The sequence below is a fragment of the Lissotriton helveticus genome, chromosome 2_1 (genome assembly GCF_964261635.1).
Source record: "Lissotriton helveticus chromosome 2_1, aLisHel1.1, whole genome shotgun sequence".
Taxonomy (NCBI): Eukaryota; Metazoa; Chordata; class Amphibia; order Caudata; family Salamandridae; genus Lissotriton; species Lissotriton helveticus.
The window spans coordinates 696708946-696781034 of NC_136059.1; the positions used below are offsets into that span (position 1 = coordinate 696708946).

The following is a 72089-nucleotide window of genomic DNA, read 5'->3' on the forward strand; positions in this document are numbered from 1 at the left end:
CCAGTCTTCCTTTTTAGTGGCTAATAACCTTGGCAAAACTTGTATTAGCAGTTCTGGTAATTCTTTACATTTCTCTCCTAGACCGGTACCTGGTACTCGTATCTTATCTTCAGCTTCTAGAACTGCCCAATCAATCTTTTTCTCTCCCACCTCCCATTCTTTTTCCTTGAGTTTTTCATATACCCCTGCGGGCAACAGGACTTTTAACATTTTAATAATATCTGGATACGTATATTCTCCCATACGGAGCATGTCCTTTAATTCTCTGTGGAACCCTGCTGGATCTTTGTCATGACAGGGAATTAATTTCTTCATCTCTAAGAGTTCCATCTTTGTAATCGGGGTGTAAACAAACACTCGTTGCATTTCACCATCCGTTGTCTTAACTGGGTGTACTTCTCGTAACGGATTCTGTCTATCTATGTAAAAGGGTTTACTTTCTGGGGGTGAGACATGAACAAAATGCGGGTTCAAAAACGTACTATATTTGTGGCGCTGTTCTAGGATGACACTAATTAAATCGGTACCTAGACCTTTCCATCTATACTGGAGTAACTCGTTCAGGACATCGTGTAACGGACCTGGATCAGAATGTTGACCCTCATACAGAGTAATGAGGTGTTGGATCATATACATACCCACCAGTCGTTGCTCGGCTGGGGGCAGTTTCAGAAACATTTGTGCCACTATTTCATCTGGAAAAGTGGTAGAATCAGTAATCCATCGGACTGCTGATCGGACTAGTTCTTGTTCATGCATAGTACTTAACTCACTGTAACCAATTCGTGATTTCAGAATGTGATCGGTAGCTTGAAATACTTGTTCTAGAGAACCTTGTTCTGGTGCTGGATGATGAAAGACTGACTTGTGTTCTAGGCGTAAATGGCGGTCTGGAAATCTAGATTTTCCTACATACGCTATTCTGGCGGGATTCTCGTCCTCTACCTCTTCAGTAGAAGAGTCATTTTCATTCTCGCTTACTTGTGCTTCTTTGCGTTTCTCGTGTAACCTTATTATTTCTTTACGGATTTTCTTGTACATACTCTCTATACTACTGATGGTTCTGTGCTTACCCTCGGCTATATTATCACTCCACCTTGTCAGGATTCTCATTTCGGCCGGATCTTTAGTCGGGTAATCTTGTTCTCTTATTAAACAATTAATCAGAAACTTTAATAACATGAGCTGGATCTCAGCTTTCCTTTGAGACATGGCTTCGCCAATACTTTCTGGATCATCCCCTGTACGGATGAAACGATATATTCTGTCTAGATCTCCTTTCATATCCGGTAGGGTATCCAAATACCCGGTAACCCGTCTTACACGGATGGAATATATAACTGTACTATCATCACCTGCAACTGGATCATAGCGGCATTCAGTAAGAGCTCGTCGGATATCTGCAACAGACTTATATTTGGGCGTACGCTGTAACGCACATTCATGTAACTCGGCCAACGTTCTACGTTGGTGTGGTGGCGGGGTACCAGGAGGACCTCCTCCTGCGGCCCCTAAACTGGAATCGTCGACTGATACTCTTCGTGCTGGCAGAGTGGGAAATTGTAATGTAGGCTGAACCGGGGGTACCGTGGCAGGTACTCCAGTGACTGGAGGAGTAGGATTTACATTATTTACAGGGACTGGCGGAACAGGATTTGCATATTCTGGAACTGTGTCGTCCAAATAGGACGAGATGAATATATCAGCTGCGGTCGGTTTGTGACGTAGCTTGGTCGGAACTAATGGTGGCGGAAAATTACTGGATGCCTTCGGGATTGCCTTTGGCAAGCCCTCGGCAAGAAGAGGGTACATACCCTTAATAAGGGCATTCCTCTGTCGGTCTGACTGTTCGGTTTTAACTCGTTCACCTATCTCGATTAGTTCCCTTTCTTGGGCTCGTTCTAAGGATTCTCTACTTAGTTCTGACTTTCTGATTTCTTTTTCGGTTCTTTTATGAGATTCTTTGCGCCATAACTCGATGGCATCTTTCTGTGACTGTCTGGCTTTCTTTTTCCATAATGCTTCTTCTACTCGCATGATGCACTCGGCATCCCATGTGCCTGATACGGGCCATCTATACTTTTCCTCTAACTGTTTGGTATACTCTACCCATAAATCTAGATATAATATGGCACCTATGCCATGCTTCTGATACATAAAATGACCTGGACTGTCCCTAGGCGGGACAGGAACTGCTGCTTCTAGCAGACCTTTTCTGGTTTTTAACTGACGTAATTTCGAGAATAAAGGCATGACTGAACACAATACAATACAATACAGTACACAATGAACACGATAATTACTCCACTCTCATACCACGACATTGAAATACATGAAGAACATTTAAAATAACAGTTCGAACAGAATACTACCTGGAATACTGAAAACAGAATACATGAATCTTCTCGAGAACAGAACTGACTAGAACAGAAACTAGATGCACTGCTAAAACAGTACGAAACTTACCGGTCTCATAAAGAGACACGTCAGGACCCGCATCCACCGAAGTGGACACTTCGTTTTGGGTCTGTGTACCACCAAAACCCACGGACCAGAGTCAATTAGATTGACCCTGTCTAGATACTACCCCAGCAACGGTACTCACCGGGCAGCAAGAACGGAAGGCCTCGGACTGGACTGGACTGCTTCGACGCCGGACGGACGAACTTCGGACTTCAGTTACGGGTGGGCCTCCGGATACCTCGGACCTTGGACTCTCGGCTTGGGCTCTGGTCGGGACTCGCCGCGTTCCTCCACCGCCTCGTCTGGATGCTGGACCGCCACCTCCGTCTCCTCCGTGGGCCTGAGGGATACTTGAAGCAGAAATATCTGCACGTGCACGGTATGGTTCCGTCACGGCTGCAGAGGGTCAGGGGGCCGGCGTGGCTTCACCGGCGCGTGGGGAAAGGGCAAGTCCCTATTCGGGCGCCATTATGTGGTAAATAAATAAATAATACCTCTATTTTTGAATAAATATATGAATAACAGATAGCTCAATAAATAAGAGTCAAGATTCGAGGTAGTAGGAGTTTGCAGGTTTAATACAGCATAAAGGACAGGAACAGGACAACCTGCACGGACAAGATCTGGGATGGCTAGCTAGCACAACTTTAATAACAGTGCACAAGTATATATACTAAAACAATTGCATTACAGTGAATTACAGTAGGCGGAGCAGTGGGTGTGGTCAATAGCAGTCGCGAAAGATAAGGGTGAAAGTGGGTGTAACAAGAGGCGTATACATAGACATGTGATGTAAACGTAACAGAATATGTCATAAATGGGGCGGAAACATGGAGGGGGCTACCTAAGGAGCCGGGACCTCTAACCTAATGGTGCGCGCAAACTGACAATGACGTGTTACTAGGAGAAGCTGGGGGCTATGAACTCTGTGCTAGGAGTAGAGACTGAAGTCTGGAGAGTCAGGGCGACATGTACCCTAACCCTATCTAGTACCTGATGTTTAGAGGACATGTTGATATAAACTAAGAGTCAGGAGGGGAGAGGCTAACAGACTCTAAGACTGGAGCATGCATTATTCTACATGTAGTGCGTGATGAAGAACATTAAATGACCATTAAATGCAGTATTTCTCTTACATGGAGACGTAAAGGCTAGACAATGACGGAAACTATTGATGCGATTCAGTATCTTAGGAATGCAGAGAAGGAGGGCTGGACTGATAACTAGAATCATAACATACTCTTGGCAGACTCGTAGGCAGAGCCAGGCTGAACCGGGCACTGCGAGGCAGGAAGTAAGTGAAGGGTCGAGGATACAGGTGGGGGCTGTATCGCTCCTCAGCGAGGGTTCAGGAGACAGGAGCTGAATCTGGTGTCCGGGCCCTTTTGAGGCCTAGAAACGGGGACTTTTCAATGAAATAACGTGCACACTGAGAAACGTGGCAACGTAACTTTACATAGGCCTAATACTCGTAGCTTTCACGAGAACTGGAAACTGGCATACTAGAGATGGACACAACTGTAATTGCGTCTTTAATCGAACATGGGGGATACATATGCATATTAATCATGCACACATAACATAAGATGGATGACACGTAGGGACACAGAACATGGCAAAATTTACTTTTCCACACGTGCCGTTCCCGCTTTTATTTACACATGCTTCTTCCCCATTAATTAGCACACGGGGAAGCAACACGCTCCCTTAATGTACGAGTTAGTAAAGCAAATATTGACCTTGTTCTGTTGTAGACTGGTGTTTGTTTTGACCTGTGACCGACTGATTCCCTCATGCCCTGTGCATTGAGCGGTTTTTAATTGCTCCTCCTGAATTACCGCCAGCTCCGACAGCTCCGAGCCCCCTCCCTCCCCACTTCAGCTGATTGCAATCACACAACAGAGCCGCTGCCAGCCCCAGCAAGCTGCCTGCCTCCCCAGCCCAGGGAGGGGCGTCACTGAGCCTCCTGCGGCCCCTTCGGTCCTCCGCCTCGAAGCCCCTGTGGCCCCCCCAGTGTGTCTCCTCACCCGGCTCCAGAGCTCTCTTCTGCACAAAGTATCTCGGTGCCAGCCAGCCGGGAGGAGGGGGAGGCTGGATCCGGGTCCACGCGGACGGCGAGGGATCTCCGTGCACCATGTTTGCTGCCTGCCTGCTGCTCGCTGCTCTGCTGCTGCACGCCCGGACGGAAGGTAGGCACGGGGGCGCCTTGCTTTTCAAAGATGCCGCCTGTAAAAGTAACCTTTCACGTTCACCTAGTGTCGCCCTAGTCACTCCTTGACCCCGCCAGCCCCCGCCCCGGGTGGGGAGTCTCCGGCTGCCCTCAGAAGAGGTCACTCCTGGGCCCTAGGGCGCCCCTCTCGTACTTCACTTGTCCTTTGGCGAGTCTCTCCTCAGCTCCTGACTTGCCCTTTGCGGTCCTTCATACCTTATTGCTGCCGTGCAGCCCTTCTCCTGCCCTCTCATTAAGTCCCTCATTCGGCCCATTCAAGGGGCTCCTCCAGGTCCTTTCCACGCCCTCTGAGGTCCCTCATACTAGCCCCACTGTCCTCTGATAGGATCCCTCACGTGTTCACGCTCTGCGTTGAGGTCCCTCTTGTCCTATGAGTTGAGGGCCATGCCTTACGTCCCTTGTCCTCAGGTGAGGGGACTTCTGCTCCGTCCCTGCCCTCTGAAGTCACAGGCGGGCCTCCTTCGCCCCCCGGAGTCTCATGCCCTGTAATTCTGAGGGTCCTCTCGCTTTCAGGTCACTAGTGATCTCTCTACTTTATCACTCTGACCAGGTACGAGGTCCTCTCGGGTTCCCACCTGTCCTCTCTCGAGGCCCCTCATGAATCATTCATGTGAGTTCTGAGGTCCCTCGTGGCCACTCTCGTGTACTCTGAGGAAGTTCCTGGTGGGCCTCCTGCAGCTCATTGGTGGTGTCCCTCCAGTTTGTTTTCCTGCCTCTTAGAGTGGTATCGCTCGTGCCGCCCCCTGGCGGGGCCCGGGCCTCCGGTATCCGCGCTCTCTCGGATAAGAACATCATTGCCTGGTGTTCGAATTTCTCCTGCCTCTCACGTGCATCTCCCTAGGGTGTCCTTTCAGGGGTCTGCCCCTACCCTCTGAGGGATAGTTAGATCACTCACAGACCCCCTGCTCTTATCACAGTCCCTTGCTCTCTGTTTACCTTCTCGGCCCCTTTGGGTCCCTCAGCTAATTCACCCATTCAGTGATGCTCTCCCTCTATTCCTCTTTCTGCTTTTCCTTGTAATGGTTCTCGGTGCTGAGTTCCAGACATTTCAAAAGAAGAACTAGGGGCAGGCAAAGAAAACAAAACATCATGAGGGGTGGAGAGAGATTGGCAGACGTTCACCTGGTGCAGTTGAACACTGTATTTTTTTTTAATTTACAGAAGAAAACTGATCTGGCTGCATAACAGTGGCTCCCAGGGGCCGCTGATGTGTAAATCCTAAAACTCCCGCTGTTTCCAAGAGGATCAATCTTTCCCATTTAGGGTCTCATGACGTCAGCTTTAAACGCTGCGTTAACACTATAATTGCCGACAATGTCAAGTGTTGTAATTACCAGTTGCAGCAGTTCTGTGCTAATATAAGGTTTGAATATCGAAATGGGGGAATAACTGCGGGGGATCTGAGGTCGCTGATTATTCCCCATTCTGAACAGTTTGCTCTAGATGAATGCTGCTTGCTTTTTATTGCTGAAATGCTCTGGGTGTGTGTGTGTGTGGCTGGCTCTTGGTGTGTGTGGCTGGCTCTGGGTGTGTGGCTGGCTTTGGGTGTGTGTGTGGCTCTGGGTGTGTGTGTGTGTGGTAGTAACTGCTGTCTGCTGAGCTCGTCCGTAGGGTACAATAGGTCTCACATTTGCGAGAGATTAAGCTAATGGCAATGTAAATGACAATGCCATTTATTTATCTGTTTTCAAAACCAACACATAAATACAAATTTTGTCATTTACAATGCCAATAGCTCTAACTTTTCCAAAGGCGAAACCATTGCATTGTAAATGCTTGTTACAGGGGGTTGTCTGAAAACAGTGAGAGGCACTTTTGTGGGTCTTCTAAAATGTTGTAAGTTAGCAGCTGTTATAAGTAATGAATTTAATTAGTAGGTACGATTTCGGTTGGAGAAATTACATTTTATTTACTTTCTTTATGCATCTTCTGTGATCCTATGTTGATGACAGCTGTCATTCTGCATCATTCGTGTATGAAATTCTTTAGTCCTTCTAATTTTCCCAAATGTCCCAGTTTTTGGTTCTCAAGATCTGGTCACCCTATGCGTGTGTTCGTTCAGTTGAGATAACATTTTGAGAGGTCTTTGAATGCATTATCAGTGCCTAGACTTCTTTCATGATAGAGCCACAGAGCGCATGCGCTCTCTGCAAGCTCATTTGCATTGAATAAAATTACTTTATTCCCGCCTCCTGCTGACCATTGGTTGATCCCCCGGTCTGCCTCTTCTCTGGTGCCTCCTAACTGGCTCAATTGCCAAAGCGTCACTTCCTTTGAGGGCTACAGGACACTGGTAAAGTACCATTTCCTTACGCCGTCCGTGTTCTTCTCTGGAGTAGGTGAACTGTTTTTATTCTGCTGTCCTTCACCCCCAGGTCTCCCTGATCGGAGACATTAGGCGCTCTAACTTTAACGAATATGAGACCGATAACATTTGAACTGTGCGCGGTAATTAGTTGCTGTGTGCATCTGCATCCGACCTTCAAAGTTATAAAGTGCCAGTAATTCAGGCCAAGATTACCAGCAGCATTGTTTCGTAAAAGCCACCCGGGGTAAACGAGGCAGGGGCTGCTCAGACAGTGGAGAGGCTGCGCATAGAGCCTGGCCAGGCACAAACATCCTGAAGGCAATCAGCCGGTGGAGCTCCTGCAGACTGTACACATCTATGCTTTTCCTCCCAATCATTCGTTCTTTTTCGATCACTTAGTGCCGGTTTTTAATAATAATAAATTAATAATGTAGGAGGCTGCTAATTCGTGCATACATCATGGGCAATCATATATGAAACAGTATAAAGTATACTTTATTTCTTTCCTGCACATATTGCTTGCTTGTACATTGTGGCGGTTTCGCAGATTAGCGTCATTAGAGGACCCAATACGCAACTTTATACCTGGGTGCTGCACTGTAAACCGAGGATTTACGGAAATGAAAAAAATATAATTGCACAGTTTGTTTAACATTAGAATGCTTTGACTCCAGACACGTTTCACCCACGGTGTCCATCTTCTATTTCTACTTTTACCACTGCCTCTTCCTCTGTTTGTGTGCACCATGAGTCAGCCGGGCGAAGAGGTCTCAGACATTAATTAGGAAACTTGTTTCGTATATTTGTGCTTCAGGCACCCCACTTGTTGCCTTGCTCGTTAATAGTCAGCCCATCAACTAATTAAAGGATATCATGGGTCCCTAACTGTCTTCCCATAATTTCCTAACTAAGTATTGATTTATTGGGTTTGTAACTAAAAATTCACCGGAGATATTCCGTTGTTCCATCTTATATTTTTGGGTTGCTTGTTGTTAGCCGTTCTGTTTATGATTTTGAACCCAAATAGGCCAGTGACAAATGTAATAAAACAAGAATCTGCAATACAATAGGTCTCGCTGCATTTGTTAAAGTTGGAGCTCTTGGCGTTGAAAATGTCAATGTTTTATACTTCTGCTTTTTTACACCAGTGATAACAGGGCAATGCAAATATAATAACTACTGCAAATAAAAAAACAAAAGTCAAAAACATTGTCATTTTTAACACAAACCGCTCTAACTTTAGCAAATGCGAGACCTATTGCATTACAAATGCTTGTTATATTTGTAGTCTTCCACATCTTCCATCTCATTGGATTTTTCACAGATTTTCTTTGATCATCTTTTATAACATTCAGTTCAACTGCTACTGAGTCGATTTCGTTCTCCATCACCACTTTTGTGTGAATGCCTTCTGCCAGAATGTTATCAAGTTTATCTAGTGTGTTATGTCTCTCTTTGTCATGAGTGTCAGTAAAAAGATTAAAAGTGGTAGAAAATGGTGGACTCTTGTAACCAGTGGGGCATTGCGACTGTGGGTGGTGTGGTGAGTGTCCTGTCTTTTTTTTGCAGCTTTTGGTTTCCCATGTTGCCATTGCGGGTTCAGTTGATAAACTCCATACTTAAAGGAGACGCAGTCCTGTGTAGTGGGTTCTGTAGGCCGTCAGTATATTTTGATCTTTTCACCTCAAAATGTCACAACTGGTATTGTCATAAAGTTCACTGTTGCCTAAGTGAAGAATATTTATTACTTTATCAATGTTGTGAACTGTATTCCAGTGAAGCTCAGAAATCTGTAACACGATGCACCAGGTGGAGTATTCTTGTGCTTTGAGAAGGAACCTCTGCTCTTTTGCGCTCCTGTTAATTGCTGCAAGCCCCTTGGATTGTATGACTAGTCCCTGCAACCACAGCAGTGGGCACAAATTTGGGAATAGCTATGTATAGTATTGTCAGGAAGTGATGTGGTCCTTGGACCGCTGCCAAGGCGGGCAAGCTATTCTCAGTTCTCCGTACCCTGTCCTTGTTGCACGCTCCAAAGAGGGCCAGGATAGCTTCTATCCACATCGCAGCTTCAAGCCTCCCATACTTCAGCACCCCAGCAACTTCAGCCATCCCGTTCCATGTAGCAGCTCCTCTCCAAGCAAAGAGGGTGTTTGTAAGGGTGAGCCTTCCATGGGAACACAAAGCGACTCTCTGTCGCTTGTTCCCCAATCGCCTCCGGTCTACCTGCTTCTCTCCTTTCGTTTGGCGGCTTTCACTCACAGACCAACTGGCACTGATAGTCTGTGGGGGGGAACCCCACAGACGGCCACTGTCACTCTGGAAGAGCCATTCCGACACTCACTGCTGCTGTTTCTGACTCATCAGATCACAGCTTCAATGCTTTGGGGGGTTGACTTGCAACACCTTTAATTCGGAATCTCATCTGTAATGGCCCTAATTTTGGAAGAGGCCGCACATTGCCGGAAATTGGTTTCCTTTCTGTAAATATGTAAGTGCCACTCAAATTTAAACCTTGTGGTGTCCTCAAGGTGGTCTTGGGTTTACAAGTATTGTTTTTGGCACCCTGAAATTTAAGCAGGATATTGGGCAGCTGGTAGGAGCTTAGTGATAGGAACCTGAATACATGAGCTGCTGGCCATTGTGTTTGCCCTCCTAAAAAATACTGTGTGCAAATTGTGCATTCGAGGGAGGCTACCATGAAGATATTGCGGATTTTCCTGTACACAGGGTCCAATGGCATCTCTTTTCCTATGCATTATGAGAGTGTAGACGACTCCCCAACAGGCCCAGGAGCCTGAATAGAAGTCAAAATCTTTTGTCAAGTTCTGCAATGAGTTGATAGACTGGATAAGCAACGTCCTGTATTTCTCGGAGGAACAGGCAAGACCAAGTGATTTTCCATCTCACACTCCCCATCACCTCCAAAGCCTCTGTTAAAAGTGGTCAGGGGACACACTCTGGTTTGTGGAGACCAATCTTGCATGCTTATGCATCTATAGAGTCACACCACAGGACCAAAGGAATGAGCAATTGGTATTTCTCGGCATAAAGATGAGGCCAGCTCCCTAAGCCTTTTAACTGCTTCACTATATTTGTAATTTTGATTTTTGCATGCTCTATCCAACGGTATATGACGTTCCGAAACAGGTGACTTGGCGACAACACCCAAGGTGGCGTACTGGGTCAGTGCCAGTTTGCATTGTCCAATAATTAGAGCAGTCAGGAGCCTCATGAGGATGGAATGCCCATGCCCTTCGATTGATGGCAAAGTCACTGTCATACCTTGGCTAGACACTAAAATTGTGACTGTTGTGGGCCCCAAAACGAGTTCTGCAGGTTCTGGCATGCATGCCAGGACAAACTACTGAACGCCTGGCAGCCCTGACAAAAAATATGCAACTGACAGAGGGCATGAAGGAGACTGGGGAGCATATTAATCCAGGGATTCTCACTCATTGGGCACAATGAACCATGTACCATTTAGGCAGTGTGAATGATGCTCTCTTATTAGAGAATAGACAAATAATGAAGGAAATAAGCTAATTTGGAGGCCGGGTCAGAAGCTTTGGGGTTTCTCTTTGCTGATGCGGGAACAATGTGTGCTCCTATTCACAGTGCTGGGCAAGGCCCTGTGCTTCCTCAGAAGGGGTACTCCTCAAGAGATTTGAGGGGGGTTGGGTGTGCGGGGCCCTTCCTCAGCTGTGAAAAGATCTAAGACTGTCAAGGAAGCTAAGACTTTAGAAGAGGGAGATGGCAGGAGAGAAGATTCAATCCCTTTACTCCAGCTGAAGACTGGACGACGCTTCAATAGAAGTGGCAGCAGCATAGGACCCCTCAAATAACGTAACTGAGCTCAAGATGTCATCAGATACTTGGGCTTTATGTATGGTGCAGAGGTTTAGGAAGTAGTTCTTGGGTGTGTACAGCTAAGACTGAGACCTCTCCTTTTTTTCACAGAAGCATATAGCGTTAGTAGGCGGCAGCCATGGAGTTTTATCTGCAGAATTACCATTGCTGTAGAAATTGATGTATTTTGTTTAAAAAGATATCTGTAAGGAAGGTGTGATCCAACTGCCCACTGAACTCAGGTTTACTACTGCTGCACACTATTTGCAGCATAATAGTTGCATAATCTGAAAAACTAGGCTGGAGCATTTAGAAAATCGACAAATAAACAATAGTTGATTTATAGAACACTGAAATTTACATGGATGTTACACTGTTGCTATTAGAAATGAAAGCCTACAGACGAGACACGTAGTGTGAGCCTCTACATTCTGACTTCCTTTCTGTGAGGTATCAAGTGGATCCTGTTTATTGGTTGTTTCTATGAAAATACTGTTTTAATTAAATGTGTTTTTATTGCTTTGCATACTTTTCAGTTTGAAACAGCATGAACCCAACTAGCCCTGATAAGGTAGCACAGAAGAAGGAGGAACCATCTGCGATCGGAGTAGGAACAGCTGAAGAAATCAAAAAGTCTAAAAGAGTGACAGCTGTTATTAAAGACAGAGAAATTGTAGTTTTCCACCACAAAGGAATATTTTATGCAATGGATCTTCGTTGTTATCGTAAGACTTTTGCCGCTTGCTTAATATAATGTATAAGTAATGCTCTCAATAAGTGTGCTTGTTTTTCACACTGTCTTCTCTTCCCTTTTAAAATATGTTTCAGATGCAGGAGGGCCTCTGAATCTTGGAGACATTGAGGTAAATTTTGTGAAATACATTCATTGTTTTTTTTTTTAAATCGCAATATTTTCTAAGTGGTGTTCCGTGCAACTAAAACAAGTGTTACACATTCCTTTTGGCATACACCAAGATCACTAACTAAAACACAAGTGCCCTATGGCACCAAAGTCACTGCTGAGTAATCTGTATGCCAAGAGGGATGTTAGGTGGTCTGTGCAAAAATGTCCATGAGTTTGCCAAGAAACTTCTCTTTAAAGTAAAGTAGTAAATATTGTTGATCCCAAATAGAAATCACTGATTGAAGAGGAACCACCCAGCGATGTGTTAGGTTTAAAAAAAAACAAGATGTGACTCCCACAAAATTATTCATGATATGTTGTGTCTAGTCAAGTGCATTGAAGACTTTAACTGATGTGTTTTCCACAAAGCCAATCAGCATTTAACTATCATAGCTTTTTCTTCTGCTCCTCCCTGCAATTCACAGTTCTCAGTGTGATGTCCTACTGCACTGATTATTAACCACATTTGCTTGCTTTGTAGGTAACACAACAGCACGCTGTTTATTAGCTTTTTTCAAACTAAAGACGAAAGAGGTTTTTAGAACCACTATTGCTCCAGTTGATCATTCGCTTGCACTATCAATTTACTTTCTAGAGGGTAGGGTCATGTGTTAGTTTCACATGTGTTAGTTTCCCTTTATTATCATTCTGTGCCTGCGCCTTCGCTTCTTAGCTGGCTATGAATGCATTTTAAACATTACAAAAGCAAGAAAGAGAAAGGTTTGTTAATTAAAACATTAACCATGGGGAGTCCTATTGCGGTAATCTATTTTTCATTTTCTGTGACTGTAGACCACAGTGTCAGGAAAAGAGATTCAAGGGTTATGGTAAACAAAATACACTCCTTTCACTATGTAGAATACTTTTTTTTATATTATACAGTACATTATGCAACAACAAAGCACAATATTACCTAATAACAAAAAGAATCAATAGTAACATTGAGAAGTGCTTAAGAGCTGTAGGAACTAGTAATAGGGAAGATGTTCAATTTACTGCCTTCATTGAAATTTGAAGGTGGTTGCCGGATAAGTCTGCTTGATTTAAAATGATTAAAGTTTAACTCATTGAATATATATATATATATATATATACACCAACACATGTTTTCTATAATATTCAACTATAGTTTAGCCATCTATGTTCTCTTACTGTTATCCTGTGCAATGACTTTGAATGTATTGATCTTGGAAACATGTAAGGATGATTTGGCCTAGCTTGGACCCAAACTTGGGAACTGCAGGTTAAAAGCAAGCAGAAGATTACAACCAAACCAATCAGACCGTCACATTTCCTTACACGGCAGCTTGTTACCTTGCGCTTGTTCTGACTTCCCGTCATGGTTTGCAATTTGCCAACTGCAGCATTTAAAAGTATCTTTTCCATACTCTTTATCTTCATCTTATTTCACTTTCCAACCCTTGTTACAAACTCAAGGGCAGTTATTAGCAGATGTCCTTTCTGTGAGCATACCTCAGTTCCCGTAAACATGGATACCTTTTCTACAATTCGGCTTCCCAGATAGCTCTCACAATTAAAACATCTGTTCCTTATGACGCATTTTCCTTCATGATAAGTACATCTGCAGACCAACACTCACACCTATCTTTTTATTTCTCCTGCCTATTCTCAGTCCTTTGTTATGTTATATCAAGGATATTTATCAAGAGTACCCCACTGTAATTCTTTGCCGCTAAAAGAAGTAGTCAGGCCCCCACAAAAATCCAATGAAGGCAATTATGGCTGCATCAATAGCTAGGTCTCCAGGTGTTTCCTGAACCACGTCAAGCAGTATTCAATATGAAGATGTTAAAAGAAAGATTTCCAGAAATTGCAGCAGCAATTGAAAATGCTATTGTTACTGTAGCCAATTCAAATTAGTGGGCCTTGAAGCTCGGTGTGGGACATATCTATTGCATTTGAGAGCCGCAAAGCAACGAAGGGGTAGTACATACCCATGTGAACTATAGTCGGAGCTTTACAAATAATTCTTTTTCATATTTAACCAATGTTGGGCCCAGACTGCAGGCGAGATAAGGTTTCTTTTTCTGATGCCAGTAAGCAGTCTAGCTGTGCACATTCTGTACCAGATTAGCACTAGATGTGCTCTTCCTTCCACAATTCAAAACATCTTCCACATGCTGTGCTCTGTCTGCTCACACAATCCACAAAACACATACTTAGCCTTCGGAAGTCTCTTCCTCCTCCACACAGAACCTTTCAGCCCTAGATACCTTACATTTACACATTACTCACCCCCACATACATTTACACATTACTCACCCCCCACAGCTCTCCCTCCAACACCTTCTTCAGCTCCAACACTGCTGTCCCAGCTACAAAAACATTGAGAATAGAAAGATTGATAGTGAGCTGCCCTATTGATATGATTGAATGGTTATTATTACTGCAAGATTGTGATGGGTTTGTGTTTGCTTTTTATAATCCTGCCAGTGCATTATTAAGAACATGAGGATAAGCTAAAAAGCAAACTAATATGTAATGTGTCGGAGGAAAATTGTGATCATCTTCAGGCTGTAAACTGCTTTACATTTTTATCATTTGTGTCGTTCTAGGATATCAGTGGCCTGCCGTGCATTGTGTGCCCTTGGCACAAATATAAAATTGCCTTGGCAACAGGGGAAGGATTTTACCAGTCAATAGATCCTAAAACCCCCTCAGCAATGCCAAAATGGTGCTCTAAAGGAGTGAAACAAAGAATTCATAATGTATCTGTAATACATGGAATTGTGTATGTAACTTTATCGGATATGGGTATCAGCTGCGAGTCTGATTACTATTCATCTGAGAAGTACAAAAAGACAATGAATTTAATTAATAAGAAATAGTTGAGAGATGACCCTCAACCATCTCATGTTGGGATTGATTGGAATTTTAACATTACTAGATTCTACCTCAGCACATATTCTAATGGTATTTGTAGGAAATCTGACTTTTCTTCATGGTCAGCCCACATTTTCCGTCTTTGCTGGGCATTATTTCATTTGCTAGCTCTAAACTCTGTATACATGACCTCTGCTAACCAGTAGTAAAGTCCCTGTGCTTCACCCTTTTAACCTGTTTGAATTGGCATACTCTTACTTAGTATATTTAACTTGCCTAGAAGTCCCTCACTTGGTTCCCATTATAGTGGCAGTGCAACCATGGTTTCAAGCCTACCCCTGTAGCCTGACTGCAACAGTAGAAAACATCCTCTGAAACCTATCAAACTAAACAACGTTTGAATGGTAAAAACATTTTTTTAAAAATATTAATAAGCCACTCCAATGTAGGCCTTGTAGCCTATAAGGTAGGGTGCACAGTATTTGAAAGTACGAAATGTAGAAATTTAAAGTTAGCCTGTCATCATAGTAACTAGCCCTCAGAAGATATTTTCACTGTAATAAGGCTGGCTGGTCCATAGAGAAACTCTGAGAAGCAATATTAAATACTAATACTATGTCTCAGGAAGTCAGACCAGCTAGAAAAATAATTAAACAACTTTTTAATATTTATCAAAAATTAAATTAAATGGTAAAGTCGGATTTTCCATACATATTAGGGAAAAGCAACTTTAAAAATTACCCTTTCCCTGCCCGAACCGTCAGAAAGCTAATTAGCATAGGCCTTTGCCAACTCTCGGCCTTTGCTCAGCCTGGAATAGATGTGAAATGGCTCCCACACAATCGGCTGACCTGAATGAGTAGAGATGACTCCTCTGAATTCAAAAGAATAGGCGGGGGGGGGGGCGGGAGCTGTGAAGATCTTTTTTAACACTATGGTTGTCAAACCTTGTTTGAGGGTCTGTGGAGCCACTTGGGGCATACTTGATTTGGAGAGAACAGGATGCCAAGACAGTTCTTGTGGACCCCTTTTTAGTTGCTTAAGGACCTTGCTTTTGTTCTACCAGATTTCAATCTCTGTTTTTGCTGTGGCTACAGTGCCTGCCTTAAACTAAAGTTTAGTGTTAGATATGGGAGGAATGTAGGATTACCATAGTACTCGAACACCCCCAACCCTCAGAGCACACGTTTAGTGTGGCTTATGATTTTTGTCACCTTAAACATGCTCTGACACATGGGCTTGTTTGCAGTAAAGCATTCAGGAACTACAGAAAAAGTGGCAGGATTTGCCCTGGCAACATTTTCCCCATTTTAACGGGGTGCCCAAGAGTTACCCACACCTCATTACTGGTTCCAGATGTAAATGTGGCACCCACTTCAGAAGACTTTCTGGACCTGCGGAAGATCAGAAGAGGACTAGACCTGCTGTCTGTGATCAGAGAGTATCCCTAAAGGAAATAACCTGCTCACTCTTGTACCCAGGACAAAGAAGTGGACTCTAAGGTTGAATTGGCTTATCTCCTGTGTACCTACAGGGAGACAATAAGCTGAGTGAGGGGTTTTCCTGGAAGTGCTCAGCTGATGAGTGGCAACTGGATCTGGACTGGACTCTGCTGTTGTCCTATGAGGTTCTCGGGGAGGCTGTATAAGTTTACAACTGTGGGCGCATGAAACTTAAAAAGTCAGAAGGTGAAATCTTTGACCAGTACGAATATAGTTGGTGTATCAGGCCTGCTCCAACTCAGACACCCTCAATGTGCTCCTAGAGCCTGTTTTACAGTCACCAATGAGTAACATTGGTGTTTTGTGTTTTTGCCGCTATATCTAGTTACACTAAAAATTGATATCTGTTCACCTTATTGGATTTTTTAAATTTTGTTTATTACATTTTACTCTTATTGTCTAATTTGGAATGGTATTTTATTGTTTTGCATCTTGACCTTATTACTGTTTTGATGCTGCATTAATCCTTTGCTCATTACCCTAAGTTAAACCTCGCTAGTCTGTGCCAAAGCTACCAGAGGGTTGAGTTAATGCTAATTTAGTGACTTTGAGGCTTCACCCTGGCAAGGGTTGTCATTGTTCCATGAGGTGGGTTATCTTCCATCCAAATACTAATCCAATTTCTTACAGTATTTAGAGCATTTTGTTGAGAAACCATGCAGATAATAACAGGGCAGTTCATTAGCTTTTAGGCAGTGGTGACGATGAATGGGCTAATGCTGCTCAATTATACTACATATAATTTGCATTGCTCATTTAGACATTTTATATTACACACATGTGTGTGTGTATATATATATATATATATCTCAACAAAGTCCAGTACGTGGGAAAATAAAACTCACTGGTGTCGTGGCCTCATTATCAACGGTCTTTATTTTGCAGCAACGGTGCCCCAACGCGTTTCGCAGTTAACCTCACTGCTTGTTCACGGGTAAGTTGCACAAGTCACTTTCACATATTTAAAGGAACATGGTTCAATTTCACTCATTTGGAATACAACAGTTTTATAGATTAATCCTTGATTTTGAACTGAATGAACTAAGATTAGCCCACTAGGGCATGACCTATGATTGAATAGAATAATTTATGGGTCTTTTTTGTTTAAATAACTTTATTAGCAAAGAACAAAACCCACTAGGGTTAAATGTATGAATTTAAAAATACTGTTTCATTCATTAACATTAATCTATAAAACTGTTGTATTCCAAATGAATCTTTAAACAAACAATTCGGAATTTGCGGCGAAATCGAATGCAATAGTATATTTACTATGTCTACTATTACAGAGTGAAATTGAACCATGTACCTTTAAATATGTACCTTCATTTATCTTGCTGTGGATCGGCAATGGTCCCTTCGATCATTACATCCTGTGACACCACTATTCATAACGCTATTCAATGAGTTACAGCCAGACATTCATCTTAACCATTGTTAAACTATTATACAGTTATTCCTGCATTTCCTTATGGGCCATATTTGACTACATCATACTAAAAAGCTGCCAAGAGGTTTTATGCACAAATCATAAGAGCAATTCATATCCGCAAAGTACGCAGACTAGAATCGCGGTATATAATAGATCTGCAAACTAAATTTCCGAAGGGATTGAATTGCGGGGAGGAACTGGCCTCACATTTGGGGATATGAATTGCTCTTATGATTTGTGCATAAAACCTGTTGGCAGCTTTTTAGTATGATGTAGTCACATATGCCCAGTAAGCAAAAGCTGGAATAACTGTATAACTGTATAACAATGGTTAAGATGAATGTCTGGCTGTAACTCATTGAATAAGGTTTTGAATAGTGGTGTCACAGGATGTTAATGATTGAAGGGACCATTGCCGATCCACAGCAAGATAAATGAAGTACATCGTATACTGATTTTATTCCTAAATAATGAGATTCTATTAAGGAATGTAATTGATATGATGTGTTAAAAAATCAATGCAGTAAAATGTACTACAAAGTACATATAATGAATTGAGAAACGGGCAAACAAAGTAAATATGTTGACAAATGGATATGTTTCAAAATGGTGCCCGTGTTTGCACTACAGCGCTAGTCCCTTTTCTATTGTGAGCCACTTTGACTAATGAATTTAAACATGTCGCTTTCCTGTGTGATGTAAACACCGAGGAAGGCTGACGGCTGAAACGTGTCTGTTTGTTGTTGACCGCTTGAAATAAAGGTTATTCAAGCGCCCCCACGCATATCCGCACCCGCTCGCGAGTGCTTCCTAACAAAAGTGGAGTGGAATCGTGAATATATATATATATATATTCACTGAAAAAACCATAGGTTATAGACCATATATAGTTAGGAATTAGCATTTAAAAAACCTTATTTTACTCACACAAAACCATTGAAATTCCATATATAGTTAGTTGCACTAACTATATATCGCGCACCCGCAATCCACTGCTGATGATGTCACATATTACATCATTCATGACATGGTCAGTGACATCACTGATGACATCACTGATGACATCTCAAATGACATCACTGATGACATCACTGATGACATCATCCAGTGACTGTGTGTTTCTGTAAAGTTTAAATATGTTTTACATATTGAAGAATGAGTAGATGTATAAGTGTCTGGACGAAGGATTTAGTAGGTGCATGACTGAATGTATGAGTCAGTGATTAAATGTGTCTCACTGAGTGCATGGGTTAGTGACTAAACTGTCTTAATTTGTGCATCATTATGTCTGTTGTTCTGTAAACTGCTGCATGTGTTGATCAGTAGCTATATGATTAACTATATGGGTTATTGATTGATTATCCAAGTATTTGTATGGGAGACTGAGTGTGTGTGTGGCTGGCTGGGAGGTGTGTGACTCTGTGCAGATCAATGTGTACTTGTATCAATGATTGTATAAGAAAGTAAGTATGTGTTAGTATATGTTTGAAAATGTAAGGTGCTCTATGTTTAACTGTATAGACAAGAAAATGGAAGTGTGATTGATTCTTTACAGGACTGACTAGGTGTGTGAGTAACTCCATGGATGAGTGGCAGAGTGTGAGTGTCTGTATAGGTGTATGACTGCATATGATAGTGTTGTAAAGATGAGTGATTGTATGTATGAATGATTGTATGGGTGAATGAGTGAATGTGTGTGTAGACGTAGGAATCAGTGAGTGCGTATGTAGTAACTAGTATTGGTGTGTCAATGGTTTCAAAAATTATACTCTGTATTTAACACTGGGTGAAACAGAGGTTATATTAAAATGTGAGGAGATGCATTGTATTGTCACATGAATGATATCATCAGTGATGTGGTCATTGATGTCAAATGAGATGTCATCAGTGATGTCATCAGTGATGTCATCAGTGATGTCATCAGTGATGTCACTGACCATGTCATGAATGATGTAATATGTGACATCATCAGCAGTGGATTGCGGGTGCGCGATATATAGTTAGTGCAACTAACTATATATGGAATTTCAATGGTTTTGTGTGAGTAAAATAAGGTTTTTTAAATGCTAATTCCTAACTATATATGGTCTATAACCTATGGTTTTTTCAGTGAATTTTCAAGGTTTTGTAAATGCTAATTCCTAACTATATATGGTCTATAACCTATGGTTTTTTCAGTGAATTTCAATGGTTTTTTAATAGCAAATATCATAAGCTGTCGAATGTCAAGTACGTGGTAAGTGAAAACATTTTCGTGTTTATGCACACTGATCTGCTTTGAATGGTGCCCCCCCCCCCCTCATTTCTATTAGGAGTACTCTCTCTTTGCAGATAGTGAAAGGTAGTTAACGCAGGCCTTTGCCCCCGTTGTAATCCGTCGTGCCTGCTTCTCTCTCCATTTGATTGATTGTTATCCAAGTATTTACTGTTTTAGAATTAGTTCTCTTTGGTTCATTCTCTATTTACAAACAAACACAGAGTCGCAATACTCTGTTTAGTCTTTGCAGATAACGAAAAATCGTGTAAAAAAAAGAAAAGGAATCGAGTAAAATCAGTAGGCCACTAATGGGATCTCTTTTTGACCTCGCTAAAATAGAAACATTAGGAACAACCCCTCATGACAAATACAAAACTAGTGAGATGAACTGAACTCCACACAATGATGGCTGCAAAACAGCTCGGCTCCGCCACCCACCCCGCCCAAAATAACGATAAAGAGCGGCTGCCATGATTGGTTGCGGAATGGCCACAACGGAGCTACGAAATGGTGGTGCTCTCATGCTAACCCCAGCTTCAGTCTGAAACATCCAGAAACACTGTAGACTACCAATTCGATCAGTTCCGGTAGCGCCCCAATGTAACCCGGTAGACAAGAACTAGCCCTCCCCTCTTTGACTGATGGTTCTTGTTCCCTGTCCCTTCTGTTGTCATTTAACAGAACTATTTAGCCTGCTGAAAGGGGTTGTGTTTCGACCGCTGGTTGGTGGAGACATTTTGACTATATTCTGGACCTGCGTTGTCGCGTAATGCGTCATATGACGCGCCGCGTTAGCGCATCCGGAAGTCATCCGGGGCGCGCAGCGCGTAACGTAAGCATAACAAGTCATGTGACTTGTTAGTAAAACTTTTCATTGGTTCATTTTACTTTTCTTATTCTAATGATGAAAGCCTTGGTCATATCACCTAAAAATTACGCTTTTAATTACTTCCGAACATTATTTTTTCTTAAATATATGTTGTAATGTTCCAGGCTAATGTACTTTCCCGGAAATTTTACAACTGTCCTGCAAGTAAAATATATTCTTTTTTCGAGAAAAAGAGCGTTTCTTCGTCCCATGACGGAGCCGTTGAGCAAAAGAGGGTCGACCTGCTGTCTTAGTCGCCGATACGCCTGAATATGAGATTCTTATCGATCACTTTATGTTGCAGGAATAGAAAACACAACAGCCCTTGACCATTTATCTTTACTGCGTTCCTTCGTATTATACCTTTTACCCTTCATGTAATTGGTCTGCTTTATTTCACTTGCCTTTTAATGATTCTAAAACAGTGACTATTATTAAAAACTTTACCAATGTATATACTACTACCATGTTTTCTTTTAAAAACCTTTATTGTGAAAATTTCATTACACAAATACGAGCCTATAACCACGTGGGCCTGCCACGGAGCAAACTGTAATCGTTTATGATGAATAGACATTTACACTGTAGAGGAACGTAACGGGCGGGCCATTAGGTTGCAAGAACTAAGGTGTCTAACAGTTACGGAATCGGTGGACGTACATTTTATAATTAAAATACGACAGGGCCAGTTACAATAAAATTATCTAGATATACATTTGCGGGCAAGTACCATGGGTGACGTTAATTCGAATTTTCAACAGTACAGTAATCAATAACACATCAGAACTTAATATCAATAGGGATGTCGAAATATTCAATCAATTCTCGTCCCCGCCCGCCATGTGCTTCAAAACTGCATACGTATCTCGTGATTTCAAGGTTCTGCAACCAGTACACAACAAGGAGTTACGAGTCCCATTTATTCCGGCGCCATTTTGGGCGAGGACGGGCAGGTCCAGGATATAGTCAAAATGTCTCTACCAACCATCGACTATGATGATGTTCATATGCTGTATTTATTAGAGTAACACTCATCTGTCCACATGAAATTAATTTACCACAATCTAAACATGTCATTTTAATCTTTCCAAAGTTCTTCTAAATATTTGGGACCATTTCCCTTGCCTCTGAAGCTCTCAGTGCCACTTCTTTGATGAATGTACTAGCAGGTCAGGGGTTCTCCTCCAAATCTCTCTTTTATGCAGCACTATAATTAATTGGTGCCACCTCTCCATATGACGATGCATGGTATAGTTACCACAACTATATTTTTTTCCGGTTCTTCTGGAGAGTTCATCGTGGCAGATGAAGCGTGTAACGTACCGGGCATTTACCTTTTTTTGCATGTACAGGAAAGGAAAAAAAAATCGAGCGTCCGAGTTCTAAGGTGTCCCAGGGCCATTTTAGTGGACCAGGCCCAAATCCAAAGAACAGGCCGCCATTTTGAGAGTCCTCTTGCAGCCGCCTGTCGCTATAACATCAAGAGCAGCCGAAACTCAGCTGAATGGCAACTGAAACGGTAAATGGGCGCCCCACTACATTTCAGCATTGTAGGATGACCACACCAGTACAGCAACTTGCTAGACATCACCTCGGTGCCATCCGGATCTCGGCGCCCCACTGCAGATGAAGTGCCTCTCAACTATGAAACCACCACGGTGACATCCGGATCTTGGCGCGTTGTGCTGCCTTCGGCCTATTCGCACATCGGTCCGCTACTGACGCCATCTCACAGGCTAATGGGGTGACCCACGCCGAGTTTCAGCATTGTAGGATGACCACACCAACTTGCTAGACATCACCTCGGTGCCATCCGAATCTTGGCATCTCAACGCCTAGTGGTATCTTCCATACAGAAAATATTGTTACGCTGCCTTTGGCCCCATTCGCACATCAGTCCGCAACTTAGACATCACCTCGGTGCCATCCGGATCTTGGCATCTCAGCGCCTTGTGGTGTCAGTCAGAAAATATTGTTGCGCTGCCTTTGGCCCCATTCGCACATCAGTCCGCTACTGACACCATCTCACAGGCCAATAGGGCGCCCCATGCCGACTTTTACCATTGTACGATGGCCACACCAGTGGCACAACTTGCTAGACATCACCTCGGTGCCATCCGAATCTTGGCATCTCAACGCCTAGTGGTATCTTCCATACAGAAAATCTTGTTACGCTACCTTTGGCCCCATTCGCACATCGGTCCGCAACTTAGACATCACCTCGGTGCCATCCGGATCTTGGCATCTCAGCGCCTTGTGGTGTCTTCTACTCCGAAAATATAGTAGAAAATATTGTTGCGCTGCCTTTGGCCCCATTCACACATCAGTCCGCTACTGACACCATCTCACAGGCCAACAGGGCGCCCCACGCCGACTTTTACCATTGTACGATGGCCACACCAGTGCCACAACTTGCTAGACACCACCTCGGTGCCATCCGGATCTTGGCATCTCAGCGCCTTGTGGTGTCTTCAAATCAGAAAATATTGTTGCGCTGCCTTTGGCCCCATTCACACATCAGTCCGCTACTGACACCATCTCACAGGCCAACGGGGCGCCCCACGCCGACTTTCAACATTGTAGGATGGCCACAGAAGTGCGACAACTTACTAGACACCACCTCGGTGCCATCCGGATCTTGGCGCGTTGTGCTGCCTTTGGCCTATTCGCACATCGGTCCGCTACTGACGCAAACTCACAGGCCAACGGGGCGCCCCACGCCGACTTTCAGCATTGTAGGATGGCCACACCAGTGCGGCAACTTGCTACACACCACCTCGGTGCCATCCGGATCTTGGCATCTCAGCGCCTTGTGGTGTCTTCTACTCCGGAAATATAGTAGAAAATATTGTTGCGCTGCCTTTGGCCCCATTCACACATCAGTCCGCTACTGACACCATCTCACAGGCCAACGGGGCGGCCCACGCCGACTTTCAACATTGTAGGATGGCCACAGAAGTGCGACAACTTACTAGACACCACCTCGGTGCCATCCGGATCTTGGCGCGTTGTGCTGCCTTCGGCCTATTCGCACATCGGTCCGCTACTGACGCAAACTCACAGGCCAACGGGGCGCCCCACGCCGACTTTCAGCATTGTAGGATGGCCACACCAGTGCGGCAACTTACTAGACACCACCTCGGTGCCATCCGGATCTTGGCGCGTTGTGCTGCCTTCGGCCTATTCGCACATCGGTCCGCTACTGACGCAAACTCACAGGCCAACGGGGCGCCCCACGCCGACTTTCAGCATTGTTGGATGGCCACACCAGTGCGGCAACTTACTAGACACCACCTCGGTGCCATCCGGATCTTGGCGCGTTGTGCTGCCTTCGGCCTATTCGCACATCGGTCCGCTACTGACGCAAACTCACAGGCCAACGGGGCGCCCCACGCCGACTTTCAGCATTGTAGGATGGCCACACCAGTGCTGCAACTTGCTGGACACCACCTCGGTGCCATCCGGATCTTGGCGCGTTGTATTGCCTTCGGCCTATTCGCACATCGGTCCGCTACTGACGCCTCCTCACGTGCCAACATATTTTCTCCGCATTTTACACCCTATGCCGCATAACAGGTCATGTGACTTGTTTATAAAACTTTTCATTGGTTCATTTTACTTTTGGTTTCCTAATGATGGAAGGCTTGATCATGTGACCTAAAAACAACACTTTTCATTGGATGAAAACTTTTTTTTTTCCCCAAACGATGAAAGCCGCACCTTTTTTCTGGATGTTTCAGACTGAAGCTGGCGTCAGCATGAGAGCACCACCATCTCGTAGCTCAGTCGTGGTCATTCCGCGAGCAATCATGGCAGCCGCTCCCCACCAGAAGCCTGCAGGAGTCGGAGCCCCCAAAACTTTTGATGAATTCTCAAGGCGAAGGGGACGCTTTCGAGAATGGGGTCCAAGACCTAGCAGACAAGCGTCCGATTTCCAAGGTGTCCCAGGGCCATTTCAGTGGACCAGGCCCAAAAAGGAAACAGCCTGCCGCCATTTTGAGAGTCCTGTGACAGCCGCCTATCGCTGCACCGCAAGAGTGGGCGCAACTCAGCTGAATTGCGGCTTTTGACACAGTGGACCAAAAACGGACGGAATGGCAACTGAAACGGTAAAGGGGCGCCCCACTACAGCAGACGAGACTCCACCTGGAGAGGCCCGTTCACGCCGCCTCCCCCGGGGCGCCCCACGCCGTTATTCGGAGCAGCATTGTAGGATACCAAAACCAGTGCGGCAACTTACTGGACATCACCTTGGTGCCATCGTTCTGCTGCCTTGGAACTATTCGCGCAACAGTTTGCTACTGATGACCCACCCCCCGCGACGCCCCATGCCGTTATTTGCTGGGTGGCAACTTACTAGACATCACTTTCGTGTCATCTAGATTTCGGCGCGTTCTGCTGCCTTGGAACTATTCGCACAACAGTTTGCTACTGATGACCCACCCCCCGCGACGCCCCACGCCGGAAATTTGGACGTTGTGCTGCGTTGGGACTATTCGCACAGCCGACCGCTACTTCGTTGTTTTTCCCTAAAAATGTTTATATGTTATTACTATTTTTGTTTTCTTGTATATATTTATAAATTATTAAAGTTTTATAATCTAACTACTTTGTCGGAGTGCTATATATATTTAATGTGACACATAATTGTAAAAACTTTGATGTACAAAGAGTCATCCCTGGAATCTTCCGCTTCAGGCTCGGTCCCCTCCCCAATCACAATACAGGATGGTTTTCAGATAATAGCAACGCTTCTGCTGTGACGGATCTCATCCAGTGTGGGCCTTGATCTACTATAACTCCTTTGAAGAGGGGTGATTCTTTACAGCTGTGGCCATAAACTACATCTGCAGGGCTAGCTGATACCCTAGGACCAGCCTGGACAATCGGACACAGAGGAAAAGGAGTGTCAGAGGGTGCGGTAGTGAATAGGGCGAAAGGGAGGTGTCGGGCGGGCACAGGGTGTGATTCTCAGGGAAGAGCAGCGCAGATGGGGGGAGGTTTATTACCCATGCATAAGACAGAGAGCGGGGGTGACCACTGCCTGGGGGAGATGCTTGCGAGGGTGGGGAGCCATGCTAAGGATCGACAGCGTGCACAGAGTGGGTCTGGTCAAGGCATCTAAAATGGCTGCCGTGCACGACAAAAGTGTGGCATTTGAAAAAAAACAAGAAGGCGCAGACAATGTTTTTCAACACTTCCTGATTTCCTTCTAATCGAACGTTAACAGACGTTGGGGCATATTACCAAAGTTAAGCGATATTTATCCCTAACGATGCTTAGCAACGATTTTTTTACCGTCAGAAATTATCGCAGATAAACCTTGCTATTATCAAGGTTTATCGGAAATACGATAAAAAACGACCGCAATGCATTAATATCGCTGAAAACTCAGCGATATTCATGCATTACCGAGCTAATGCTCTTAGCCATGTTATCCACCTCCCATTGGATAACATGGCTAAGAACTGCTCAGGGCAGGTGGTAGCTTTTGGAGATATTCGCGCTTATCTCGAATATTTCCAAAAGTTGATAATAGGAGATAGCGATGTTAGCGACTGTTTCCAGTCGCTAACATCTTGGCATGCCCACTTTGCATGTCATTAGTGATAAATATCACTCACATGCAAAGTGGGGCCCAAGATGGTCGCTATCTTCTACTAGCCGTCGCTAACTAGTGTTAGCAACAGCTAGGTAATACACATATAATTTTATCTCCGCGAAGCGGAGCGCTGTTACAGATATATATCTTGTTTTTGAACGTTAATTTCTCAAAATGCACTGAAGCACATATATTGAGACCTAGCAAAGGCACATCGGGCTACCAGTCCCTACAATTTTGCCAAGTTTCGTGCAAATCCATTCAGCTGTTCGATCCTACCGAGAGACAAGATGGCGGCCGCTACGGACTGTTTGGAATGTTTACAGACACCGGAGAGCCAATCAGCTTCGCTTCGCAAAGCTCCGTAACGCGAAAAGTACGCGAAGCGGTGCGGTGTTACAGATATATATCTTTTTTTGAACGTTAATTTCTCAAAATCCACTGGAGCACATATATTGAGATCTAGCAAAGGCACATCGGGCTACCAGTCCCTACAATTTTGCCAAGTTTCGTGCAAATCCATTCAGCTGTTCGATTATTATTATTTTTATTTTGTTTTGCCCCGCGGGGCCCTTTTAAAACCTCCACATCAAACCTAGGGGGTCAGCGACAATGTACTATGCCCCCTTATGGTCATTTGCCCCTTCGCTTTGGCCTCCTCTTGTCTCTCGATCCTACCGAGAGACAAGATGGCGGCCGCTACAGACTGTTTGGAATGTTGACAGACGCCGGAGAACCAATCAGCTTCGCTTCACAAAGCTCCGTTGCGCGAAAAGTACGCGTCCTGGGCCGCTGCCCAGTCCGCTGTTACAGATATATATCTTTTTTTAAACGTTAATTTCTCAAAATCCACTGGAGCACATATATTGAGACCTACAAAAGGCACATCGGGCTACCAGTCCCTACAATTTTGCCAAGTTTCATGCAAATCCATTCAGCCGTTCGGGCTAAAAGTGAGGCCAACCGCCCTATGGAAATTAACATGGGAAAAACGCGTTTTGGGACCCCCCTTTTTTCTCGGCCCCCCCTTGACGAACCCCCCCAAAATTTTCAGGGGCTGCTCAGAAACAAAATGTGCCATTTTCCTGAAAATTTCAGCCAATTCCGTCCACAAACGCCAAAGTTATTAGACATAGAATTTTCAAAAAACCCATAGAGAAAAAATCCTAACTATATATACCTACTGGCGACCGCCAGTAGGTAATATATATATATATCACCTACCTACTGACGGTCGCCAGTAGATACTTATAGTTAGGACCTCGTTTCTATTAAAAAAGCGCTTTTTGTTTTCCCAATAACTTTGGCGTCGTTTTACGAATCTTCGCGAAATTTTCAAAACTAATGGGGCACTCCGGTCAGCTCCTGTCTTGAAAGTTTCAGGGTGATTCATGAAACGGGGACTGAGAAAAAAGGGGGTCCCAAAACGCGTTTTCCTCATGTTAATTTCCAGAGGAAACTTTAGACAAAGCTACAGCCCAAACTGCTGAACGGAATTACACCAAATTTGGCAAAAAGGTAGGTCTTGGTTCAGAAAGAGCCCTTTTTTTAAATGGTGTAAGTCTGTTCAGTAGTCTTTAAGATATTAAAGGAAAAAAAATATATATGTGCGTGGAGCCTAAACCCACCCCACCCAGCACGAGCTTTGCTCTAATTGGCTGCCAACACTTCAAACCAGGAAGTGTTGGCAGCCATCTTGTGCCACAGACGGAGAGAAAAATAAAAAGGTAAGACTAAGATGGCAGCCAATGAATGAAACAGCTGACATAGCTTCTCTTCAGGACTCAAATCGCTGCAAGGCGCTTCCTGCTTGGAAGAGTTGGTGCACGGAGCATCCGAAGAAGATGAGTTGGATTTATTCTCTGGGACCTGGCGGGAGGAGGAGAAGGGATTAAGGAGTGGGTGATGCGGAGCCGGGCCGCTGGCTCCAGAGCTGGAGGTGTAACCCGAAGCCGTAATACGTCTGTGCAGGGATTATTGGAGCACAAGGAGGGAGGGAGGAACGGAGAGGGAGAGCCGCTGCGTCAGCCAGAGAGGAGACTGACTGCAAGGAGTGCAGGCGGTGCCACACACTCACGGGGATCCGCATCAGCATTGCCCCTTCCTGCAGCATGCCCTGTGTGACCCTGGACACTGGCTGAGATGACCGCTGAGGATGGCGCACGCCTTACTGAGGTCAGACTGCCCATTCTTCCATGTCATGCCCTAGAGAGAGGATGCGAAGGGGAGAGGAGCAAAAGAGTGGGATGTTGTTGTAGATGAAATTATCCAAAAGCAACAAAGTCATCAATTGATTCTTCATCGCGTTGCCTGTTTTTGTAAAACTTGTACCTGTTCAACACTAAGTTTTCCTCCTTGGCAAACCTTATTTCTAGTCTAGATACTGCTTCTTTGAACTCATCCAATGGAGCTTGACCACTGGATGGTAAAACTTGAGGAAGATACTTGAATACCCTTTGACCTTCCTTCCCTAAAGTTGTCATTAGTAAAGCTTTCTTCCTCTTAGCTGAAAACTCTTCCCCATCTAAAGCCTCGATGTAATTATAAAACATCACTATCCAATCTTCCCATGAAATTAATGGGTTAACTGGTTCACTCAAGAATTGCGGTGGTAAAGCTACATTTACCTGTTGTGACATTACTAGTAACAGTTATTACAACAATATACCAAAACAATCTTATTGATGTATTCTAATAACTATGACTATCTAAATAAAATGTTAATTACAAGTAAACCATATGACACCTAATGTAGTAATATTGTTCAACACCACCGATAAGTGTCAATCTTTATCTTCATTCTTTATGATGTTTTCCAAGTAATTATTCTTTGACAAGGGTGAGCGTATCACCGTGTGTGATTTCGCTCCTTGATTATTTATTTGCTTTTACCTGCATCCGTTAACTGACTCCTTCTTTTTCTATAAAAAGGCTCAAACAGATGAGGTGAGCGTATCACCGTGCGTGATGTCGCTCTTCGAGTTCCCAAATCATGGAAGCATGAAATCACTTCACAATTTCCCAAAACAAAGATGTCCGCTTGCGTGGCTGACGTAATCGCGTCAGAAGAACAAATCAGGGTTATGCAGACTCTCTTCGTGTGTCTACGTCACCGCTAATAACGCTGTAACCAAGGACGCTGGATGATATCAACGCGTTTAACAACGCTATGGTCTGACGCGCTGGTTGTCAAGTGACGCGCCTAGTAACACTGATGCCTGTTGCGCTGGTTGTCAAGTGACGCGCTTAATAACGCTGTTGCCGCGCTGGTTGCCAAGTACATGTACATGTATTTATATAGCGCAAATCACCGACCCGGTATCTAAGCGCTTGCTTAGGGAACCCGTCCTGGTATTCCCCTGTGAGATACCCCGGCAGGGTATCCACAAGGTGAAAGCCAGGCATCCCGCCACGAGGGGCCGTAGTGGAGATTAAGCAAGCTATTGCCCAGAGTCGCAGAGTGTGACCCCGTGAGTTGAGTAGGCACCGGAGCGAGAATTGTCGAGTCCGTGGAATTTTTGAGCCCGAGACCCGCCGAGGCGGGCAATCGAACCCTGGTCCACGGCCGATCTCAGCTTCCGGGTCTGCCGCCTCTAACCACTGAGCCACGCTTCTCCACAACCTCACAAGTTACATTCCAATAGGCCGTTTAACGAATGACGTATGCTGCATCCCCAATTATTCTCGCGCAAGGATTTAAAAGTAAGCTCACTGTCAATCTTCACTCTTCTCAATAAAAATTGATGCTTTCACCACAGTCTCGATTTTTACATACCAAAACTTCTGCACGCTGTGATTTTGTTCCTAGTTTGAGTGCTGCTTGTCCTCCGTGAATTCTTTTTAATCTTGAATTCTTCCACTGCAAAACACGATGCTTCTCTTTGACTGGTCAGCTTCATAAACTCTCGCCAAAATGTTGTAGCACAAAGCTAATATAAAGCACTTGATAGGTTTATTCGCTGCACAGAGACAAACATGTATCTCAAACGCTGACCAGTCTCCAACTGACCAGACTGGAATCCCAGCTGAGTGAGATCACAACTCAAGAACAGTAGCAATATTCTAGAAGAGCATACATAAGGAAACAATATAGAAGACAGACTATATTACATGGTAAATCAAGAATCATATTTACAACAGATGTCAAAGGATTGTGAAAGATGAACGAAAAGAAAAGAGAGTGTGAGTCCGAAGGAAGACAGAGGGAGAGGCAGTGAGAGATGGAGGCACAGAGAAGAAGAAGAGAAACAGTGCAGTGTAGGGGAGATGTAGAGAGACTTGGAAACAGAGACTGAGGCTGTCTGTGTTTGGGGTGCACATGTGCGTAAAAACTTGTGTATGTGTGCCGGTACATGGTGTTTAGTGCTGGGCACAGTCTGCAGTATTGTATTGTGTTTATTGCTTTACATCTGAGAAAGAGTCCCATGTGGCCCCAAAACAGAAACGCACGCCCCCTGCACTGGTACTCGTGGCGCCTCTTGAACGAAGTGCACTTGGGGAAAGTGCAGCGCTCCCCAAAATATTCTGGAGGCTTCTTTACTATTCTAACCCCTGTGAGGAAAGTTAGAACAACACCCACCCCCAATTATTTTGTTTAAGTGTTGCACTGTGATAGTTTAGCATTGTAAGCCAGTGCTATTCTACGGGCACCGCTGATGCAAAAGGAACAGGACTACCTACCGCCTAGAAGAACAAAGAGTGCCCGAGGAGCTATTCGCTCCCCCGAGGTGCTGTACACATGAGTGACCCTGGCATGGGTGAAATGTTCTCTTCTAAGCAGGCCATCACCTTCAGCTGACAGTGAAGAGACACTGATGGGTGGGAACCAAGTATTTTTATTTTTTTATTTTTAATGTGTTATATAGCGTGAGCATGACCTTTGCGGGTATCAGAGTTCTTTACAATATCAGGGCGACATGTAAAACCAAAAAACGTCATCTAACCTTTTCAATTCCTTGAATCTTAGCAAATTATCCATTTTACACCCTTTTAATTCGTTTTTTTTCTGGTTCTCGAATGAATTTAAGTTTAAATAATGAACTCTTTAGAGATCACTCTACACAGGGTGCGCACTTTTATACAAAGCGTTTGTATTCCCCTGTTATTCCTCATTGTGCAGTCATTCGAAAGCTCAGCCAGCCCATGTCTGGGTACCTTGACTTGAACCCTTGGCACAGACGTTTTCTGAGCACGCAAATGACGCTGCTCACTTGTTTTGGCGCAGATGTTTACAGCAGCCCTTGGACTGACGTTTCAAAGATACCTCGGCGAGTAAAGTGCGCGCTGCGGGAATCTAGGTGTGAATGGACTCTCGTAGAGGCTGACTCAGCCCTTTATCTGTCTGAGGTCTACAGTTGGTGTGCTATTGACGTAGGTAATGCCACCACCTGATGCCAGATCGCTCCACACCTCTCTCCAACCTCTGGCGGTACATTGCACACGGAGTGTGATTTTTGGGAATGTGTTATACTCGTAACCACAGTACATCAACATTACCTTGATATGGACAAGGCAATTTAATTAATTTAATTTAATTGCGGGTTTATATAGCGCTAGGAATCGACTCCCGGAGGAGTATCTCCACGCTTCGACCGCTGGGGAACCCGTCCTGGCTCACCCTGAGAGATGGTCCCTGATGGGTATCTCTAAGGTGCGACCAAGCATCCCCGGCGGTCTGGGGGGGCCGTTGTGAAGATGAGGCAAGCTGATGCCCAGAGTTGCCGAGTGTGGTTTCTGACTAGAGTAGGCACCGAGGTGAGAATTATCGAGTCCGCTGACCCTGGTCCACGACCCTGCCGCGTCGGGAATCGAACCCTGGTCCCGGGCCGTTCTCTGCTTACGGGTCTGCCGCCTCTAACCAGTGAGCCACACTTCTCCACAATGACCTGTCCTTGACCTGCTGTGACCTGTCCTAAGCTTACAGTTTCCCTTTCTGTCCCAAGTAAACACATCTTGTCCATCTTTCTGCTTTCAATTATGGGATTTGTAGTTCAGTTTCCTTTTACAAAATCAGGACTACATTTCCCAGAATTCGAAGCAAAAACCTGGCATGAGTGAGTTAGGCATGCATGACCCGGGGACACCTGGGAGTTCTGCCTCCCCTGATCTGCCACAATCGGCATCCGGCTTGACCCCTAGCTGCCACCATGACCTCAGCCTTGACTCCTACCTGCCACCATGACCCCAGCCTTGACCCCTAGCTGCCACCATGACCTCAGCCTTGACCTGTTGTGACTCCGCCCTTGACCTGCTGTTAAACTGATCTTCAATAGTTTCGACCTGGCAGACTTCCCTATCTTCCCCAGCCCTACCAGCTTGGGCGTCAGAGTCATGTCGACGTCACGGGAGGTCCAGGTTTTTAGGGGCGAAGAAAGTTTTGTAGACGTTCTGGTTTTTTGATGTGGTGTCAGTCATTGATATGAAGGGGTACATGTTCACCTTTCAAGTTAAGAATACAGTGGGAGGTGTCAATTAGACCAGATCGGACTACAACTCCCAGCTTGCACTGATTTATTAAATGAAAGTAATCAGGTCGTTTATGTAGCGATCTGGCAACCCTGCTTGTTATTTTGAGTGCTACGAAATGGTAAACAAAACTGCTCCAAGTGCTATGTTAGAATGCAGACCATGCCGTCACCTCCTCAGCACAACCCATTTCTGTGGTATTTACATTGGGTTTTCATTCAGGCGGGTTTCTTGTTCTACCAGCTCGTTGCTGGTGTTGAGTTCCCGCTCTTTCAGGGGCCCATTTCTGCAGCCTCATTTCGTTATGCTTTCTCATTCTCTGAAGTTGGTTTTGAATTCATTTTCTCTGTTTGTTTCTGTGCCTCAATGAGGAACATGTCAACTGGGGGAGGGGAGAGGAGTGGAACCGCAGGATTACATCATAAAACGTTAAATTAACAGGATTAACTGTTTTGCAGACCACAGACTGACCTGCTCTGAAGGTACCAATCTTAAGTCCTAGATGCCAAGTTTCCCGGGTCTATTTAGGCCCATCCGGGCTTTTGTCTTAGAATCTGGGCCTCGCAGTCATCTCAGCATAAAACCAAGACTACAAGTCCCAGAATTCTGTGAAAAAAAAAATCAGACGTGGTCTAACTAGTCATGCTTGGACGTGGGAAACTTGGTAGCTCGCCCCACTGAACAGTATTCGTCTTTGGTAGTTACTTCATAGGGTGAGGAGCCAGAGCTCACAGGTTTCCAGACTGAGTTCTCTCTGTAGCATGCTGCTTCAATACACTCAGTATAAAGGTATGACTACAAGTACCAGAATGCAAAGGGGTATATAAAAGCAGGAGTGAGGGAGCTGCCAGGCTCATGTGACCCACAGCTTTGCTTACAGATTTCTACAGCAGGTGCTCAACCCATTGAGATGTCTAACCATCAGTATGTAACACTCTGGCTTCCAACAAAAAGTTCTGCATGAGGTGATGAATATATTTTTCACCATTAATGTAAACTTGTAGTATATAACACACAGGAAGAGCATGGAAGATTGGCGGGTAGAGTTGCTGCTGCGTGATTGGTTCACACAATATCTTCTGCTTTCATTGGTGTGACTGGCACTCAGAAAACCAAACTGTTGTCTGATCAGAGAGTCGTTCAAGTCAGGTGTATGTTGCGATAGCGAAGTGAGGTGTGTTTTTGCATCTCACTTGCCTCTTTCTGCACTTTTCTTGCTTCTTTCTACACCATTGTTGCTTCTTTCAGCAATTCTCTTGCCCCTTTGTGCATTGCCTCTTTGTGCACCTCATTTGCTTCTTTCTGCACCCTTGTTGTCTCTTTGTGCACTCATCTTCCCTCTTTCCGTACATTTCCTGCTTGTTTTTGCATCTCACTTGCCTCTTTCTGCACTTTTCTTGCTTCTTTCTACACTACTGTTGCTTCTTTCAGCAATTCTCTTGCCCCTTTTTTCACTTCTCTTGCCTGTATCTGCACTGCTCTTGCCTCTTTCTGTACCCGTTGCTTCATTCTGCACTTCCATGCTTTTTTCTGCACCTGGCTTCCTTCTTTCTGCACCCCTGTTGTCTCTTTATGTACCTCTTGTACCTCTTTCTGCACTTTTCTTGACTTTTTCTGTACCTCTCTTCCCTCTTTCTGCACGTCTGTTGCCTCTTTCTGCACCTCATTTGCTTCTTTGTGCACCACTGTTGTCTTCCTTCTTTCTGTACCTTTCCGGCCTGTGTTTGCATCTCACTTGCCTTTTGTTGCGTTCTTTCAGCAGTTCTCTTGCCTCTTTGTGCACTTCTCTTGCCTGTTTCAGCACCTCACTTGCCTCTTTTTGCACCTTTGTTGGCTCTTTCTGCACCTTACTTGCTCCTTTCTGCACCTGTCTTGCTTCTTTCTGCACCCATGTTGTCTCTTTATGTATCTATTTTGCCTCTTTCTGCACCATAACCTACCTTTTTCTGCAACCCTCTTGCTTCTCTCTCCACCCCTCTTCCCTCTTTCTGCACCTCTGTTGGTTCTTTCTGCACTGCTCTTGCTTCTATCTGCACCTTACCTGCCTCTTCCTGTACTTGTCTTGCTTCTTTCTACACCTCTGTTCCTTCTTTCAGCAATTCTCTTGCCCCTTTCTGTACTTCTCTTCCTTCTTTCTGCACCCATCCTGCCTCTTTCTGTACCTCTCTTGCATCTTTGTGCACCTCTCCTGCCCCTTTCTGCACCCCTTTTGTGTCTTTTTACACCTCTGTTGGTTCTTTCTGCAAGGTCTTGTTTCTTTCTGCACTTGCCTATTTCTGCACTTCACTTGCTTTTTTCTGCACCTCTCTTGCCTCTTTCGGCACCTGGGCTGCTTTCTGTTGCCTTCTTCTGCACCTCTTAGTTAGAGGTAGTTTTAATCTTCCTGCCCTATTATGTACTAGGGCCATACAGGGGCGGTAATGCCAATCACAGGGGTACCCCAACCCATAGTGTACCCTAGTGTATGTACGGGTTTTCACTGTATTCTAAGTGTCTTTCACCATAGCACTGGCTCCGGGCCTGGTTAGTTAGAGTCAGTTACCACCAGTACCAGTCAGCAAAAAGTTGGGGGCACAGGATGACTTTGCAACAAGGCCTCTTTTTGGACCTCTGTTGGTTCTTTCTGTATATCTCTTGCTTCTTTCTGCGCCTTTGTTTGTCTTTCTGGACTTCTGTTGCCTCTTTCTGCATTTCTCTTGCTTCTTTCTGTACCTTTCTTCCTCAAATGCTTTGATTGATTGATTGATTGATTTCTGCACATGTCCTACCTTTTTAGGCATAGTTAGAAATTAGCATTTAAAAAACCTTTGAAATTCACTGAAAAAACCACAGGTTTTAGGGACCTTATATTTAAAAATTAGCATTTAAAAAACCTTAGAAATTCACTGAAAAAAAACACAGGTTTCAGGGACGTTATAGTTAATTGGACATTTCACTCATACAAAACCAGAGATATTCTGCCGTTCTAGTTGGTTCAGCTAACTATAACTCGCCCCCCCCGCAATGCACTACTGATGATGTCACATATTACATCATTCATGACATGGTCAGTGACATCACTGATGACATCATCCACTTGATAATCTGATGCACCTCCTCATATCCTAATATAACCGTTGATATACCCACTCTAAAATACAGACTACCATTTTCGAAACCATAGACACACCAATACCAGTTAGTACATACCCACTCACTAATTCCTAGTTCTACACACACATCCACTCATTCACCCATACAGTCACTCATACATGCAGTCAACCATAAATACAGCACTATCATATGCACTCACATATCTATACAGACACTCACACACTGCCACTCATCCATAGACTTACTCACACACCTAGTCAGTCATGCAAAGATTCAATCACACTCCCATTTAATCACCTATACAGTTATACACACAACACCTCGCTTATTCAAACATATACTGACACATACTTACACTCTTATACAATAACTAATACAAGCACACACTCGTCCATACAGCCACTCTCACAGTCCCTCACTCTCACATATAGTCATTTATATGCTCCAACACTCACATATACTGCCTTTCACATATGCAGATACTCACACATGTACCACGGAGGCATCCATTCACTCACCAACACACCCATACACACACTCACCCACCCATACAGCCCTTCACAGATTCACTCTTGAACCCATACACCCAGTGAATCACTCACACATTTTTGCACAGTCACACCCACCCACACAGACACTCAGGCACCCTTACAGATACTCAGACAACCAATCAATAACCCATATAGACCCTCATTTAGCTACTCACCAAACCATGCAACCGCTTTCACACCAAACGACAAACTAAATGTCTGTATCAGTCACTAAGCGATGCATTCAGTAAGACACATTTAATCACTCACTTATACAGTCAGTCACGTACCTACTAAATCATCCATTCAGACACTTATACACCCACTCATTCTTCAATACACCTTGGCCTATATATATATATATATATATACATATTACCTACTGGCGGTCGCCAGTAGGTATATATAGTTAGGATTTTTTCCCTATGGGATTTTTGAAAATTCTATGTCTAATAACTTTGGCGTTTGTGGACGGAATTGGCAGAAATTTTCTGGAAAATGGAACATTTTGTTTCTGAGCAGCCCCTGGAAATTTGGGGCGGGTTCGTCCAGGGGGGGTCGAGAAAAAAGGGGGGTCCCAAAACATGTTTTTAACATTGAGTTTTCTATAGGGCGGTTGGCCTCACTTTTAGCCCGAACGGTTGAATGGATTTGCATGAAACTTGGCAAAATTGTAGGGACTGGTAGCCCGATGTGCCTTTTGTAGGTCTCAATATATGCGCTCCAGTGGATTTTGAGAAATTAACGTTTAAAAAAAGATATATATCTGTAAGCGCGCTCTGGGCAGCGCTCCGGTCCGCGGACCTTAAGCGTACCGGAACTTCGCGTAGCGAAGCTGATTGGCTCTCCGGTGTCTGTCAACATTCTAAACAGTCCGGAGCGGCCGCCATCTTGTCTCTCGGTAGGATTGAGAGACAAGAGGAGGCCAAAACAAAGGGGGAAATGACCATAAGGGGGCATAGTAGATCCTCCCTGACCCCCTAGGTTTAATGTGGAGGCTTTAAAAGGGCCCCGCGGGGCAAAAAAAACAAAAAATTTTTTTTGTTTTTTTTGCGTGGGTAGCGCCCGGTACGCGCACCGGGAAGCGGTCCGAGGAGCGTACTATGAGGAGAAAAGAAAGACAGGGTATAAACATTTTGGCAATTTTGTTATAAATGGAAGGTAGTTCTGAAAAGAACTGTTTTTTTATTCTTTTTCTTTTTTTTATGAATTTTCTGAACAATTTTTTGATTTTTTTTTTTGATTTTTGAAAACTATTTTGTGTTTTTTTTGGGTTTTGTAAGGGGGAAATAACAAAAAAGCAGGGTTAGAACATGTCTCAACAGGAGCAAAAAAAAATAAAAAGGATTCATTGTTTTCTCATCTTGTAGCATTTATGATTTTCTCCAGCTCGGTTAATCAAAGTAATACTCTTCTCTCCATAAGCAATAGTTCCTCCACAATATATACAAACTATTTTGTAGTGTGCAAAAGGAGCTTGAATGTTGGGGATTATTTCTCGGCCTTCTGGTCCGGCGAATGAGCTTTGTCCCCTGTTGGTGCTGGGGATGACATCTGGGGGGTTGGCAGCAAGATCCCTTACTTGTGCTTGGGAAAGATTATTAGGATGCCATCGCTCCATGTGGCGAATCATTGTATGATTGCCAAAGCTGTATTTCTTGTTGGGGTTGCCACGAGAAAGTATATTTTTGCAAATCAAACAAGACACCTGGGGTGCGTTGACCTTCTTTTGTCCAGGTGGAATTTTAAAGAGATGCCATATGTAGTGCTCTTTAATATGGCTCTGCCTTGGTGTTTCTGGCAGGAACTGCCTTACTTGCTCTTCCTCCTCCTCCTCCTCTTCGTCCTCATTATCTTCCTCTCTACCAAAGTCCAGTGTTGGTGGTGGTCCTTTTGGTGGTGGTGGTGGTGGTGGTTGCTGAGAAGCACCAGCTGCAGCTATTACAGAAGCCATTGTGAAAAATAGGTCTTGCTCTCTGGAAATAGAAAGTAAGAATGAGGTAAAAAGAAGGAGGGGTTTTCATCATTTGAGAAAAAAAAATAGTTCTAAACCAATGAAAAGTGTTATTTTTAGGTCACATGACCAAGCCTAACAACATTATGAAACCAAAAGTGAAATGAACCAATGAAAAGTGTTATTAACAAGTCACATGACCTCTCACGCTTATGTTACGCGCTGCGGAACGCGCCCCGGATAGCTTCCGGGTCGCTGCGCTTCGCGCCTTGGTCCGCGCCCCGGAGCACTTCCGGGTGCGCTAACGCGGTACGTCATAAAACGCATTACGCGGTAACGCGATACGTCGCGCTTTCGCGACGCGACGCGGATCGCTTCCGGGGAGCTGCGTTTCGCGCCTCGGTCCGCGCCCCGGAGCACTTCCGGGTGCGCTAACGCGGCGCGTCATAAGACGCATTACACGACAACGTGATACGTCACGCTTCCGCGACGCGTCACGATAATGATTTCTAACGTGGCAGTTGCGCAAACGGACCGTTTACCGGTTCGCGGACCGGGTCGCGGCATCAAATTGAGCTAACGGGAAGCTTCCCGGTTCGCGGACCGGGAGCGAAACAAAAAAAATATTTAAAAAAAATTATTAATAAACATATAAAATATATTTTTGGATTTAAAGAAGAATACATTTTACAGCTATAGATATTAGCTTTTAAAAAACCAATGAAATTCACTGAAAAAAACCATAGGTTATAGACCATATATAGTTAGGAATTAGCATTTACAAAACCTTGAAAATTCACTGAAAAAAACATAGGTTATACACCATATATAGTTAGGAATTAGCATTTAAAAAACCTTATTTTACTCACACAAAACCATTGAAATTCCATATATAGTTAGTTGTACTAACTATATATCGCGCACCCGCAATCCACTGCTGATCATGTCACATATTACATCATTCATGACATGGTCAGTGACATCACTGATGACATCACTGATGACATCTCAAATGACATCACTGATGACATCACTGATGACATCTCAAATGACATCACTGATGACATCACTGATGACATCTCAAATGACATCACTGATGACATCACTGATGACATCTCATTTGACATTACTGATCACATCACTGATGACATCATTCATGTGATAATACGATGAAACTCTTCAGACTCTAATATAACCTTAGATACACTCAGTGTAAACACAGACTCGCAGATTGTCACTCATCCATGAAGTTACACACACACCTAGTCAGTCATGCATACAATCAATCACACCTCCATTTCCTTAACTATACAGTTAAACACACCTTACTTATTCAAACATATACTAAAACATATTTACTCACTTATACAATCCTGGATACAAGTTCACAATGATCCATACAGCCACTCACACATTCACTGGCTCTTATGCACAGTTATTTATATATGTCAACTCTCACATGTACTGTATTTTACATATGTACTTACTTTGACATGTAGCACTGAGATATCTATTCACTCACCAATACAGTCATGCACACAGTCAACCGCCCATACAGCTGTTTCCACATGCACTTTTGAACCCATACATCTATGCAGAGAGTCATACACCTCCCAGCCACCCATACACACTCTCAGTCTCCCATACAAATACTTGGGCAACCAATCAATAACCCATATAGTTAATCATATAGCTACTGATCAACACATGCAGCAGTTTACATAACAACAGACATAATGATGCACAAATTAAGACAGTTTAGTCACTAACCCATGCACTCAGTGAGACACATTTAATCACTCACTCATACAGTCAGTCATGCACCTACTAAATCCTTTGTTCAGACACTTCTACATCCACTCATTCTTCAATATGTAAGACATATTTTAACTTTACAGAAACATACAGTCACTGGATGTTGTCATCAGTGATGTCATCAGTGATGTCATTTGAGATGTCATCAGTGATGTCATCAGTGATGTCATTTGAGATGTCATCAGTGATGTCATCAGTGATGTCACTGGCCATGTCATGAATGATGTAATATGTGACATGATCAGCAGTGGATTGCGGGTGCGCGATATATAGTTAGTACAACTAACTATATATGGAATTTCAATGGTTTTGTGTGAGTAAAATAAGGTTTTTTAAATGCTAATTCCTAACTATATATGGTGTATAACCTATGGTTTTTTCAGTGAATTTTCAAGGTTTTGTAAATGCTAATTCCTAACTATATATGGTCTATAACCTATGGTTTTTTCAGTGAATATATATATATATATATATATATATATATGTGTATATATATATATATTTATATATATGTATTCACTGAAAAAACCATAGGTTATAGACCATATATAGTTAGGAATTAGCATTTACAAAACCTTAAAAATTCACTGAAAAAACCATAGGTTATAGACCATATATAGTTAGGGATTAGCATTTAAAAAACCTTATTTTACTCACACAAAACCATTGAAATTCCATATATAGTTAGTTGTACTAACTATATATCACGCACCCGCAATCCACTGCTGATGATGTCACATATTACATCATTCATGACATGGTCAGTGACATCACTGATGACATCACTGATGACATCTCAAATGACATCACTGATGACATCACTGATGACATCATCCAGTGACTGTGTGTTTCTGTAAAGTTTAAATATGTTTTACATATTGAAGAATGAGTAGATGTAGAAGTGTCTGGATGAAGGATTTAGTAGGTGCGTGACTGACTGTATGAGTGAGTGATTAAATGTGTCTCACTGAGTGCATGGGTTAGTGACTAAACTGTCTTAATTTGTGCATCATTATGTCTGTTGTTCTGTAAACTGCTGCATGTGTTGATCAGTAGCTATATGAGTAACTATATAGGTTATTGATTGGTTGCCCAAGCATTTGTATGGGAGACTGAGTGTGTGTGTGAGTGGCTGGGAAGTGTATGACTCTGTGCATAGATGTATGGGTTCAAAAGTGCATGTTGGAAACAGCTGTATGGGCGGTTGACTGTGTGCATGACTGTATTGGTGAGTGAATAGATATCTCAGTGCTACATGTCAAATTAAGTACATATGTAAAATACAGTACATGTGAGAGTTGACATATATAAATAACTGTGCATAAGAGCCAGTGAATGTGTGAGTGGCTGTATGGATCATTGTGAACTTGTATCCAGGATTGTATAAGTGAGTAAATATGTTTTAGTATTTGTTTGAATAAGTAAGTAAGGTGTGTTTAACTGTATAGTTAAGGAAATGGAGGTGTGATTGATTGTTTGCATGACTGTCTAGGTGTGTGTGTAACTTCATGGATGAGTGACAATCTGTGAGTCTGTGTTTACACTGAGTGTATCTAAGGTTATATTAGAGTCTGAAGAGGTTCATCGTATTATCACAACAGTGATGTCATCAGTAATGTCATTTGAGATGTCATCAGTGATGTCATCAGTGATGTCATTTGAGATGTCATCAGTGATGTCATCAGTGATGTCATTTGAGATGTCATCAGTGATGTCATCAGTGATGTCACTGACCATGTCATGAATGATGTAATATGTGACATCATCAGCAGTGGATTGCGGGTGCGTGATATATAGTTAGTACAACTAACTATATATGGAATTTCAATGGTTTTGTGTGAGTAAAATAAGGTTTTTTAAATGCTAATCCCTAACTATATATGGTCTATAACCTATGGTTTTTTCAGTGAATTTCATTGGTTTTTTAATAGCTAATATCAAAACCTTTACAATGTATTATTCTTTAAAAAGAAAAATATTTTTTACATGTTTTTTATACAATTTTTTTTGTATTTTTTTTTGTTTCGCTCCCAGTACGCGTACCGGTTAGCTTCCCGTTAGCTCAATCCGGAGGCGCGACCCGGTACGCGAACTGGTAAACGTTCCTTTTGCGCACCTCTCGCGTTACAAAACAACATCGCGACGCTTCGCGTCAGCATGACGTTTCGCGTTCTCGCGTAATACGTCATATTACGTGCTACGTTCGCGTACCCGGAAGCGCAGCGGTACGCGAACCGGAAGCGATCCGCGGCGCGGCGCCGACCGCGTAATGTAAACATAGCAGGTCATGTGACTCGGTAATAACACTTTTCATTGGTTCATTTCACTTTTGGTTTCCTAATGATGTAATACAAGGTCATGTGATCTAAAATGGACACTTTTCATTGGTTTAGAACTTTTGTTTTTCCCAAATGATGAAAACCCCTCCTTCTTTCATCACTCTGACTTTCATCTTGGTGAGAGAAAGACCCTTTATTGAGACTTTGTGATGGCTTCATTAGTAGCTTCAGCTGGTGCTAGCCCACCACCTCCACCAAATCCAAGAAAGAGAGGACCACCTGCAGAAGTAATTCTGCAAGAAGAGGAAGAACAGGAAGAGGAGGAAGAGGAGGAAGAGCATGAGTTTTTGCCAGAGGAGCCCAGGAGGTACAATCGACAGGAGAATTATATCTGGCAATTCTACAGAATTCCTGAGGGGCAAAAGAAAGTGAATGCTCGTTACGTGTTTTGCCGCATATGCGGTGATAGATTGTCAAGGGGCACTGATAAAAAATATAGTTATGGCAATCATACTATGCATCGGCATATGAGTAGGTGGCACCCAAATAATTATAGTGCTGCCCAGCTACGTGACCAACAACAAAATCCCCTACAAATGGCAAGAAGATCGGTGGTTCCAGAGGTGTCGGGACCAGAGGCGAGGGAGGTGATTGCAAACATCCAAATGTTGTTTGGGCACGTAAAACAAGTGTGCGTGGAATGTGGCGCTTTCATCTGCTACAGAGAAAGTAGCATCACTTTGATTTTGCGAGCAATTCAAAATCATATTAATGTTTGCACAAGACGCACCAAAAAATAAATTCTTTTTTTTTTTTTGCTCCTGTTGAGCCCTTTATAATGGATCGTTTTTGTTTCCCCCCCCCCAAAAAAAACCAACAAAATTTTAAAAACGTTCAGAAAATACAAAAAAAGTAAAAAAATGTTCAAAAAATACTAAAAAAAATATAAAACAACAAAAACATTAAAAAAAAAGTTCTTTTCAGAACTAACTCCCCATTATAAAAAAATTGGTAGAATATTTGGAACTCTGCCAACCTCTATTTCTCTTAGTTCGCTCCCGGAGCGCTACCCGGTACGCGTACCGGAAGCTAACCAAAAAAATATTTTTTAAAAAAGAACAGTAACTATAAGGGAAGGAAATACACAGTTATGTTAAAAGAAAGACAGCTCTAGGGAGTAAACTAAGGATACTGTTACCTACAATCCACTGTTGATGATGTCACATATTACATCATTCATGACATGGTCAGTAACATCAACAGCAGTGGATTGTAGGTAACAGTATCGTTAGTTTACTCCCTATAGCTGTCTTTCTTTTAACATAACTGTCTATTTCCTTCCCTTATAGTTACTGTTCTTTTTTAAAAAACATTTTTTTGATCAGTCATAAACAGTGACATTAATAGAAACAGAGAGAGTGAACAAGAGTGAAGAAATATGGTCCTCCTCAGCCACCCTCAGAAAACCAAGGGGGTCAAGATACATCTACCGTGCCCCCTTCTACCCATTCTGAACATTATTTGCCCTCCATCTTGTATCTTGATTCGAACGAAACACAAAATGGTGGACTGCCATAACGCTGCTGGTTTGCGAACCGGGCAACTTCCCAGGAAGCGGTCCAAAAAAAAAAAAAGTTGGGAAAGTAATTCACAGACACTAAGAGTAATAGAGATGGAGTGAGTGAACAAGACTGAGGAACTATGAGAACAGAGGGACTGAGAAAAAGAGTGGAAGGAGTTGAGTAAATAGGTAATAGAGAAAGGAATGAGGAAAGTAGCAAAGGCAGGAAACTGAGGATTAAAGAAGTGAAGCAGTGGATCTAATAGTAGGTGAATGTGATAGAAATGTAACGAAAAGAGTACAACTATTTACCTTGTAATTGCCGTTAAATTAATCACATTTTATTTCTATACTTTCAATCTGTGAAAGAGAGAACCAACATTTGAAAAAAATTAAAATATGTATTTAAAAATTACAAAAGACAAGGGAAAATATTGAAAGACAAATAGTTTTTCAACAACTTTGACACTGACAGAAGCTTCTGCTTCTCCAGGTCCTCTACACAATCCTAAAGATATACATTTTAAACTAACAGTATCTTGATGCAGATGAAGTGAGGCCTATCTTAAAACATGGTGCATCTTTTGCATTTTTCTTGTTTCAGAAAAGTGTCGCTTCAGTATGCCAATAACATGTCTCCTATCCAGAGATTTGTTTGAGGTGAGGCCTACTCAGAGTTCAAGATGAGATTTACACTTGTTGAAGTGTACAGAGGAGATAATATCTGTGAAAGTCTACTAATGAAGTGAGTCATGTCCACTGCACTCTTCAACAAAGTAGAAACCTCCTATGTTTCCCTGGACAGACCTAAACTTGATCTGCACAATGTGATTCGTAATGATAGGAAACTCAGGTGATGTAATTGAAATATGTGCAATTTATTTTGCTCATTTCACAATCACATCACTTGTGTTTCCTTTGCTTAGGTATCTCATTGTGCAGATGTAGTCCAGCATATGAAAGAATACGTAGAAGTGCAGCACTGCATACAATAAATTTAACACTTACAGAAAACTCACCTTCTCCATGCCTCCTACACAGTTCTACATATACATCATAAATGCAAACAGTACAGAATTAATTATACATGTTAAATGGTTTATTTTTGCTGTTCTCAGAATGTATCAAAATTCACTAAAAACAGTGACTTGAAGGTATTCATCATGTAACAGCGGGGAAAAAAAAACACAATCAAAATGATTGTGTTTAAAAAACCCATACAACATCAGAAAATAAAATTCAGAACTCCTTAAAGTTAACTTACTTTCCATGACGTCCAAGGATGTCCTATGAACAGCTTACACTCTTTTGTGCTGTTATTACTTTCAGCCCGCCACTTTCTGAAAGAAAACCTCCATCGTTTTTAAAAACACGTTACATGCAATAAATGACTTCTTGCTCTCTACCACTATTTTCCACAAGGCCAAATCTAGTCAGAGATATTTATAACTCTTGGATTTCTTGTAAGCCAATCCCATCATTTGGCATTTCCGCAACTTTCAGAATTAAAATGTTGAAGATCATTTTCACAATCCTGGAATAGTAATATCTTCCCCTTCTTGCTCAGTCATGTTCTACATTTCCTATGACACTGATACTGCTTAATATGAAGCAGACTTACACTACCTCTATGAGTACTACAATTATTTAATTCTCTACATCACTTTTAATCACAAAGCAATGTAAAACAGTAGACAGCATTGCAGACTTACATTCCCTCTACTCCATGTTTTGATTGGCTGCTTCAATTAGCTTATGAAAAGAAACAGTTTTTCTGAACTCATTTAAAGTGCACATACATCTCCATGATGTCCAATCCTATGATTAGAAGTTATGTCTCTGAACTACACTTATCCTCAAGGCCAAATTGTGTAGGAGCCATTAGAACTTCTTGAAATTCCACAGATCATATCCCGAGATTATTTTCCTAAAATTTTGGTTTTAAAAACACCAGGTAAGAGTTTTTAAGGTCATACGGCAATTTTTTTTTGAAAATTAAAACAGAATCATTGCAGAATGACCAGCCATTTCTAGACTTTAAATAAGCTGTGTAATGTCCTGATGATATTGAAGGGCCGTCATGATATATAATTGCTGTAGTTACAAAAGTCCTTCCTGATATTGACAACTGCGAAGCTACAAAATTTTTTATTAAAGTTGTCAATTTTGTTCCATCAGGCCTACATCGTTGGAACATTAAAATGACGTACTGGCCATATGTTCGTATAAATAATGTGGACATCATTTCAGATTTACATTGGCTACACTCCATGTTGTGATTAGCAGCTTTTACTAGCTTATTAAAGGAGACTGATTTACTGTCTGGCAAAGTTAAATATATAAATCTTTCTGAGTCTACACTAGTAGTACTTGATACCATACAGTTCTCGCAGTCATGCTGCCATTGATAAGAAAGCCCAAACAGCTGATCTACATCTACACCTTCAGCATGTAATACATCAAGCATATACATTAAAAACTCCTGACAATCTTGCTGAATATTTTGAGAGAATTGTGTTTGCCCTGAACATCTGTCTAACAGATTTCGAATTTCAGACACACTTTCTATTTTTGTTCTATCTGTGCTACATTTCTCTAACACAGAATTCAACAAACTGCAAAATCTTTGATCAGAATTGACCACAATCTCTTCTTTTACATTTTTTAGAGAAAACAAAACATTAATTACTACATTAGCATAGCAGTTGACACCAGAACTGTTTTCAAACTGAAAACCAACAACATCTTCAACAGAATCCTCTTTGTTTCTGCTTGTAATTTTAGGTTCATTCACTTTTTGTCTTTTTGCTACAACCTCCCCAGTATTGTTCTCATTTCTTCGTTTCCGGCCTACCAGACGTTTCTCAAACAAAGGAAACTGAGGCAAATGTGGCGCATACTCTCTTCTTAACCTATTGTATTCCTTAACACAATCTAGATCTGCACAAATGTTTCTGACATCACACTCAATCAAGTACAATCCCGATAAAGTTCTAACTCGTGACAATGCCACATATGCCATACCCTCCTTGAACACAGAACTGCCAATATTCACCAATGCAGTGTCTACACTTAAACCTTGCGATTTATGAATTGTCACCGCATATGCCAAGCAAACAGGGAACTGCTTACGGCGAACATATAAGTCTTTTACAAGCAAAAATCTAGCAGAACAACGAGCAATTAGCTGTACTTCCTCAATGCCATCAAATTTAATTTTTAAAAATTCTATTCCATCTCTATTTCTGTATTTCACAAAATCAACAACATTACCCATTGATCCATTTACCAGACCTCTTTCAACATGTAAATTCCTTCTTAAAATTATACGGCAGTTCAAGCACACATTCAGAGTCTTTTCAAAACCTGCAGTTTTAGATATACTCTTCTCTAATGAATCCAATTTTGTTTTCAGATTCTCAGACAAAATAATTGTTGATCCCATATGCTCTACTCTATCAATAGCTTCCACTTTCACAATCTCTTGCTTTTCTAAATGCAACATTTTGTTGTTAAATTTGGCACATTCTGCAAGAGTTGGCATCAAACATATTCCAGATTTCTTATCAGTAATTTTCTGAAAAATATTCTCAGGCACAACATCTTGTTCTGGATATAAATTTGACAGTAATCGTGCATGTAAAGCTTCTTTCCCATGCTCGGTCACTTTTCCAATTCTAACATCTTGTAGAATAGTCTTGTAAACTTCATCCTTTGCCTGACGCATATTTTCATGCAGTTCAGCATAATTGAAGTTTAACCATATATTGACGTTGCCAATGCTGCCTAGGCACTTCCTGGTATCTTCATGCGTGAGCATTTTGAACACAGGTTGCCCTTTCACTGGTGTCAGCTGCAGAAGATCTCCGAAAACAATGATGTGTTTGCCACCAAATAACACATCATACTCTGTTTTGAGAACTTCTTGCATCCTCAAATGCACAAAGGCAAGCATGACATTGGAAACCATGCTTACTTCGTCAATGATAAGAAGTTTCATTTTCCTCAAGATTCTTGAAACTTCAAAACAAGCATCTCCAGATAGCTTGTGATATTCTAATTTGTTGTCATGCTCCACTGGCAGCATCAGTAAACGATGTAAAGTAATCCCTTTAATATTATGTGCTGCCAGTCCAGTTGGAGCAGTGACAACACAAGACAGCGATGACTCTGTCCTTTCCTGCAAATAGCATGAAATTGCTTTAATGAGGAAACTTTTTCCAGTTCCCGCTTCTCCACTCACGTACAGTCGGACAGGCTTCAACGACGTACATGAGCACTCTTTCTTATCATGACTTAATCCATGATCAATTTGCATGGTAACTTCGTCATATATTTTCCTCTGCTCAACGTTGAGTTGCCTTTCCAACTCTTCTAAGTTAACCGCATCCTCTTGAGCATGTGCCATGGCTCTTTCCACCTCATTCATAGCAGTGGCAGCTTCATTTTCAATAAGAGGTCCTCCTAGTGGATCCTGACTCAATGAAGCAGAACTCTGACTGTCCTGAGAACTGTCTCTGGCAATCTCGGCTGCAATCGTTGCTTCCTGCTCAATTTCCGCATTCAACATTTCTACATATTTGGGAAAAGCAGGACATTCTATGGTCTCCTTGGCGGCATTGAAAGAGTCTTCATAACAGAGGAAATCTCCAAGCAGTTCCTCTTCTGCACGCCAAGGCTTGAAAAGTTGCAAAAGTGCTAAATAGAAAAACTCCTTTTTTTCAGGAGATTCGCCACTCAATTTTCGATGGTTTATCAAGTGGCATTTTCTTTGCTTGACCAGACATCCCTCACTTCCTATTACAGCATACACTCCTTTCTCAGTATCTTCTTTGATGTTCCTCTTGAACATGTAATTTTGCAGAACCTCATACAGACAAACATTCTCTAGGTGACTGCTTCGATTTGGATAATATGTATCCAACATGTTTGTCTTCAAAATGTCGGTACTGTTTGGCTCCTTTTCCGCCAAATACTCAATTTCCCGCACAGGTTTGAGAACTCGATTACGCGTTGCAGCAAGACCAAGACTCGCCCAAACGATACTCCTGGACTTGGCATAGAGACTTGCTGAAGACAACCGGTCAGAACATTCGTACGCTCCGATTTCTCGATGCGACAACATCTTCAGACTGAAACTGTACAACTTCTTGCTGAGGCTCTTTTCATGGGAAATGTCCTCCCACATATCCTTCAATTCTGTCTTCTCTTTTTTGGTGATGTAAGACGTCACATACCGAGCCACAGCCATACAGTTATCAGCCACAAACTGTATATCCATGTTAGCATTCCACATGGACAAAATCACCGGGTTGTAGTCGTTGATGTACTTGGACTCTTCGTTCCTCTTCAAATTGTAAGTGTTTTTAGGTGATTTCTTCATCACATTGTGTCGCAGCGAAGACATCAAACTGTTTACTCTTCCTTTAGAAATCACCGGTCGTGGAAAGCCGAAACGACATTTGGTGTAGAACTTGTCTTTCTTTCGGAATTTACGACGGCAGTACTTTCCACATCGATGGCTTTGGAAACGCAGAACTTTTTCTCTTAGGCTTTTCTTCTCCTTTGCGTTTGGAACAGCACACGTAGAATACTGTTGGATGAAACTCATCACTGAGTCTTCTGGATCCGTTCCAAATTTAGGTGCATCCTTGATCCACAGCAACATATGTATATGAGGAGCACCTCTTGCTTGGTACTCCTTTCTCCAGAAGAAATCCAACACCTCTCCAAGAGGTGGATTCTTCTTATTCATGATGAAAGACATCATAGCTTCAAATCTATGATTGAAGTACCTACATACATTGACTGGATCCAAAGAGCACAGTTCTCCGGGTGTCTTGAATTCGATGTTTTCTACGTTAGCATTTGCCTCTCGTAGAAATTCAAGTAAGTCTTCCCAGCCATACTCGGCACAGCTCAGAGTGAGGAACCATGTGGGAGTACCTAAGTTCCTCAGCATACATTTTAAATCACCATGACGACGGTACCAGTACTCATTAGTACCACGCTGACACGCCATGAGATTAATCAGGTGAGAATCCAAAATACTATCTTGGACATTCACTTTATCCATAAAATCACTTGCCGAGATGTTTTGCATGTGTATACCACTTTTCAAGATGTGGTTCACTGCATATGACAGTCCAGACAGATCGCTTTCAAACAGGAGATGAAACAAATAAGGAATGCATTGTCGAAACCTAGCATCTCCTGCATACAATCGCAAAGTCCGGTATTCAGAAGCAGGAATTTGATGAGGTCGCTCATCATATCTTCCTCCCTGACCTGTTGGAAAAAGCTGTGGGAAACACCGAGCTTCCAAACTTTCCTCCCAAACACTAATGGGACTCCCTTTGGCTTGTTTCATTTGAAACAACTCAATAGCATTCCCCATGACTTCCTTTGAATGCAAAGGATGAACACTATAATGTTCATATATTTCCTCACTAGTAGAGGGTTCTACTTTCTCAATTTGACCAGCACACAAATCGCTATCCTCTTCCTCACTTACTTCCTCTTCTGCAACATATACATTCTTATAGTATTTATTATTTTTTTTCAAATACAATGTTGCCTTTTTAACTTTCCTAACATCTACTAAATCTTGCCATATTTTCTTATTCTTTGTCGGAACCCCATTAACTAAGATAACCAGAGGTTCCTCTTCCACTTTTTCTACTCCAATTGTGTTAATGTTTTTCTTGAAATCTAGAGGCAAATAAACAACTCTTCCCTTTAATCCTCTCTGTAAATCTGATGGAGGCAATTTCCCTGTCTTTGGCTCCATTCTTACAATAGCCTGAAAGGGATGGATACTTTGAATCAAAATAGATTCATAAGTATTTAAGTCCTTCAATTCAGAAGGAATCTCAACCAATTCCAGATTATTATGAACTGCTCTAGCAGGCATCTGGTTTTGTTTTAATTTGTTACAACAATAAGTACACACACGTTGATCCAATCCCAAATCAAAACAATTTTCTACCATCAAGTATGTTGCAAAATCCTTCCATTCACTATTATTTTCCCTTTCACTTTTTGCATATAAATCCACTAACTTAGTCTGATTCTTATAATAAGTGCGTCTACAACACACACAAGTGAAATTAGGCCTCTCACTTGATTTCATGTCAAACGTCGCAATTTCCCTCTGGAAATTATCTGTACTGGAAACCTGTACACTATCTTCCAAATGACCCTCTACTTCTTGCTCAATTTCAACATTCTCCTCTTTACTTCCAAAGTAACAAAACTCAATTTCTTCACATATATTCTTCACATCTATTTCAGAACCATGCAAAAGAGCAGCGCATAATTGTTTCAGCATAATTGCTGGACTCTTAGCATAATACAACAGTCTAACTAACTTCCTCACTTTGTTATGATGCACTGCTAGCATCCTGAAATGATGAAAAACACTCTGGCATACTCTCCTGGAAAGACAAGCCAGTGAATGACCATGCAAACCTGTCACTTCTCTCACTCTGCAAGGATCTAATTCTTGCAACAACCTTATTTTCTGCTTCAAACTTTTCTTGTTAAATGTCCGTACAAAATCACAAAGCAAATTGATGGAATCCTGTCGCACACTGCAAATACTACTACACTTCCAGGTGTACACAGGACCCTTAGCACGTCTTCCTAAAACCTCATTACCTAACAACTCTTCTGCCTCTGTTGTCACAAGTTTTTCTTTTTCAACTGGACAACCATCTTTCACTTCATAAGCACGACCACTGATGTCAACTGCATGCACCAAATCATTATCCTGGAAATAACTCTCTTCATTAAAAAATGCCTCACAGCTTGAACTATGTATCCATTCTCCAGAAAAAACTTCACAAAAATTACTACGATTAACTATTCTCTTCCATCTACTATTTCTTTTGAAATCAAAAATTGCCTTGTTTAGCTTCCTAATTCTATTGATTATCAAAATAAATAACTTACGTTTAATTTCAAAAGCCTGATCAATAACTTTCTCAACTTTTTTTTTTCTCCTATAAAAAACTAATTTCTGTTGACCTTTCTTAATATTTTTTAACAAATTGCCAATTATCCTGTTACGGAACATTCGTTTACGAATCTCCGTAAACTGTTGTTTCCTTCTACTATCATGCACAGATTTATCTCTTGCTCTAGCAGTAACATTTTCATTTGTCCTTTTCTTTCCATTTGATTTACTTGTCATTTTATGGATTGAAACATTTTCTGTACTAATATTTTTTTTATTAGAAATATTTCTTATGAAATATTTAGAGCTCTTACCCGGTGCTTTCTTCATGGCTTGAGAAATCTTTTTGTTAGAGGACTGCTGCATTTTTTTTTTCTCCTGCTGTCTTTGACGTTTTGCAGCCTTCATCTCTCTTATTTTTGTAGGCATAGTTGAATCTGAGGAAAAATATAATAAAAATGTTATTAAACATTATTATCAAACAGTAAATCAGTAATAGTGATCAAAAACTTAACACACTACTTGACATTTTAAATAGAAGATTTTTTAGTCCTTGCAAATTTACAATACAGAAATAGCAGAAAAGAAATGAGATTTATATTTATGTTACCTATGCTATTTTATATGTGAATCTGATCTAATTTTATGAGCATATTTTAATATTTTATTGAAGACACTACACATAACCTGTTTTTGAAGGTGTCTTTATTTTTAAATTAAACGGTTTACCTTTTTACTTTTTATTGATTATAAAATTTAAAAATAAATGTTTATAATTCCAAAGGCTCAAGCAGGTCAGCTTCCCATCCTATATCATATAATTCGGACAAATCTGCATCCTCATCACGCTCTTCTTCATCCTCAGGATTTAAATCATCCAATGGATCAACATCCACTGATGTTTCAATTACAAGTTCAATGATGAGGTCAAAATCAACTGATTGCAGATTGTCGCTCATGTTGAGGTTGTCTTTATCTTTAAAGAAAGACAACAACAATGAGATGTTGCAGAGTAAGAGACAAATCTCACAGATTATAATAGTAAAATTATTTAACAGGAGTAACATTTTGCAGCTATTATTTAGCCATGTCCAGCGATGCTGAGCAGGTGAAGCCTATGTCTAATTTTTCACTGAACAGGACTCATCTGTTCTTAACCTTGGATAAGCCTCAACGACTCTGTGTCCCCTGCACATACTCAAATGTTAAAGTGCAGATTTATATTAAATGGCACATCCCCAGGCATGCACCAGTTAATGTGCACCACTGCTTTACCACCCATGGTGTGCCGCATTTACAATCAGATAGGAGAAAGCTGCTTCAAAACCCTGCGCCTGCTTGAAGCTGGCATAGGTCTTGACGCAGCATTGTATAGATGGGGCACCCCTGATCCTTGCTGGAGCTGCATCGCACTTACGATACAACTCCAGCAATGCGCCACCTTTACGGCACAGATGCGTCACGCATCTGTGCCTTTTTTGCCCCATGCTGCGCCGCATTGTAAATGCAGCACACCATGGGTGGCGGAACAGTGGCGCAGGATGACTGTCACATCCCTGGGGATGCGCCACTCATCATAAATCTATCCCTAAGCTTCTTATCTTGTTACAGATGAACTGCCATATGTATCATCAAAATATTTTACATATTATAAATAGCAAATTTTAAGGAATAAATAGCGATTCTTTACTATTCCTAATTTGCAATGAGCAAATTGCTAATTGCAAATTACCCATTCATTTCCATAGGCTAGGAGGCTCATAGGAATTAATGTTGCAAGTTGTGATTAGCAATTAGCTCATCACAAAATAGGATTTTTTTCAAGCGTGCAGGGGTATCTCAAGAACACCCTGCTGCACCCCTGAAAAAGAAATTTGGGAGCACATGGCACACCTACATGCCCTAATGGCATGTATGGGCGTCATATGGGACCTTTTTTTTAAAAAAAAAAAAAAAATGCTTTTTGAAAAGAATTCGCAAATTACCACAAACTAGAAGTTGGTGGTAGTTTCCAAATCCTTAATATCATTTTTTACATATTTTTTTTTGATACATTGCATTTAAGGAATCACAAATTTTGAATTATTGACATTTTAAGTAATTTCCACATGTGCACTGTTTTCTAAATATAATTTGAAAATCGTTTTTGGGGAAAAGTAATGGTTTGCAAATTTATGACAAGGACATAATGGTGTATGCTTCTCTATAAGGCATTTCAGTATCTCTAATGTCATTTTTCCCATATTACATTATAAGACCTTTCCCCATGAAGCACATTCCTTGTAAATATGCTCCCACCAGTGCATTGCAAATTTAGATTTTGACTGTTTCAGACACATAGCCATGTTGAAAGTGACCCAAAAAAATTGCAAACGTTTTAAAAAAAAACATTCATGTGTCTTAATGACATTTTAAGTCATTTCCCCATGGACAATGTTTTCTAAGTGGCACAAAAGAGGTATACACCTATCATAAATCTGTCCCTAGCATTATAAATGATTAAATCAGGATGACAATAAGATGTGGCCTATCCAGAGGTTTGTTTAAGGTGAGGCCTACTCAGGATTGCAGATTAAAGTTATGCTTGATGAAGAATACAGAGGAGATAATTTATTGTAAAGGCCTACCAATGAAGTAAGTGATTTCTACTTCATTGCACCAGTCATCATAAATGTATCCGTAAGCTTCTTATCTTGTTAGACATCAACCGCCATATGTATCATATAACTATTTTGCATTTCCAAAAAAGCGAATTTTAAGGAAAAAATAGCGATTCTTTACCATTCCAAATTTGTTTGAGAAAATTGCTAATTGCAAATTACCCATTCATTTCCATGGGCTAGGAGGCTCATATAAATGAAGGTGCAATTTGCGATTAACAATTTGCTCATCACAAATTAGGAATTTATTCCAAAAGTGCAGGGGTGTCTCAAGAACACCCTGCTGCAACCCTGAAAAAGAAATTTGGGGGCATATGGCGAACATAAATTTTAACAACATTCCTTTACCTCAAAAACGATTTTCAAATCATAACTTCAAAACACTACACATGGGAAAATTACTTAAATTGTCCTTAAGACACATAAAAGCGTTTTTTGATTGGCTTTCCTGCATGGTAGGGTCACTTTTAACATGGCTATGTAACATAAACATTCAAAATCAAAATTTTCAATGTACAGGTGGGAGCATATTTACAAGCAATTTGCGCCACAAAGAAAGGTCTGACATTAAAATGGGAAAAATAACATCAGGGACAGTCAATTGCCTTATAAAGAACCATACACCATTATGTCCTTCTCATGAATTTAAAAACAATTCCTTTTTCCCAAAAACGATTTTCAAATCATAATTTCAAAAAACTGCACATGAGAAAATGACTTAAAATGTCAATGAAACACATGAAAGCGTTTTTTTATTGGCTTTCCTGCATGGTTGGTTCACTTTTATCATGGCTATGTAACACAAACATTGATAATTAAAATTTTCATGCACATGTAAGAGCATATTTACAAGCAATTTGCGCCACAGAGAAAGGTCTTACACTAAAATGAGAAAAATAACATCAAGGACAGTCAATTGCCTTATAAAGAACCATACACCATTATATCCTTGTCATGAATTTAAAAACAATTCCTTTTCCACAAAAACGATTTTCAAATCATAATTTCTAAACACTGCACATCAGAAAATGACTTAAAATGTCATTAAAACACATGAAATCATTTTTTGATTGGCTTTCCAGCATGGTTGCGTCACTTTTAACATGGCTGTATAACAAAAACATTCAAAATCAAAATTTTCCATGCACATGTGAGAGCATATTTACAAGCAAATTGCGCCACATAAATCATAATTTTCTCCTTAAAGCACACTATTCTCTATCTAAAGTAAAGAAATATTTTCTCACCTTAGCAAATACTTTGAGTTTGAAAACAGTCTAAGAAACACACCAATTTGTCTTCAGCAGAGCAAAAGGTATGCACTCCAGAGTCTGCAGCTATCAAAAGCACAGAAATGGTGTAATTCTTCACACATATTTCTCATGTCACCCAATCAAAACTCTTCCCTCACTTTTTTTCAAATGAAAACCCTTCCCCCTCTGCCCTTTCTGCCTATTTTCCATAGCAACCAGCTCTTGGAGAAACTCTGGTGTTTGCAAATTCACACAACAATGTTGCAATTGAACTCTGAACTCTCAGTGCACCAGCATATCCAGTGCTTTCTTTCATTTAATGATTTTTTATTGACCACTCAAAATACATCTTTCAAACAACACATCTGTACACCCTAACTTTCTGTTTTCATCAATCAAAATCCACCAATCACTGTTACTACTTCATGAACACAGAAACTCCACAGTTTTTTTCATTTCAAACTCACATTTTTTCAACTACCATTTCATTGCCACACTTCATCTGACTGCAGGAGAACCTTCTCTCACCATGTTTTCTGTCTGGATTGTTGGTCATAGTTATATTCACTGGGCTCAAAGGTACGTTGAAAGCAGGAATTTACCTAACCTCAATTTACAAGATGTGGAAATTAAGTGGTTTGGCCACAGAGGATTAAAATGTCACCAATTGATACCATTGGTGAAAACCTTTATGCATTTGCCAAAACCTGACCTGTTAATTGTGCACTGTGGAGGTAATGACTTGGGCACTTTGACTGGTGTAGGTCTGGAAATGCTTTTAAAGGACACCTTTGAGCAATTAATGGCACTTTTTCCTCAGACTGCCTTGGTATATTCAAATATATGCCAAAGACAGAAATGGAGGTGGTCAAACCAATTTTGTCCACAAATTGAGAAGTCGAGGAAGCATGTAAACAAATCTGTTTCAGCTTACATGAGAGACCATGGAATGGGCTCCCTGTACAACAATAACTTGCGTTACTACATGCAAGATATCTACAGAGGAGATGGAGTTCACTTCTCAGATGAGGGCAACAGAATTTTCACTCTGAATTTAAGAATGTGCATTGGTACCTACTTATAAGTACCTAAATGTACCATAAACCCAAAAGCTCTTCTCAGAGCTACCCTACATCTAATCACTCACAATTATTATTTTACTCTAACTTTTTTCACTAATTTTCAACAAAGTACACTCCCTGGGGCGCTACCCGGTACGCGTACCGGGAGCTAACCTCGCGAAATTTTTAAAAAAAATGTTATTTTTTCGCACATATGGGCCTCATCAGCCACCCTCACAAAACCTAGGGGGTCAAGATAAGTCTACCGTGCCCCCTTCTACCTATTCTGAACATTATTTGCCCTCCATCTTGTATCATAATTCGACCGAAACACAAAATGGTGGACTCCCGTTACGCTTAAGGTTCGCGTACCAGGGCGCTCACCGGTTCGCGTACCGGGTCGCTTCCTGGGAAGCGCACCATCAAAAAAGGTGGGAAAGTAGTTCACACAAAAGCCACTTGAGACAATTTCACCAAATATAGATTAGCTCATACTACATACCAATCCCTACCATTTTCACAAATTTGATTGGAATTCCATTTAGCCATTTAGCCTGTAGACCTCTCTAAATACCGTGAGGTAAATTACTTCACAAAACACATCTGAAGTGTTGGAATTGACAACCAATTAAAATGTTACTTTCATTTTCTACTTTTTTTACCTGACATTTGATTGGTTATGTACCCGAATATATATAAAGGAAGAGAAGGAAACACAGCCATTTTGACTACTACTTCCTGGTGTACATTTCTATTAGAATTTTCATTAATAACTTCAACTTCTTTTTAAAGGTAAGTTGTTATTTTTAAAACTGAAGTATATTGTGCACTTTAAGTTAATATGGCAAACTTTTTCTGTTAGTTATATACTATCCCTCTGTAGTACTTATAAATTTAGATACACTTTTTTATATTCCTACTTCCACTCTGATACTATACACTGCCCAAAGATAAATTCTCTGTTAAAAACTGCCTATCTAAAATTAATCCCAACAGTGCCCTACCTCTACTAATATATATTTTTTTTATGCAAATTTCAGGAAAAATGGAAAGTGAACAAAACATTTCATTTGAAATTGTCCTTCCAGAGTCCAACACAGAAATCATTGATCCAAATGAGATTGAATTTATGGATGAAACATGGGACCAAGAACTACTGCAATGTGTGCAAGCAGTAGATAACCTCCTTGCAAATGAGGACATTTTACAACCTCAGAGACTACAATCTATATTCCATGATTATGAAATTTCTGACAATGAAATGTTAGAAAGTTTAATAAATTATGAAACACAATAAAAAAAGTTTTAAAAAAATAAAAAATAATCAACAAAACCAACAATCAATTAACATACAGCATTTGAAAAGTCTATCATTCATTTTTTATTGTGATACGCTCCCCAGTACGCTTCCCGGTTCGCGTACCGGGCGCTAACCACGAAAAAAAACAAAAAAAAATTTTTTTTTTTTTGCTTAGCGGGGCCCCTTTAAAGCCTCCATATCAAACCTAGGGGGTCAGGGAGTATCTACTATGCCCCCTTATGGTCATTTGCCCCTTCGCTTTTGCCTCCTCTTGTCTCTCGATCCTACCGAGAGACAAGATGGCGGCCGCTCCGGACTGTTTAGAATGTTGACAGACACCGGAGAGCCAATCAACTTCGCTACGCGAAGTTCCGTTACGCGTCAAGTACGCGTACCGGGGCGCTGCCTGGTCCGCGCTTACAGATATATATCTTTTTTTGAACGTTATTTTCTCAAAATCCACTGCAGCACATATATTGAGACCTACAAAAGGCACATCGGGCTACCAGTCCCTACAATTTTGCCAAGTTTCGTGCAAATCCATTCAGCCGTTCGGGCTAAAAATGAGGCTAACCGCCCTATGGAAAACTCAATGTTAAAAACACGTTTTGGGACCCCCCTTTTTTCTCGGCCCCCCCTGGACCAACTCCCCCCAAATTTCCAGTGGCTGCTCAGAAACAAAATGTTCCATTTTGCTGAAAATTTCAGCCAATTCCGTCCACAAACGCCAAAGTTATTAGACATAGAATTTTCAAAAAACCCATAGGGAAAAAATCCTAACTATATATACCTACTGGCGACCGCCAGTAGGTAATATATATATATGTATATATATATATATATATATATAAAATTATTTAAACTTTACAGAAACACAGTCACTGGATGATGTCATCAGTGATGTCACTGACCATGTCATGAATGATGTAATGTGACGCCATCAGCAGTGCATTGCGGGGGCGCGAGTTATAGTTAGCTGAACTAACTATATCGGCCAAATTTCTCTGGTTTTGTACGAGTGAAATGTCCAACTAATTACCTACTTTGCCAAACAGCTATGTCTTAACAAATGTCTTAACAAATGTATTGGTATGTAGCAAGCTACGTTCTTTGCCCCAACATGCATTGCGCCCATCCCCAACATTTTTTTGTGTTTTCACGGCATCATTTATTATGTCCAGGTGCTCGACAACACCTCACCCACTTCTCTGTCACCAAAGTTGGCAGTCTTCCAAAAGAACTTTCATGTCTGGCTGCCTGCCATAAAATATCTAAAATACCAACCTGATCCTCTGCCTCCTTCTTGCTGTCTCTAACCCCATGCCCCGTCTGATTTCAGATCTTTGAAACTGCTTGGTCTCAATCTCTCTAGAACGCTGAATCTTGCCAGTTCAGAACCACTCAGTCCCTTTACTGAGTTCAGTGTAGTGTAAATATATATGCACGGATGCAAAGAAAGATTCACCTTCTGATCTTTAAAGTATACTGTTCAGTCAAAGCTATGTGTATCAGAGGTTTTGTTTCTAAATCTGAAGTGAAAAAGTGGCAGGCTTGAACCAGAATGAAAACTCAGTGAGCATATATTTATTTATTTATTCATTTAAAGGTTTATATAACTTTTCTGACAGATAGCTGGGGTCGAGATTGTGCAGTGCTTTATGAATGGTACAACAGATCTTGAACTTTATCCGTTGGCGTATTGGGAGCCAGTGGAGTTTTAGAAGAAGAGGGCGGGAAGCTGATCTAGGCGGCATGTTTAAGACCAGTCGTGCCGCTGTGTTTTGAACCACTTGTAGTCTATTAATTAAAGCCATTGCAATAGTCTAGGCGTCTCAATATGAGTGCCTGAGTCAGAGTCTTACAAACATAGTCTGAAAGACTCGTCGGAGTAGACCCAAGGTGTGAAAGCATGCACCAACTGTCTGGTCAACATGCTCTTTAAAAGTAAGAGCTTGGTCTAACCGAACTCCCACGTTTTTAACAGAAGTTTTTGGAACAGGGGGCTTTCCAAGATTGATGGGCCACCAATTTGGGGACCATAATACAGGGGCCTCTCCAAAAAGTAGGAGCTCGGTTTTCCCGACGTTACATTGAAGGAAATTACTCCTCATCCACTGTGAGATGGCATTCATGCCCAGAGAGAAGATCTCCTGGATGGTAGGAGTAAGTTCATCAAAGGGGAAAAGCAGCTGCGTATCGTCTGCATATGATATTGGAACAAACCCATATTTTCTTAGAACATTAGCCAAGGGAGCCTCATAGATGTTAAATAGAGTCGGGCTCAGGCAGGAGCCCTGTGGAACTCCCTTGGTAAGTCCCATGGGTGCCGAATGATACGAGCCTAGTGTAACCGTCTGCGTCCGGCCAGATAGAAAACTTGTCAACCAGCGAAATGCAGAGTCCCTTAGTCCCATTTCCTTCAGCCTTCTGAGCAGTATTTGATGGGAGACAGTGTCGAACGCGGCGGATAGGTTCAATAGCACCAGAATCATAGAATGGCCCTTGTCTAGGGTCATTCTGATGTTATCTGTGACTTCTAGCAGGGCTGATTCAGTGCTATATTTGGGCCTGAAGCCTGACTGGGAAGGGTCTAGGCTGCCTGAAGATTTGACAAAGCTAGAGAGATACTTGTTGACATGTCTCTCTAATACTTTACTCAGAAAAGGTAAGAGTGAAATGGGACGAAGATTGGTCAGGTCGGTCAGGGGGGCCTTCGTGTTCTTTCGAATGGGTATTATCTGTGCTCCTTTCCATTCCGATGTAACATGACCTTCTTTCAATGATAGATTCAAAAGATGTTCAAACAGTGGTGCAAGTTAGGGAATAAGGGTGCTAACTATTCTAGCAGGAATTATATCGCAAGGAGAACCTGATTTCACTTGGTACATTAAAGTCTCTACGTCTGTAATAGTAAGTGGGGGAAAGTTTTCAAGTAGCGTAGGAGTCGGTCCTAATGCATCCACTGCCGTGGGCAGTTGATGTGGGCTACTCAAGGAAACAATACTATCATAAATTGATTCGATTTTTTGTGAAAAGTATGATGCAATTTGATTGCAGAGTGATTGTGTAGGAACTTCTGCATTTTCACAGGCCTTAGGGTTTATAAATTGCTGAAGAATGTTATATAAAACCTTCGGCGCATTACCAGCCAAAGTTAGTTAGGTGGAGATGTGATTCCTTCGTGCAAGCTTGATACTATTATGATAACTCGACATAGAGGCTAAGAACTGGGTTTTATCACTTTCCTTGTGGGTGATACGCCATTTCCACTCATGTTTCCTGCAGAGTTTTTTCAGTGTGAGTAGATGAGGTGTATGCCATATAGCTTGCTGGCGCTTTGGATGAGTAGGGGAACGTTTTGCTGGTGCAAGATGGTCTATGGTTTGAGTTAATACTAAGTTGTAGTTCGTAAGCGCTTCTTCTAGACTATCAGAGAGTTTGTTCCAAGGGACTTTCAGAGAGGCTTGAAAGTTCTCAGGAGTGACCTTCTGCCAATGCCTACGGGTCCTACTGGTGTCTTGATATTAGCCCCTATGTTCTACTTTGTAGTTTTTAATTGCAAACTCAATTAAAGCAATTTCCAAACTTTATTTGACAATTAATCATAAAAGTATCACAAACATACAGTTTTCACAATACAAAATCACTTAAAAAAAAACATTTATATAAATATTTTAATTTTTTTGAAAAGTAATTAAAGAGTAATTAAACACCACGGGGTTATGTCGAATTTTCTTAAAAATACGGGATGGAAGATATAGCCAATATTCATCTAGGTATCACATAGACTCAGTTAATTTCGCCAGAGGCAGACCCCATATCATAATATACATATCATCCATTACTACTAACAATCTTCTTTCAATCGAATTACCCATGCCCATTTCAGAAACTTTGCCATTGCAATAGCAATTGGGAGGCTAGGATCAGTACACAGTAATCTCAGTGTCTCATCATGTTTCCGTAAGCCAATTTGACGACTTATTGGTTTTATCCATTTGTCACGTGCTGCTGCATATAAAGGACAAAAGAACAAGAAGTGGCTTATCGACTCTTTCTTGTCCTTACACTTAGGGCATTTATCCTCTGTGTTCCCTGTCCACCTTGCGGTGAATGACCTAATAGGAAGGGTTCCTGCCCTAAGCTGAAAATAGAGCTTACGATCTAATGGTTTCTCAATTGCATCCCAATATGGTTCTAATGCTGGGAAGGCCTTGAAATCAAGAAAGCGCTCTGTGAGATGAGATGTGGAGCTCGTGACACATTTCTCTGTGATAATCATTTCCCAATATCTCCTCTTCATTTCTACCTTAGAAGGGAAGATAGCATTTGTTGGGTTATCCCACAGATCAATCAAACCCATTCTCCCTAGAAGGGATCTAATTGCTTTCAACCAGCTGATTTTATGAAAGCGGTCCTTCTCTATAATTTCCTTGAGACCCCTAGCATAGTAGATCAATTCCTCAGTTGTCCATATTCTGCGCCAGTATAAGACTGGACGCAGCATGGCTAGATCTCAATTAAAGCATGATCCGTCCATGTGAGTTGCTCTGGTGGCTCACACTGTATGTTAGGAGAGTTAGATAAAATAATATCGAATGTATGACCAGCCGTATAGGTGGGACCTTCATTCAGTTTCTTTTAGGCCCAGAAGTGCAAGATCGTTCAGGAAGGCTAATGACTCCATATTATTAGAACATTCACTATGGATGTTAAAGTCGCCTAATAATAGGAAGTTAGTACTGGCAAGTACATGAGGGGCTATAAGTTCGATAAGTATATTTGAAAGGTCTGCCAAGGGGCCGGGGGGGGGGGGTGTTAAACCAAAGCCCACTTCCAACTGAGTTGAGATGACAGGTCAATTCAGAAAATAAGAACTTCCATCTTTGAGTCACAGTGTTCATCTAAAACAGAGACTTTAATACTATCCTTATGTATGATGGCAATCCCTCCCCCCGTCTTAGCTGGTCTGTCCATTCTAATAAACGTGTAACCCTCTGGTATGGCCAAAGCGAAAGAAGGCGTAGAATGGGGCTTGAGCCAGGTTTCCGTTAGAACCTCCAAATCTGGCTGTGTTGAGGAGAGTAGATCCCAAATTTCCGTGGAGTGCTTGGGTAGTGAACGGACATTACAGAGTATATTTTTCCATTCCCTCTCATTCCTAGTTGTAGGGTGTGTCCCACCTAACGAGGGGGCGTGCTTTGTACGATAAGGGACCTTATATAGTAGGAAATGGTCAGGTGTTACCCAAGTTTGATTTATATTGGCAACATTACTCCGATATTGGCAATATCTGCACGAAAAGGGGCCTTCCACTACTGGTGGGAAATAGAGTTGGCAGCACGGAGTGTTACTTTTTCTAAGATCCAGTAATCCCTGTCTGGTATAACTCTTGGTTTTCCCTGCGGTCTTAAAATCTGTAGTGACCCGACCCGGGGTCCTGGCTTCTGGCGTCGTCCTGGCGCGGACGGGCGCACGCCGCCGGTACGCCCGCTGCGCGCATCTGCTGAAGCATCCTTTAAATTAAGGTGGTTGGGGCACTAGAGCGCCAACCTCCTTTCGCCTGAAGTGGGTAAAAATAACAGCAAGGAAGTTAAAAGAATTAAAGGAATCTCCCTCCACAACAAACGAGCAACGCTCGCGGTGGACCGGGGAGTCAAACACACACTCAGTCAGGTAAGAAAAGTAGCACTAAAATAGTCTGTTTCTAATTTTAGCAGCTTGAATAAAAATTAACCAGCGAGTGCAACATACAGGTATTACCCACAGATGAAAGCGCGTCCGCTGCGCGTCTCCTGAAGCATCCCTTAAATGAAGGTGGTTGGGGCACTAGAGCGCCAACCTCCTTCCGCCGGGAGTGGGTAAAAATAACAGCAAGGAAGTTAAAAGAATTAAAGGAATCTCCCTCCACAACAAACGAACAACGCTCGCGGTGGACCGGGGAGTCAAACACACACTCAGTCAGGTAAGAAAAGTAGCACTAAAATAGTCTGTTTCTAGTTTTAGCAGCGTGAATAAAAATTTAGCAGCGAGTACAACATACAGGTATCACCCACAGATGATAGCGTGTCTCCTGAAGCATCCCTTAAATGAAGGTGGTTGGGGCACTAGAGCGCCAACCTCCTTCCGCCGGAAGTGGGTAAAAATAACAGCAAGGAAGTTAAAAGAATTAAAGGAATCTCCCTCCACAACATACAAGCAACGCTCGCGGTGGATCGGGGAGTCAAACACACACTCAGTCAGGTAAGAAAAGTAGCACTAAAATAGTCTGTTTCTAATTTTAGCAGCGTGAATAAAAATTAAGCAGCGAGTGCAACATACAGGTATCACCCACAGATGATAGCGCTTCCGCTGCATATCTCCTGAAGCATCCCTTAAATGAAGGTGGTTGGGGCACTAAAGCGCCAACTTCCTTCCGCCGGAAGTGGGTAAAAATAACAGCAAGGAAGTTAAAAGAATTAAAGGAATCTCCCTCCACAACAAACGAACAACGCTCGCGGTGGACCTGGGAGTCAATCACACACTCAGTCAGGTAAGAAACGTAGCACTAAACTAGTCTGCTTCTAATTTTAGCAGCGTGAATAAAAATTAAGCAGCAAGTGCAACATACAGGTATCGCCCACAGATGATATCGTGTCCACACTCACATATACAGTCTGCCTTCACTATCCTGACCATTATGTGGCCCAAAAATGAGAAACTATTCAATGTTTGAAAGCCACTTTGTTAGTAAGGGTTTAACATGAAACTGTAATTTCACATTATTGGGATTTAAACCAGAGCAAAATGTTGTTGGATAAAACATGGTCAGGTATCAGTGTACACCTACATTTGTCAGCAAAAGGTCTCTCTGTGTCTCTTCCAGTCTTGAATGGACTCTTCCAAACCGAAGATCAAGCTGGATCAGATGCACGTGTCCTCCTTTATTTGTCTGGAACCTGTAATAGCATAGCCCACGTTGTTTTTTATTGCTCTCAAAAACGAAGTCCTTGCAGATCTAGTTTCCAGCATGAGTATACAAGTGATTGCTTATTCTCAGGTACAGCCTAGGCATTTGGAATACCCTTTCTGTGCACATTTGTGCAAAAAAAGACAGAATACAGTTGCATAGAAAATGAAATATATACCTACAAAACCCTTGCACCTCTCATTCGATTAGGGCTCACCACAAGAAACTAGTTTGCTAAGTAGTAGGAACCGTATGTGCCGTGATGACAAACTGTTAGAAAACACAAAAATATGCCTACACCCAACCAATTTTCAAACACTTATTTTTGACCAATAGGGAAACACAAAATTCTTGAGTTTGACCCGGTATTTTTATTTATACCTGTCTATTTTAGAATTTTTACACTTTTTTTTTAAATTTCGCAACAAAGGAAAAACTGTACGTTCAATACATTTCAATTACAATACACGACTATTTACAAACAAATATTAACATTTCATATACACAATTATCATACATTCCACAAAAAATACAATATAAAAACAAAAATAATAATTGACATTTTTCAATAGAGTTAATCTATATCCATAAAGAAAGAAAGGACAAAGTCAAAAGAAGGAGCACGTCCTCAAATGAGGATAACTTTACAACCAGCCAAGGCCAGTTCAAACGCTTGATGGTATTGATTGCTCCCTCGGATGTGCCGATGCGTTTCTAGTCCAAGGAAACCAGTTCCTGGACTTTCATCAGGGCTTTTTCACTTTTCTGTATAAAATGCAGAAAAACAATAAAGTTTTTGTTACCTAACTGAAAGCCTCTATTCTGACTCGTATTGCACCACAAGATCTTAAATATGTACCTGTCGGTATCTGATGTCCTGGCCTCTCACGGTATCATCAGGCTCAGGTAGAGCTTATTTCAATCTTTGTTTTAGAAGTAGTGGCTCATATTATGAATCAGGATGTTTTTACCTGTGATAGGGGGAAATTATCTTAATGAATGCCCTGATTTTTGTGCACAGGGAGTGAAAAAAGGAGGATACTTGTGAGGAACAGAGACAATGTAACTCGTTCATACCTCTGTTCCAAAACTCGGGATCTTAGTTGTGGCCGCTAGTTCACTTGTACTGCAGTTTTAAAGGCGAGTTCTAACAAAAAGAATTATAGACCTATTAAAACCATGTCACCGCTTCACCAAAAAGATGAATTATGCATTCAAAACAACTGGCTGTACCACGTACCTTTCTCAGCGTGTGACGCAGCAGGTACTGAATCTGATTAATATTTCCTGCAGACCATCATTGGCCAATCTCGGCAGAGGCAGAACAAACTAAAGCGAGAGAAAAAACGATACATTTGTATCCGACCTTGGCTTGGCGCTTGTCACAATGTAAATAAGCTCCCGCGTGTAGTGGCTCTAAGCGTACCTGATTGTGTCTTTGGCGGCGTTCCCCGATACTTGCACGAACTGACTTTCTATTTTCACACGGCTCCTACAAATGTAACAGTACTAATTGAGCACGTGCGAGTGTATAGATACAAATAAATGTTGCCGCTTATACAGTCGGCAGTGTAAGTGGAAGCTTAACATTGTTAGAAGGATTACCTTATATCGCAGCCTACACGCAAGATGAATTTTCTCTTTTTTCTGCTATGCCGGTGGCCATCTTAGAACGCCTATATTTGCATCCTCTTTTGCCAAACAGAGGATTATGGGACACGTAGTTTCTAACCAATGGAGGGGCTGTTCCAAACGTTTATTTAATGCAAAATGTCAGTGAAGCAACAATTGGAGTGCCATTTCTTGCACAGAGCGTACTATTAAATCTCAAGATCAGGTGAATTAGTGTATGCAAAGGGACAAATAGCGCGCAATTTTTTTACAATCTTGATAATTCAGAGAGGTTATTTAAGCCTGTCAATGTACTATTAAATTTCAGGATAAGATATGCCTCTTTTTGTAGTAACACTCTGTCAACATCAGAAGGGTGTTTTGTCTGTTTGAGGGTGAATAAAATTGACCACTTAAAGTCATTCTCACTATGCCCTTTTTCCACAAAATGCTCCACCATTAGTGCTGTCATGACTTTCTTTTTTTATGCGAGACCTGTGTTGACTGATTCTCAAATTGACTTGTTGGTTGGTCTTACGTATGTATATCTTCCTGCATGGACATACTATTATGTACACTACTTATTTTGTCTTGCAGTTTGTGAACCCTTGATGTTTCCACTTTACTCCCAAATGTTGAAATTCGTTTCCTTCAATCGTGCTGGAGCAAACCACGCAATTCCCACATTTGTGGTGGCCTTCCAGCGGTTTCATCTTCCATTGGGAAAGGAAATCACTTCTTACTTTTGGTACAGTAATATCAGCCCTGACGATCTGTTGACCTGTACTTTGGTTTTTTTTGTAGGCAAAAATAGGCCGCGGAAATGGCCATTCAAACCCCTCGAGGAGGTGACACTTTTTAAGTACAGCCTGCCTCATTTTGTGTGGGTCTGGTCCAAAAGTGGTTACGCACACTAGCCTATCTAGCTCTTTCTTCTGTTTCACTTCCAGGAGTCATTCTCGGGTGTGAATTTCGCCCTTTTGAAGGAATGTTTCAGACGTTTTTTTGTGTATCCCCTCTGTATCATTTCACCACAGAAGGTTTGGGCATGTTCATCATAGTCACTCAACTCTGTACAATTTCTCCTTATTCTTAGGAGCTGCCCATAAGGAAGATTTGTTTTTAAGTTCCTGGGGTGGGCACTCCTATGGTGTAAGATGGTGATCTTATCTGTGTCTTTCTTGTATAAGGATGCTTTCAAATGTCCGTCAACACACGTTAATATCCGCATGTCTGGCATTAAGCCATCCATGGAACGCCTCTAGTTCCACCTGGCTCCCCTGCCACAGGAGCCAGATGTTGTCTATATAACGTAGCCATTGGCTGATGTGATCCTCAAATGGATTATTGGTTTCTACATATTTTTTCTCATATTGTGCCATGAAGAGGACTGCCATCTCTGGGGCATAAGGACATCCCATGGCAGTCATTAAGATAATTTCCCCCTATCACAGGTAAAAACGTCCTGATTCATAATATGAGCCACTACTTCTAAAACAAAGATTGAAATAAGCTCTACCTGAGTCTGATGATACAGTGAGGGGCCAGGACATCAGATACCGACAGGTACATATTTAAGAATCTTGTGGTGCAATACGAGTCAGAATAGAGGCTTTCAGTTAGGTAACAAAAACTTTATTGTTTTTCTGCATTTTATACAGAAAAGTGACAAAGCCCTGACGAAAGTCCAGGAACTGGTTTCCTTGGACTAGAAACGCCTCGGCACATCCGAGGGAGCAATCAATACCATTAAGCGTTTGAACTGGCCTTGGCTGGTTGTAATGTTATCCTCATTTGAGGACGTGCTCCTTCTTTAGACTTTGTCCTTTCTTTCTTTATGGATATAGATTAACTCTATTGGAAAATGTCAATTATTATTTGTGTTTGTGTATATGAAATGTAAATATTTGGTTGTAAATAGTCGTGTATTGTAATTGAAATGTATTGAATGTACAGTTTTTCCTTTTTTGCGAAATTTAAAATAAACAGTGTAAACATTCTAAAATAGACGGGTCAAACTCAAGAATTTTGTGTTTACCCTATTGGTCAAAAATAAGTGTTTGAAAATTGGTTGGGTGTAGGCATATTTTTGTGTTTTCTAATATAATAGGGTCCAGCCTACCCCATACCCTGTATGGAGCTAACTCCTTAGCTTTATAAAGTGATGACAAACTGTAGCAAATGCCTGACAATGCTTTGTGGCTTGAATGACTTGGGGCTCATTTAAACTTTGGTGAGAGGCTTACCAGCCTATCAGACCAGTGGAAACCTTGGACACCCTCATCCCACCCTGGTGGAGGACTGCCTGCATATAGAGATATCCGCATATATCTGGTGGTGATCTGTGAGACTTAGATGTATTAGCCAATATGGCACATACAGTGTAGGCAGAGCAGAATGACGAATGAGTTCCATGTTTTTGGGCCCTCTCAACATTCTTTTTTTGTATTCAAGAACACCCTAAACATAAGTTTGTTTATGAAATACTAAACACCCTTGGCACTGATGCAGAGGGGGTTTTCCTCTTGTGTATTAGGGCCACTGATGTTTTTTCCTGCCTCTCTCCAGTGACAATGGCCTGCCCTAAACACGAAAAAGTGACTGCCACTTTGATTCAACAGTCTTGGGATAAATGGACTTGTCGGTCCAGAGTTTCCACCAGCAGTTCGGGCTAAGGCTCTATTAGTAGAAACTCGGTGGTTCTCCCATCTCTAAATTAGGTAGGGGAACAGCAAGGTTGGCAGACTGCCCTTCCACCCCTTGCAGGTCTCGCCTGCCAATGCGCTTGTGCATTGCTGGCGAGAGATATAGAGGGGCACCAGAAAATCCTACCAAGAGGGCTTTGGAATGCGGATTATGGCCAGTGCATGTACGCCTGAAAATTAACAGTGCCTCGAGGGCGAGTACGAGGGCTGATGTTACCAAGGTTTAGGGAATTCTGGCGAAATTGCAATAAAGAACAGGCTCGGTCACACCACAAGGATTGAGGAGCGATAGAGTTCCAAAGGGTCACGACAGCATGAGTCGGACGGTTCGGAGGTGATATGAGCCGGCCACGAGGGAATCGTAAAATGGGCGCGGGGACGCTGCTGCCTGGATCGGCAGGTTGGGGAGCGGAATGTCTGCTGCCAGGATTGGCGGTCCTGGCAGCAGACATTCCTTTCCCCATTTAGCCTCTACCCGACACTCGGATCAGCAAGGATATCCTGCTACGAGAAAGTTGCAGACGGAGACACACAAGCAAGCCGCGCAGCCACTTTAAACGAATACTGGAAAGCCCACTTTAAGTTTAGCACGTGGCAGAAAAGTTCAAGTTCACGGAGGAATCAAACTTTCAACTGTAGCAGCTGGGCGAGTTGAAAGGCCATAACCCCTAATTTTACAAATGTGGGATGCGAGCAATATCCTTTAAACAAAGACACAGCTTTTAAGAAGAAGTACACCACAAAGGGGTGATGAAAAGATTTTGAGTCTAAAGAATCGCCCGATAGAAATATGGATAGAGGGAAAAAGAGAAAACTATGGATAAACAAGAATAGAGACAGAAAATTATGGTCTTGATAAAGATGGTGTTATAATTTGGAAACCATCGAAACGCGTCAACGCTGTTGATAACATAATTCAAGGACTGACACGATTGGGTTGAATATCAATTGGATCAACATATCAACTGTGGTGTCCCTGAGTCCAATTGAATGTGTAGTGGTATTTGACAAGGGTTGTGTCATACATTTGTTTGTATCTATTATGCTGGCCATAATAGTTATTTGTTTAAACCTGATTTTTTTTATTTAAATGTATTGCATGTTTCTTAAATAAGGGAAAAAAGCTTTTTAACCCCTTAGGGCGCGGCCACGATTCTGCGCCTGTGCGGCACTTCTAATTGTATTGTATTGTATTGTAATTGCATTTATATAGCGCTTACTACCCCTGACGAGGCGTCAAAGCGCTTTTTTTGGCGGGTAGCACGCTACTCCGGGACCCACAGAGGATTAGTGTTGAATTAGTATAGTGAAACATGCAAGTACATTTTAAGTGGTGGATAGGTTAATCAGTTATTTGGATTTGGAATGATAGCAGAAGGATAGAGTAGGACAAAGGTTTGTATTTATTTATCGCTCGCTTGGTGACGCATGCTATTCAGGGAGCCTATAGAGGATTAGTGGTGAATTAATATGGTGAAATATGAGGTAATTTCAGTGGTGGATATTAGTCTGTTACTTGGATTGAGAAGGATAGAGGATGGATAAAAGGGGAAGAAAGATTTGCATTCATATAGCACTTGTTACCCCTGATGGGCGTTGAAGCGCTTTTCTGGCGAGTAGCACGCCACTCCGGAACCCATAAAGGATTAGTGTTGAAAATTAGTATAGTATAAATATGAAGCAATTTGAGTAGTAGATATGTTATTCAGTTATTTGGGCCGTATATTAGTATAGTTGAATATGGAATATGGAATTTGAGAAGTGAAACATGTTAGTCTGTTAATTTTTATTGAAAAAGGATAGTGGAGGGATAAAAGAGTGAACGTTTTTATTTTATTTTATTTATTGCTCTGTTTGTGGTTGTGGATGGTGAGGGCTGGGTAATGTTAAATGAGAAAAAGGGCAGCATTTCTGGCCCTAGTCCCGACCAGTCTCGAACAGGCCCAAACAGGCAACTACCCTTGTCCTCTACACCCTTAACAGGCCCAAACAGGCAACTACCCTTGTCCTCTACACCCTTAACAGGCCCAAACAGGCAACTACCCTTGTCCTCTACACCCTTAGCCTCGACGCCCAGGCTGAGACGCCCTAAGCCTGGCCTTTTTTGTAGCCCTAGTAATCAGGTGACCCCTTCAGCCAATGGGAACCCTAGCCCTAACACTATTTAATCACAACACTAGCCCTAGCATCTAGAACCAATAGGAGACCAGGACCTTGCAGCCAATCTTAACCCTAGTCCAAGCAACCAATCAGTTCAAAAACCCTGATCTCTACGTCCAATAAAGGCCTTAGCCCTACCACTAGTCCCAAACCAAGTCAAAGCAGCCAATGGTACAGGTAGCCCTAGTCCCTACTTCCAATAGAAAGCCTAACCCTACTCTAAGTCCCACAACTGGTCGAACAACCAATCACACCAGAAGCCCTAATCACTTCTTCCAATTAAAGCTCTAACCCTAGCCCTAGTCCCACCCTACTCCCAACAACCAATAACATAGGAAGCCCTAGTCCCTACTTCCAATAGAAATCCTAACCCTAGCCCTAGTCCCAACCCTGCAATGATTGATTCACAGAACGAGAAACCAATCAGAACCCTCAAATACCCAACCAATGAGGACATTAACCCTAACCCAATAGAAA

The 72089-nt window shown here is 41.9% G+C and overlaps 1 protein-coding gene across 2 annotated transcripts; it reads left to right on the forward strand.

Annotated features, from left to right (window-relative positions):
* Nucleotides 1-6946: 6946 nt before the first annotated feature.
* Nucleotides 6947-15531, forward strand: RFESD (Rieske Fe-S domain containing). Of its 2 annotated transcripts, none has more exons than XM_078677341.1 (4): nt 6947-6986; nt 11387-11575; nt 11679-11713; nt 14331-15531. In XM_078677341.1, exons 2-4 carry the CDS (start codon nt 11398-11400, stop codon nt 14601-14603), a joined length of 486 nt encoding a protein of 161 aa, XP_078533467.1. In that variant the 5' UTR covers nt 6947-6986; nt 11387-11397; the 3' UTR covers nt 14604-15531. The 2 variants fall into 2 exon arrangements, with proteins under 2 accessions (XP_078533467.1, XP_078533468.1); XM_078677342.1 differs by lacking the exon at nt 6947-6986 and adding an exon at nt 6996-7028.
* Nucleotides 15532-72089: the final 56558 nt, after the last annotated feature.

Excerpts from the sequence above, each read along its gene's own strand:
- RFESD (XM_078677341.1), top strand. The coding sequence starts at position 11,398 with ATGAACCCAACTAGCCCTGATAAGGTAGCACAGAAGAAGGAGGAACCA. Across the intron at positions 11,576-11,678 it reads AATGGATCTTCGTTGTTATC|ATGCAGGAGGGCCTCTGAAT; the intron begins GTAAGACTTTTG and ends AATATGTTTCAG. Across the intron at positions 11,714-14,330 it reads TGAATCTTGGAGACATTGAG|GATATCAGTGGCCTGCCGTG; the intron begins GTAAATTTTGTG and ends GTGTCGTTCTAG.